General features: G+C 38.4%; 1 protein-coding gene across 4 annotated transcripts; it reads left to right on the plus strand.

Annotated features, from left to right (window-relative positions):
* The first annotated feature begins 4,923 nt into the window (after positions 1-4,923).
* Positions 4,924-59,632, plus strand: GOLGA4 (golgin A4). Of its 4 annotated transcripts, XM_057431606.1 has the most exons (26): positions 4,924-5,036; positions 10,826-10,921; positions 14,842-14,940; positions 20,256-20,321; positions 21,573-21,779; positions 23,759-23,806; positions 24,224-24,280; positions 27,196-27,294; positions 27,812-27,950; positions 29,047-29,234; positions 30,147-30,230; positions 31,081-31,228; positions 37,771-37,949; positions 38,836-38,967; positions 39,953-40,108; positions 41,023-45,317; positions 46,051-46,172; positions 47,203-47,333; positions 48,353-48,466; positions 49,694-49,714; positions 49,913-49,981; positions 50,719-50,794; positions 52,144-52,247; positions 56,017-56,103; positions 56,812-56,875; positions 58,886-59,632. In XM_057431606.1, exons 1-25 carry the CDS (start codon positions 4,950-4,952, stop codon positions 56,839-56,841), a joined length of 6,834 nt encoding a protein of 2,277 aa, XP_057287589.1. In that variant the 5' UTR covers positions 4,924-4,949; the 3' UTR covers positions 56,842-56,875; positions 58,886-59,632. The 4 variants fall into 4 exon arrangements, with proteins under 4 accessions (XP_057287589.1, XP_057287590.1, XP_057287591.1 ...); XM_057431607.1 differs by lacking the exon at positions 56,812-56,875; XM_057431608.1 differs by lacking the exon at positions 49,694-49,714.
* Positions 59,633-60,948: the final 1,316 nt, after the last annotated feature.

The following is a 60,948-nucleotide window of genomic DNA, read 5'->3' on the forward strand; positions in this document are numbered from 1 at the left end:
GAACTGAGATGCAAAGTAATTTGCCCAGTGTGGGTGACCAGTGCACTGAGAGATCTGGGAATAGAACACAGGTCTCCTTGAAACCAGACCACTCCTCTGGCAAGATGAAGCTTTGTCTTCAGGAACAAGTTACCGTCTCTTTTTAGATACAACTTCACTGCCCATATGAATTTGGGTTGGTTTAATTTTTTTTTTGTTTTGTTTGGTTTTGGTGGTTGGTTTGGGATTTTTTTAGGTGGTTCTTATATATATATATACATATATATATTGATTACAGAGATAAGAATGAAAGCACTCAGAGTCTCCTGCCAGCTAGTTTAAAATCAAACTCATAACTAGCATCACTGTTGATATAAAGGATCTGCTGTTTTATAGCATCATTGGCTCCCTTTCTGTGTCCAGACCTTTTAAGGTACAATTCAAGTGCAATGCAAGTTAGAAGAAAGGTTTTTATGCCCTAGACAGAGCAGAAAGGCAATGCAATTTAACACTTAAAAAGGCAGTGAAAAAATGAAGATTTTTTTTTTTTTTTTTTTTTTTTTAGGAAAGTAAGACTCTTGCAGGATTGAATCCTGTCACTAATTTTTTTAATCTCTCCATGTCCTATATTCCCATTCATACAAAGATGGCTCATGGTCTTGCAGCTGAATAAATCCATGTAATTTTCCTGCTCCTGCAGTCCTAACTAGTGAGCGGTTCTTAGTGGTCTTCAGTTCTTGAGCTTGCACTTTGTACTTCTGTCAAGAGAGGTGTATGACATTAAATGTGATCTCTGAACAACTTTCCCTGTAGAGCAGAGAGGTGCAGAGCAGCAATGCCTGTCAGCTTTTCTTTACTCCGAAGTGAGTCAATTCCTTTTGTCTTGTCAGTTTGAGCAACTGCAGCCTTTAAGCTACCTTTCAGCTTCCTCAGACAGTGCCCTTGCTCTCGTCATAGCCTTTTGAATACACAGCATTTTGAAAACACAAATCTGGCTTTTCCCTCAAATTACTCACTGTGTTTATTCAGATGGCTATTAATGAACCTTTTTGCTCAGTTATACCTTCACTGAGATTAGGCCAATATCTGGCCACCACAGATATTATGAGGTATATTCATATTTATGTATGAATATACAAATGAACAGCAAATAGGCTGTTTGCAAAGCAACAATTAAGTCAGTCACAAGTAAGGGATTTTAACTGATACCCAGCAAGTTACTTAGAGCAGCCCATACTTGTTTTTTTTTTTTTTTCCTCAGTTCCCTGACTTGAATGTTTTTAAAGGCCCATCTCACTGTTGGTATAGTTTTGAATTTATAATACTGGCAATGATTCTGTAGAGGCAGTTATAATCTTCTGGAACACTGTCATCTGGTGGTCGTTGTAAGTCACAACATTTAAATACAAAAGCAAAAATGGCAGTCACATTGGGCTAGACAAATGCTCTGATTATCCATTTTATTAATATTAAAGCTTTCAGGGTTCTGATCACAGCACTATAAAGGATTTACTTTACACAACTATTTCTCCTCATTTTGTAGGTACAATGAGGTGTCACAGTTTTCATTGTACTATCAGATAACGTGCTGTTGTTTCTAACCTTTGTGCCATAGTAAAGATCAAAATACTTCCTAACTGAAACTAATCACCTGTGCATATATGTATGGTACACTCCCTGACTGCTTTAACATCAACATTAGTATTCTGAATTTGCTGAGCAGGAGTAAAACTGAATTTACTAAGAAATGAAGCATTCCATAAACTGTAAAGAACAGTAGTGTGTACACGTAAGCTCTGGACAGTAACTCTTGTTACATGATTAGTGCTCCTTTCTGCTTAGGCTGATTTACTCTATTACCAGTTCATGTTCATTTAATTTTAAACTAACTCCCTCAATGTCAAATACTATCCAGTAGGAATAATAGGAATATTTTGTAGTAGACATTTAACAGGATGATGATGTAAGGAAGAATTCAAACATGGCAAACCTCCTTTCCAAACAAAATATGAACCAACATTAAAAGGTTATCAGAAACACTATATATTGTGTCACTTTCCTTTAAGTCTTTTCATATTTGTGATGGATGATGGGATTGAAAGAACTAACTGCTAGCAAATTCATACGTTCCTCACAGAGTAATTGGAGTTGTAGGTGTGGAAAAGAGCACTGAAAGCCATTTTCATCATTTATGTCCATGGCTTTTTTTGTGACTTCAGAAAGCTGCAGGAATTTAAAGACAGCATTTTAAAAATCACATTAGATTGGCTGGAGGCTATATGCATGAACAGTTCAAGCATCATTAGCAACTAAGATAGTTACTGATTGAGATACTATCAATTATTTAAGTAACAGAGTGCTTGTAAAATGAACTTGAAGCAGGACTAGGTGGGATTAATTCAGATCCTGAGCAGTCTGAAACAGCTCTGGCAACATAAAGCTATCCAGCTCCTGCCTGCCTCTGTCTCTCTTGCAGCAGCTCCTGTACTCAGGGGACTCAGCACAGCAAGTCAGCAGAAAATCATTTGCTCTTTTGTCAGGCTAGTTTTCTGCAGACTCAACATGCCAAAATGACTAAGGGAAGGTCTGACAAGCACTGGAGCTAGCACAAGGCAAGGAATGGGACTGCAGGGATGTGTGAGCCGCTGTTGCTGATGATTAGAGAAGTCTAGACTGCTATGAAAACAGTGTCTTTTACATTTATGCTCTATTCCCTTTCCCACGGAAATACTTCAATGACTGCTATAGATTTCATTTGTAACAGGCTTTTATTCTTAATTACCTACCATAACAAGGGCTGTTTGCAGATATACATTTATCTTTCACAGACAGTACCAAAATGTCATATTTCTCTTGTCTAGCCTACGATAACTGGTGTACTTAAGGAAGACAAAAAAGAATGAGCAAATGTTCACCTTCAGCTACTACTTTTAACTTCGCAAAGAAATGAACTACGATCAGACTGACCATCTAGAAATAAGGTACTATTCAGTTAAGTAGAGGACTTTGACACCATGTGTGTGTGTACAGGAATATAGTTCCAGACATTTCCGCCAAGACCTCTGTGGGGATTAGATTAAATGCTTTGTATATTACAAAATGTTTTCATCAAACTTGCCCAGGTGCTAAAACATTTAAAACCCTTTTAGGTTAATGATAGTATTTTATGGAGTTACCACATATATCTTTAGAATTCTTATACTACTGTTTAATGTGGGATACTACTTTGTATTGTCTTAGCACCACTAGACATATAGCACATAATATTGCTGTTTTGTACCACTTCAAAAACACAGACACTCATTGTCTCCGAGTTTCTTAAATGCCACCAATCTATATGATTAAATAATACAAATATTACTTCACTTTTTCCTAAAACCCAGGTTAGGCACCTCCCCTGGAAAAGAGGAAATGATTATGTACATTGGAATTTACACAACAAAAGACCTTGCTGCAGTAAAAAATGTCAACCTGCAGTCTGTTTACCACATTGAGTTAGTACTATTGCAATCCATGAACAAGAGTTCCAATTATTCAATTAATTAATCACCTTAACATGTAGTAACTAAGACTTTAGCGTAGAAAAAGTACCACGTACAGTCTCCTTAGTATGGCACTGTATAGAAGACCACATGGTGCAAGGTAGACTTAGATTAGACATTAGGCAGAAGTTCTTCCCTGTGAGGGTGCTGAGGTGCTGGCACAGGGTGCCCAGAGAAGCTGTGGCTGCCCCATCCCTGGCCGTGTTCAAGGCCAGGTTGGACAGGGCTTGGAGCAACCTGCTCTAGTGGAAGGTGTCCCTGCCCATGGCAGGGGTTGGAACTGGATGAGCTTTAAGGTCCCTTCCAACCCAAACCAGCCTAGGATTCTCTGATTTCTTGCACATAGCATAATGTATTTCTAACCCTAATACAACATCACTGTCAACACAGTAAATTTCAAAACAATCCCACTGTTGGAGAATGAATGGCAGCTCCTGCTGACAACTCTCTGCATCTCCATGGACAGCACTGAACATATGCACAGATCTCAGTCAACAAGGGCTCTAGAGCCATAGGCTTTAACCTAAAGCTGCCAAGAACATTTCCCTCTAGTTTCAAAGAGATAATAACAATGGTGGCAAATGCCACCTTTCCACAAATAGAGTGGATATATAAATTTATATATATAAAGTGCCTATCACCATACTGATAAACACTGTGAGGCAGTGGTACTGTATTTGTAAGCAATATACCTCATGTTTACAAATGGAGGAGTACTCATAAGGTTTTGGGGTGTACTGAATGAAATCAATGCGACTTTCTCCTAGTGGAAGGTGTCACTGCCATGGCAAGGGGGCTGGAACTAGGTGATCTTTAAAGGTCCTTTCCAACCCTAATAGTTCTGTTACTAGCGGACAGCTTTTCAGGCAGTTTCAAAAAGCATCTTTTACGCATCTTCTTAATCTGGAGTTTTCAGAAGCCCAAGAACCGATCACCTCAGTGGTAACAAGGAAGGGCTTACAAACCCTCACGGCGGCGGAGTGCACAGATCCTGCCACAGCTCCCTTCTCCCTCGCCGCTGACTGAGCAGCGGTGACAGGCCCGCGGGCGGACAGTCCCTCCCCTCAGCCGGAGCTGCTCCCGGCCTAGCGCGCCTCCCCGGGGCGGGAGGAGGAGGAATAGCGCCGGGCATCCCGCCGGGAAGTTTGTGCCTCGACGCACCCCGTACCGCCCGCGGAGCTCGGCTCCACGTTGGCCGCGCAGGCGCAGCACCGCGGAGCTCACCTGCTCCGCCGTTGGCGGGGGGGACGACCCAGGAAGGAGAGGGAGGGGCGGCGGCGGCTCCGGGGGCCGGGGCGAGCCGTGCTCAGTCCCACCGCCGCGCCCCTCACCCGCGCCGCGGGAGGCGCTGCCTGCCTGACCGCTGGCGGGGCGCACCGCGCTGCCCTCGCCGCCGGCCCCCTCCCTCCTTCTTTCCCTCCCGCCACCATGTTCAAGAAGCTGAAGCAGAAGATCAGCGAGGAGCAGGAGTCGCCGCGCGGGGCGAGAGGACGAGCCGCCCCGCTGCCGTCGCAGGTACCGCAGAGGGGCCGCGGTGCTGCGGGACTGACCGTAGGGTCGCTGCGGGGGGGGGCGGATGGGACGGAGCTCCGGGCGGCTCGTAGTGCCCGGCCGGGCAGGGCCGCGGTTCGCCCGGGAAGGCCTCGGCATCCCGGTGCTGGCGGCAGGAGGGTGGTGGAGCGTAGGCATTGGCTCCCGTGTGTGGCGGCCGGCCGAGGGCTGTGGGGCCGGCTCTGTCAGTGCCGGGCGGCTTCGCTGTAACTTGGAAGCGTAGCTGCGTCGTTAGGGGAGAGCCTCTCCAGGCACTGCTCAGGGTGTTCTTTTTAGGCGCTCTGCTAAGGCTAAAGGCTGGCTTCTGGAGGAATGTGAAAACCACTTCTTGCTTGAACGCAAACGGTGCGAAATAGACGTGGAGCTCTTCGTCGGCGTTTGAAGAGTTACAGAATGGTTCGGATTGGAAGGGACCTTAAAGATCATCCAGTCCCAAACCCCTGCCACGGGCAGGGACACCTTCCACTAGAGCAGGTTGCTCCAAGCCCTGTCCAACCTGGCCTTGAACACTGCCAGGGATGGGGCAGCCGCAGCTTCTCTGGGCAGCCTGTGCCAGGAGTTTCTTTCTAATGTCTAATCTCAACCTGCCCTCTGTCAGGTTAAAGCCATTCCCCCTTGTCCTGTCCCTGCAGGCCCTTGTAAAAGTCCTTCAGATTTCTTTCAGGGCCCCTTTAGGTATTGGAAAACTGTCACAAGGTCTCCTTAGAGATTTCCCTTTTTCAGGCTAAACAAGCCCAATTCTATCAGCCTGTATGATGCTTTCCTGTGCACTGGATAATGATCCGGTATTGCGATGACTAATTATCTTTTTATCTCATCTGTATGTTTGTTCTTTCAGTTCCTGTAAGTCCCTTCTGTTTCCATCATTTAAGGGGCTAATCTGTGTACCTTATTCTTACTCTTTTATTTTTAACTGTGGAAAACCTGACAATGTAGGATAAAGCCGAGAGCGAGGCTTTTTGGGTTTTTAGTCATAATTTAACTGGCCATTTTTCTCTTATGTATTTTCACAAAGTTATGATTAGTCTTGAATTCTAGAAACTACTGGTTTTAAATAATAATGCATATCAGATATGACATGGGACATGGGTGCAGAGTATCTATGAAAAAACTGTTGTGATGATTTCATCCATGTGTTGAAGTAGAATAAATGCTATCAGTTCAGATTTGTGTAGAAGGACTTTCACAAGTTAACTTTGTACTGTTAAACTCTGTGCTGAAAAAGGTGATACCTGCTTGTGCTTCTTTGGCTTTTTGCTGGGTTAAGTATCCTTCTCATCTTGGAGTCTAAAAGAATAAAACTGGTACAAGCTCTGTATCATGGGAGTGTTAAGCTAAGGCAGATAATTTGGTTAATTCTGCAAGTAGGCCATCAGTTGCCTTGGCTTGATCTGGATGTAATTTGAACCATGGGGAGATCTGACACTGCATAGTCTCAGTATTAGACCATGGTTTCGAAACTGCTGACATGGAGCTATGTAGTATTTATTTAAATGACTCGTTTGTCAAACGGGGACAGTATTTTTGGAAATGGATCTACTGTAAAGCTTTATGTAGCTTGTTGAGTTTTATTTTAAGCTTTTTCATAGTTATTAACCCTGAGTCTTTAGTTAGTGGAGTTAGGTACATTTTTGCCAGTGGCATATGTGATGAACTTTGAGTACAGTGTGAAGAGATTGAGCTGCAGAGCTTACTATTTTCAGTGAGCAGCAGCTAAATTCAATGAGCAGCATGCATGCGATATTGTGACCCACTTAGTTCAGGATATTCAGTGCATGTGTTAAGGGATTGGTACTTGCTGAAAATCAGCCTTGTGAATAAATTTAGGCCTGAGTGAACATGTGCACCCAAAAGTGTAATATACTGCAATCTTGATTTGATTGTGAAGATGAACATGGACAAGTTTTGTGAGACTTAATACAAGAGCTTACAGTAAACAATGCTTTCACCTAGTCTGCTGTACTGTGGACAGAGTGAATCATGTCACTCAAGGGTTGACATGAAGCAGAAAATGAGAACAGCTTTTCAATGTGTAAAATAGTTGTCTTGCAGCATTGCTTATTCTTCGGTTGCTCTCAAGGAACAGCAGTGGGAAATTGGAGTTAAATTTGAATTTTAAAAGGAAAATAGGCAGCTCTGCTCACCCCTCATGTCTCATTTGAAAACAGGTTCTGTAAATTAGGAAGGAGCAAGAAGGTTTTGAGGCGTGGAAAATGTGCTGGAGTCTTGAAAAGAGCGTGGAATTTACTTTTGTTACCTTGCTTTTAGTAATTTGGATCCTTAAAATGCATTACACTCATTGGGTACTCATCATATAGATTACCATCTACTTTCTGTCAAGACATTTACAACCCAAATTTTGCTAATAGATCACATTTCTTAGTTGCATGAGGCTTTTGTTTGTCTTCATTTTTGAACTTTTCTATACTCTGTTGTAGGGAGCCTTCACTCACCATGGCCTCTCTGCTCTATTCTTACCTTCTGCTTTGAGACTAGAACTTGTCATTTGTACTCTGGTTTCTTGTGCCTGAGATTAACTTTGCTTGACCTAAGACTGCTTAAATCCAGAGGTGGAGCTTCTCAAGTGTAACAGTTTTTCTGAGGAGGCCCTTGTAGCCTTCGCTCTTTCATCTGAATGCTTAGCTGACTGGTGTTGTCTGTGAGATTTAGAGTACCTGTGCTCTGCCCCTCACAGGCTGAAGAACACATCAGTATCTAACTTCTGGCAAGGAAAAATGCTGTTGCAATTCCACATGTCTCCTGGACTGATACTTGTTGAAGACGGTCACCTAGCAAATAGGGATGAAGAAAAGTCAGAGACATTCAGTGCGGTTTTGCATCAGTCTTTAATAATACTGACAGACCCCAAGGTCCCCTGAGTTGGAGGACCACGACTGTGGGAACAGTGACTTCCCATTTGTGGACACTGGAATTGTAAGGTACCAGCTGTATTGGCTGAATGTTCACAACTCCATGGGACCTGATGGGATTCATCAGAGTACTGAAGGAACTAGAAGATGTTACAGCAGGACCCCTCTCAGTCCTTTTGGGAGTCTGGGGAGGTCCCTACTGACTGCAAGCTATGCAGTGTTATTCCAGATTACAAGAAGGGTGTGAGGGAAGACCCAGGAAGCAACAGACCTGTTAGTGCAACCTCAGTTCCTGTAAAAATTACAGAGAAGGTCATACTGGTGCTGTTGAAAGGCATTCAGAGAACAATGCAAGCATCAGGTACAGTCAGCATGGGTTCACAAAGGGAAAGTCCTGTTTAATTAATTTTCTGTCCTTCTATGATAAGGTCACCTACCTACTGGGTGAAGGGGAGGTGGTGAATGTGGTTCTTCTGGGGTTTAGTAAGGGGTTTGATGCTCTCCCTCCCAGCATCCTTCTGGACAAAGTAGCATGTGGTATGATGGCAGGTCGTGTTGGACAGGGAGCCATGGTGGAGTAGATTCCATGCATAGCAAATGTCCTGGAAGTACAAACTGTATTTCACCCTTAACCAGTTCCTTAATACTACAGCTTCTAGGCTCCAGTTTTCTCTAGTTCTGCGACTCTCCCTCCCCCCGTTTTCCCACATTCTGTAATACCACGCTTGAACTTTTGGTCAGCCCTGAAGTGGTCAGGTAGGTGGACTGGGAGATTGTTGTAGGTCCCTTTCAACTGAACTATTATAATCTCTGTTCTAGAGAAGTGAAATCTGTAGAACCGTTAAGGGCAGAATGAAGAGACGAAGAAATGCGTTCGTCCTTCTCAACAGCACCAAAGTGGCGATGGTGAACTTATGGAAACTGTTTTTCTGCTGCTTGGTGAGGGCCAGAAGTGATCTTTAAATCACTGTGTCTTGGTTTAAGCCCAACCAGCAACTAAGTACTATGCAGCTGGTCGCTCACCTCCCTCCTTCTCCCCTCCCTGGGTGGGATGGGGAGGAGGATCAAAAGAATGTAAAACCCACAGGTTGAGATAACAGTTTAGTAACTAAAGGATAGTGTAATACTACCACTACTAGTAATGATAAGGGAAATAAGGGGAGAAGATGCAAAATTAAAAGGGGAAAGGGAAGAGGAAAAAAACAAACACAATTGATGCACAATACAATTGCTCACCACCCACCCAATACCCAGCCTGACCTGAGCAGTGATCAGTTTCTTCCAGGAGATTCCCCACAGTTTATACACTGGGCCTGATGTGCTATGGGATGGAATACCCCTTTGGCTAGTTTGGGTCAGATGTCCTGTCTCTGCTCCCTCTCAGCTTTTTGTGCCTCTCCTCACTGGCAGAGCATGAGAGACTGAAAAGTTCTTGATCAGGGTAAGCACTGCTGAGCAACAACTAAAACACTGGTGTGTTATCAGCGTGATTCTCAGACTAAATCCAAAAGATAGTACTGCAGCAGCTCCTAGGAAGAAAACTATCGCAGTTGAAACCAGGGCACGCTGGTACTGGGTTAGGGAGCAAGAACAAGAGAAGGAGAGTTGTTGGTATGAGTAGATCATTGTTGTTCCTCAATCCCTGTGAATATTTTTCGTCTTAAATTTTGCACCAGGACATAGAGCTTTCATGGTGAATGGTTTATTTGGTGCTAGGCGAGGTGTTTGACTTTTGAGTTGCATTTTCATGTGGGAGCACTGCGCCCACTTGGGTCAGACCTGTAACTGTGACTTATTTTGGAATAGTCTTGTGTTTTGTATGATGTTGATGTTAATTCATTAGTATCCAAACTCTACAAAATGTGCTTACTGATTTAGGCTATAAATTCAGTGTAATTTTCTGAAAAAAAAAAAGTCTTTTTTGGCAATATCTTTTCAGTGGTCTGCTGCTCTGGCAATCGTGTTTTATTACATCCAACTGTCATGTGAGACAAGCATATTTTGCAAGGCAGAATTTATGTATGCACCCTCAGTGACGGCACTGCAACAAAGTGTTAAAGGATTTGTGGTAGTTACTATTCTTTTTGGTGGTCGTTTTTGGTTTGTTGGGGTTCTTTTTAAGCACTTTGTTCATTCTGATGATACTGTAGTACATACCTAATGAGAGATGTTGCAAATTAGTTTCTTTGTACATGGAAGCTTGTTGATATTTTAATATTCAGTGCATTTATACTGAAATTTTATACTTGAATTTTGAAGTATGAGGCTGGCAAGCTACATCTGGGATGGGCTGGTGTGGCTTGCTACAGTCTCACTCAGTGTGAAGTTGTGAAATTTCAGGAAGAACAGGTTCATATAAATACCATAAAATGTGTCATTTTCTTCTGCTCTTTGTTTAGATTCATTTTTATAAGCAGGTTGTCATTTTTTTTCCTTCTTTTGTTGGTTGTTGTTGTTAATCTCTTAAAGGAATCAGATGGTATTCCATATGTAAGTGCTTGAATCCCTTTCAGTTTGTAAAACTTTTAAAACTCAAGCAGCTGTACTATGTTGCTGAAGTATTAGGAGGATTGAGTTTTGAATCTGGTCTAGGAGGAGCATGGTCAAATAATCAAAATAACCAATTTTGTTTCATGCTCTTGTAGCTGATTCATGACATTTTCTGCTCTAGAGCCTTTGTAGTAAGGTAGAACTCATCACAGACAGTATGTGGAACTGGTTGTTTTCTTTAAAAAGAAGATCTAGATGAGGCTTTACTAAGATGCTACAGTTAGTAGTTGTTGAAGTAAATTAGAGATGCTACAGTTAGTAATTGTTGAAGTAAATTATAATACGGAATAACTAGTTCTGGACTTTAATATTATTACTTGTTGATATATGTAGGTCCCTTCCAAATCCTCTCCACCACTTGGTAGAAGCAGCAGCACATCTTCGTTTACGGATCAGACTGATGAAGACTCTTTACCACCAGACAAAGAGGTCAGTTGAGAACTGTTTTTCTGTTTTTTTTTTAACTTAAAAAAAAAACAATCTAACTTGTGTCCTTGATCAGGCTTTTTTTATTTTTTCTTTGATTCTTCAGTATCACCATTTGCAGTGCATTTATAGATACAAATTGTCTAATTTTTAGGTTAAATGTAGGTACAAATAGTCTAGGTTAAATACTGAAGTGTTTCAGATAAGTAAACCAGACCTTTAAGCTGTAGTAGTTAACTCCCAGATTAGGAAACCTTTTAAATCCTCAGGTTTTAAAAGTCTTACCCATGAACTGAACCCATTGGGGTAGTGAGACAAAAGTTACATGCAGAGAGACTAACTTTGGTTGAAAAGTTGGGGGAATCCAGTTAAGTGCTCAAGTAACTTAAGGCAGGTGAGCTTAAAGGCTTAAACTGGGCCCTTGCGAGTGTTCCTAGTCGTACCAGTAATAATTACCAAAATTAAGCACCACCCACACCTCTCCCTGCAAAAACCCACAAACAACAACAAAAGTTACATTATCCACCATAAAACATCATTAAAATCACTATCGGGGTGATAGGTAACCCTGACTAGCACCCTAGCATTAACAGAGGAGATAATCTGCCATCAGTATTATTTCATGTGTTCAGATATTGGTGAGTGCTACTGATGTCAGTGCTTTCTGTAGAGCTACATGTTGTCTTGTAGTGCTTCATTAGAGATATGTTGCCCCCAGCAGACTGCTTTTTTCAGACTACTTTTCCAGACAAACAGCAGAAGCAAAGGATTCCCCGCAGGACCTGCTGAGTTATGTTGGAAGAACTGTATGCTCTAAATACAGTGGTTACACTGAACTGATCAGAGAGGCAGAATGAGAAATATGGAAACAGAGTACTAAAGTGACTTCAGGTTTACAGTTATCCTTGGGCCTGGGGAGCTGTTATGAGAATTTTATTTCTGAAACGTATCCTGTAATTAGGAATTCAGAAGGTAGAGAAGCTGCTGAGGGGATGGAAAATCTGGTTGTTTTGTTGTTTGTTTTTTTTTAATAAGAACTGGTTTTACAACAAACGGAAAACTTTTCTAAAATGACAAATTTAAATGATCAAGACATGAAATCTCTTTTCTCCAACTGTTTCTTATAAATACTGATAATGATTAAAAGCAAATTGTCTTGGAAATCTCTTTGTTGGATTAGATTTTCATAAAATTCAGTTCAGGGGCAGTGTTACTGTGCTTTAAGAAGATACAGGTACTGCATGCTATCTCTAAAAATATATACCCTGATTATATGGATGCATTACGTCATTGGGGGGGGGCATGTTTTTCTACAGTGTTCTCTTTTGACCAGGCAGATGTTTCATGTACAGAGGGCAGTGGCTTTACAATGGTCTGAAGTTGGACAGCATTTAATACATTGAAAATGTTTGTTTGAAGAGTATCATATGCTAAAATGCTCTTGTAGTACACAAATAATTGCTAACCCTTTTGATACTGAAAGCTAAGCAAAATTACAGTGTTCCATAGTTGTCTTGTATGTCCTCTGTCCTCCCTCTGGGATATTATCTCTTAGTATGTCTTTAACAGATCATGTTCTCATTTTTTTTAGTGCTGTAATATCAAAGTTGGAAGTATTGCATGTGAAAGCTTGAACTTAAACTCAATATTTTTAGAGCAAAATCAATTTCAGAGTGAATTGCCATTGTAAATGACAGAATTAGTCTACTCAAAGAACAGACTAAACAGTGCAGGTGAACATTCTTGCTTTGCATTCTGCAATGCTAAGGTTTTCTTAGTTTTCAAGATTCCAAAACATTCTCAGTGTTTAAAAATAACCATCAAACCTGTGTGCTCCATTCATGGAATACTAGGTAAGCTTCTTTTTCATGCCCACTTTTTTCTTAGCTTCTACTTTAGTGGAGCTGTGGATCTCCAGAGGCAGTGTTAGAGAAACTCATAATCTTACCATGTATAAGGAAGAAGCAGAAATCTGTCTAGTTCTGTGTTCTGTTCTTGCAAGTAGGTCATAAAATATGAGTACAGTGTTAGGCAAAAGCATATACTGGTAGTTGCATGGAACCTCTTCAGACAATTTGCATATCAGATGCTTTCTAAGTTAGTCTTGGTGTCGTTTGAAGCAGCCCTGGATGATTAAAACATGCTTACTTAGTGCTTCTGGTCTTTTCTAAGGAAGAATAGAAGTTTGGTTTTCAAACTGTTACTGCGTTGGCTCTCAAACAAAATTTGAGGTGAAATATATCAATCATATTCAGTATAGTTCCTAGAGTTCAAATAAGTGTCTGTTCTATATTATATATATTTACTTACAAGTTAGACCCATCTGCAGAAGATAACAAAACTAGTTTGGAGCCATCAGCTGAGAGCAAGCAGCTGATAGCTTGCTGTGGGTGACTTCGCAGTCATGAAGATCAAATATCACTCACATCCTCATGAGTGTTATGGAATTGACAGCAGAGCACAATATATATAGCTCTCCTTAGAGCTAAAGATAAACTAGCTAAGGTACTTTTCAGTCTCACTCTAGTACTATGTAATGACTCTGTTTTTAAATTAATTTAAATAATATTCCTTCAGTACCTTTGTTAATGTTGCATCTTTCCTGTATTCATATATTTAATTTAAAGTACTTCTAAACAGGCATTGCCATACAAAATTGGTAGTGGTTCAGGTATGTCTATATGTTTTTGCTCTCTGACATGCAAATTTAAAACTAAATTTTGGAGGCCGTATAACCTAGTTTGTATCTAAAGCCTGGATTTTATAACTCCTAATGGATTCACTGGTTAGTAAGATTTTACTGCAAAAAAGAGGATAAATGCTGTGACAGAAGATCAGTAATACCATAGCCTTAATTTGGTGCCTGAGATGAAGGTCAGTATGGGGTAGGGTGTTCCTTTACCCTGGAGTATGTTTGGAGCAGAATGTTTGAAGATCTTAGTAGGATTTCTGTAGCAAGCGTCAAGTGTGCTTTGATGGCACTCTGGGGATTAGAGAAGGTTACTTAAAGGATTATTTACATCTTCACACATTGTGGCTGTTTCCAGTATGCTCCAGTCCAGTTGGATTCCCTGCTTGTCTAGTTTTATTGATCCCGTCACTGGCATAACACTAATGTGCAAGTGATATGTTAGACAGTATAGCACCAGATATGTTTAATGTTTCTGAAGCCATTGAGGTAATTCCAAGTGGGTTTTAGGCCACATCCTGAAGTGCAAGAATCCATTGTGGAAATATTTAAGTCTGCTTTATTTTGGCAGACTAACAGATTGTTCCTTGCCTTTTTTCCAGGGGTATGTGAATAATTTTTAGTGACGTTTAATATCCTTTTCCCCACCCCCAAGTTCACTAGATTAGCTAGTTTTAAAGCCTTACTTAATAAGTGATTACAGAAATTAAAAAGTGCAGATAAAAACACATGTATGTCTTGGAAAGCATTAGGTAGTATAATTATAGGACTCATTAAACAGCTGTGCCTATAATCTAGCTGTAAAGATGCAGCAGGTAGTGATCTGCTGGTGTAACAAAAATACTGTGAGCAAGTACTTAAATATTTTAATCATTGGGTACCCAGCATCTGCGAATGGAGGATGAACTCACTAATGAGAAGATGCAGCCATACTGCTCTTGCACCATGACTGGGTAGATTCTGCTGTTGGTACCTATTTGAAGCATGAAACTTCTTGGCTACTGGGGAGGAAATATCTTGCAATTTCATTTTAATACAGTGTATTTTGGCTGTTCTAAAATGATCTAATGCATATTTTCTGGTTATGTTCTGCCTTTATCGATATCTCTTGTCTTGTAAATGGCTGTATTGTGATATTTTGAACAGTGTGGAAAAGCCAAGTGAAATCGTGCAACGTTCATGACCTTATTACTTGATTTATTTTTGTTTTCCTACTTTTTGCATTGAATGACAGCTGCTAGCCGGGATGATAGCAGAACCTGCTTTTCTCTCTGAGTATACTATCTTTGCTTTGGATCCCACCAAACAGCCTAAGCCACAGAGTGACAGTGTGGTGAGTCCTCCCACCCCTCTTAGTGATGCCTTTAGCAGGGGGAGGAGAATACTGTACTAGATGGCAAACCTAGTGTTGCTTGTGGCTTGTTCTCACAAAGGCATCTTAACTACTCTGTTGCTAACCCTGCACTAAATTTCACAGAGGTAGTACCTGATTAGCTCCTGGCTGGTGTGCTGTATGATGTGAATTTATTGTAATATCAAAAAATTAACACGTTTTCTGTTACACAGGTAACCAACACAATTTAATTGTTGCACAAGTTTGTACATTTGTTGCATAGAATTCATTAATGCCACAAAAAGTCTTCCTTTTTGTTTTTATCTATGTCTGTATGTATTTCAAGAAAATGGATATGAAAAATACTGAGATTGATTTGTCTTTTCTTTGATTTGTCTTTGAAAATTACCTGTCTTTTTTTGCTGTGTTCTGTGAAAGCCTCACAATGTCATTTACTACGAATGGTAGCAGGAAATAATTATCTCACATAGACTCTGAAATTCATTTACTCCTAGTTCATGATGTGGCATCTATTATTGTGAGGATAAATATTCTCTTTTTTTAATAATTAGATTTTAAGTATGTATTTCTTTGCCTAGTGATGTTGTTTTCCTAGAATGGTTTGGGTTTGACAGGACCTTACAGCTCATCCAGTTCCAACCCCCCTGCCACGAGCGGGGATGCCTTTCACTAGACCAGGTTGCTTTTCATAGTATACAAGTGAAGAAACTCCGTGAGAACAAGTGGAGAAATAGCCAGCATGGAGAGGAAAGCAGCCTTCTTTCTAACATACACACATACAGAGGTGTATTCTCCTTATTGTCACAGGACTGGGATGGCATCTTTCACATACTTCAGAGGCATGGCCTTCCCTTCCTGAGTCTGTAGTGATTCGGAACACAGTGTTTTTTACAGTCCCAGCTCATCCTTATGCTTCATGATTACTTTGCTTTTCCAGTTTATTAAGTGCTTTTTTTTGCTGCTGGTGCAGAGGCTGAAAATGACAAGTCACTGGAAGCTGTAACAGGAGAGAAATTTGATAAGCAGATGGACACAGAACAACACACCATGCTGTGTTGGACTTCTCAAGCTAAGCAAGATTGGCTTAAAACAGTGATTAAAAAGGTGATCTGTGGAAAGTCTTCATTTGTTGTAAAGGGTTGTGCTTGTTTAGAGCATGTCCTTAAGCACAAAGTCATTAGTAGCTCAGTTGTGGTGTTCTCAAGATTGAGCTTTTTGATGGGGAGCAAAGTGGACTTTCAGACTGTGCCAAAACCTGTAGTTCTGAAATAGTATCCAGATCTTTTTATTTTATCTTTCTTCAGTTCTGGATATTTTGGCCATGTTCCAGGTGTAGTGATCACTACTTAAAGTTCCACTGCTAATTTAGCTAAGCTTTTCTACACTTAGAGCAGTAAGCACTTTTGGGTTGTTTTTCACTACGTAATATAGCTAGTACATTTACATTCTGAAAAATATATTTCTGTGAATGCTCAAGTGTTGTCTATGTGCTATCTTTTAGTATATACTTTAGTGGCAGGAATTACTGACTTGTACATTTATGATACAAGGCTCCATACATAGCAAATAATTTAACTGTATGTGAGTGATCACACATCACTGCAAATGCTGTGTAGTCCAAAAGAATGAGCAGCATAGAGAAGTGGCTGTAATTGTGGAGGTTTTGGCATAGATGAATTTAGTATAACCTCTTCACTAACTAAGCTGCATGGGGTTTGTTGCATGAATAAACAGTTTGAATAGTCTTGGTCAGAAGGGTTTTTGAAAGGAAAGTGAGGAAAGAAAATAAGTACTAAGCTATTCATCCTTCCTTTGTAATTTACTCAGTTTTGGAATACCCAGGAAGGAAGGAGAACAGTTTTAAACATTTTGTTTTTAAATGCAGACTTTTAAGCTTTCACTCTTTAGACTTACGAATCTATTTATACCTTTGAGAAATAAATAAGTTGAATTAGCTTGCATTTCAGAAATAGGGAATTAAGGAAGCACAAGTTGAGCGAACCTACTTAAAAAGGGCTTTTAGAGAATATGCAGACTGAAAGATTGGGGAAAAAATGGGATTATAATACTTGATCTTCTTGATCTTAGCAAAGGACGTTCAGTTCTGAGGGCTGAAAAGTGGTTTTGGACTTTTGTACTTAAAATGTACATAAAATGTTGGCAATGTGAGGATCATAGAATCATAGAGTGCCAGGTTGGAAGGGACCTGAAGGGTCATCTGGTCCAACCTTTCTTGGCAAAAGTACAGTCTAGACAAGTTGTCCCAGCATCCTGTCCATTTGAATATTAGAAGTATCCAGTATTGGAGAATCCACTGCTTCCTTGGGGAGATTATTCCAGTGACTGAGTGTTCTCATTGTGAAGAGTTTTCTTCTTGCATCCAGTTGGAATCTTCCCGGGAGAACATGGTGATCAAGTCTCCCCTGAGCCTTCTTTTCTCGAGGCCAAGCAAAACCATCTCTCTCAGCGTTTCCTCACACAGCTTCTCACTCCCTGGATCATCTTTGTGGCCCTTCTCTGGACTGTCTCTGGACTGCAAAACCATCTCTCTCAGCCTTTCCTCACACAGCTTCTCACTCCCTGGATCATCTTTGTGGCCCTTCTTTGGACTGTCTCCAGCCTGTCCTCATCTTTTTGCATAGCAGGGACCAAAACTGAACACAGTATTCCAGGCGTGGCCTGACAAGCCCAAGCAAGAGTGGGATAATGACTTTATCTCTGCTGGCCATGCCCTTGTTGATGTAACCTGGCATCCTATTGGCTTTATCACAGCTGCATGCTGTTCACTTACATTGAGCTTGTTGTCCAGCAGGACCCCCAGGTCCCTTTCCACAGAGATGCTAAGTATATTCTGACATGCGCTGCAGTCTTCGGCTGTGTTTACCCAGGTGCAAGACCTTACACTTGTCTTTGTTGAGCTTTATAATGTTCTTATTAGCCCACTCTTCCAGCCTGTCCAGGTCTTCCTGCACGGTGGCTTTCCCTTCCAAAATGTCCACTTCCCCACTCAGTTTAGTGTCATTCTTGAAGTCCGGTGGCAAACTCCATCAGAGTTTACTTGATCCCATCTTCCAGATCAGATATTAGTGGTGGATGTTTTGTGGGTTTGTGGAAAACAGACTTCTGTTGGTTTACAGAAACCCTGATGTAACTCTGCTGAGTTTAAGACTTTCAAAGCACTAGCCTGTGCTCTGAGATTCTAGTTTTGCTGAAACAGCTCTTAAGGTTTATGAAAGGTTTTAAGCTCTTCAAAGCCTCTTGAATCCATGCTTACATGTAGCAACTTCCCTTTGTGCTTACCCTTCACAGTTTGGACACCAGAATATGATCCTTTGCCTTAAGGCCCTAAGTCGCAGCACAGTGATTTAGAATTGTAGCAGCTAGATACTTGTACTAGTCCAGTTTTTATATGAAAGATTACCAGTGTATCCCTTTTATGATTTATGACAATAGAAAGTCTAATCCCCAACATAGGCTCTATTTTTATTCACAGAGATTGAATGCAAAGAATAGGAAAATTTTAAAAGTGGTGATTTTAGTTTTAGTTTTTAAATGGTATTTTTTTTAGGGTTCTTCATAGATCCTGAAATGGCAGCTTTTTAAGGATCTTAACAGAAAAGATCAGCATCCATGGTTTTCATAAACACCTTATTAGGTTTAATAAACCCACTTAATCTTGTATTTTAAAATATATCTTAAGTATTATTAAATTATTCTTCTGAATTAGAGGTATAAACCTTCAATAGTTTCCTTTAGTACTTTCTGTGGGTATCAGGATATATGATTTTTGAAAGAAGTGTGTGTAGTTAGTTTGTAAATCTTGGTATTTTTCTTCCTCTGTTGTCAGTCCAGCACTAGCATGGTAGATGCTTTGTAAACTATAAAGCAGAAGATAAATTTTTATTTGGATTATCCTTATTTTTAACCTTCCAGTTAGGAAATGAGAAATGAACAGGTATTGGAACTGAGAATAAAATGTAGGAGGGCTTTAGTCTAAAACCTAGTAAGAGCTCTTAATCCACGAGGAATAAATCCACTCAGCAGGATGGTGCTCTGAAGCAGAATGCAGATTTTGTTCAAGCCAGCTGAAGCACGATTTCAAACCCAAGCAGAGTTCTTGTATGGCTGGTTATTACTCTTTGCCTGGGTGACTGCTTATTTCCCTGCCTGCCTTCACTGTCTGGATTTCTCTTTCTGCTGCGATTTCATGAAGTGTGCTCCATGTCACACCTTTCTGAAGCCCTTTTACACTGAATCATTCCTCTTCTACATTTATGCTTATGGATGCTTACCTGTGTGTCCACGGAGAGCAGAAGCTGTGGGTGTAATTGTGTAGCAGATACATACATGGACAATTACAATTCATATTTTGTGTATACACATTTGCATATAACTGTCAGGTTCCATATTGATTGAAAAATAAGTTACATTGTTTTTAGCTGAATTCCTCCTCGGCTTTGTTCGATATATCTCAGTGCTTTGCTTCTCTTGGAAGAAAATCATATCCAAGATGTTTTCTGGCATGTTTTGCTATTTCAGGTCAACCTGGTTTAAACACCAGAAGACCATGTGGATTTGTACAGGTTAGAAAACACCTGAACACAGGACATAGGAAAAGCAGGAGAGACAGATTAGGAACAGAAATCTCTGAACTCTGTTTTAAAAAAATCCAACCAAAGCTATTGTTTTCTATTGTGTTGGTTTTGTTGGTTTGAGTGGGATTTTTTTGTTTTTTCCTTCTTTGGGAGTGCAGAGGAATGTACATGTGAAGTGTTGCACAGGATATTTCTTTTCTTTAAGTCTGAATTTTCTGCCTGTGCTTATTTAAAGTCTTAAACAGCCTGTTACCAGCACCTTTTTCCCGGTAGTTTGTACCCTCCATCCTCCCCAGTGGACTTAAACATGTGATTCCACTGTTAATCATGTTGGCTATAAACAACACTAGTCATCAATTAGATTTTTTTCCTGCTATCATTTTGTCTTTTGGGTATTTCTTTGATTTGTGCTTAAATGTTACATAAATAATCATTATGAATAATTTAATTGGAGATGTCAGCCTTCGCAGATGTCTCGTACTAATCCATGCACACATAGCTGCTTTGTAGTTCTGTATATTGCAGCAATCTGTTTTGAATTTAACAAACTAGCTTGTTTGCATGAAGACATTTTAATAAATGTTCAAAAGAAAGTACTAAAAACACAGGCAAGGAAAAAGCACAGATGCTGTTTGTAGGAATTCGTGAATTACAGTCCTTGTAGTCTCTTCCTTTTAACAGTTGTTTTTCCTCCTGTAGAACTCCAGTAGAGATCCACTTCTTGGGTACAAAGAAAACAATGGAAGTGGATCAGCCTCTCCGCAGGTATGGGGAGGATATAGGGGGGTGGTTATCTTCTTCACTGCCGTGTTGTCTTTGTGGTATGTTGCTTTAAGTGCCCAGTATATATGTTCGTGCTGAAGCAGGGATGATAAATACTTGCCTGTCAGGGTACTAAGGGCAAGTATTGTAATATACAAAGGGATACTAAGGTTTTTTTTTTTTGTGTGTAATCCCGTTAGTTGGTATTAAGTGTTGTTGATGTGCGGAGCTTTTTTCTTGCAGGGAAGGGTTAGCGGTATCTGACAGTGTGTCTCTGCTCATGAATCCAGCCAGCACAGGATACAGAGTGTTAATCTCACTTTCCAAACTGGGGGGCATATTGCATCAGTAGAAAGTTAATTTCTAGCTGAAGGGAAAGAAAATAAATGGTAGGCTTAAGAAAGAATCATTACTAGTGATCAAGGTAGAAGTCATTCTTCAGTATCTCTTGTAAATATTCAGCTTGCTGGAGTGGGATTAGCAGTGGCTTCTACCACGTGTGTCCCAACACTTGGTTGTGGGAGCGACATTGTGCAGTAATGCTTTCAAATCACTTCTGTAGCGCTAGCAGTATACAGTACCATAGCACAGAACCTTTTGATTTAGAACAGCATTAAGTACTGCAGCTGCAAGAATCAATAATTGTATTTTGTGTAGAAACTGTAAAGCCATTTAAAATAAAATAAGAAAAGGAGGGTGTAAGAGTGCATGCTAGAGCTGTTACACAAGGACTTTTACAATAAATCTGTTCTTTTAATCATAGGAAGATATTTTTGTGTCTTTGAGATAAACACAGTCTTCTGTTTAACATGGCAATAAATGAGTCACAACTATTTTTTATAAATTTGGGACAACAATAAACGGAACTATTTGTTTGAGTTTACATTTCTTTTTAAAGGAGTTACACAGATGCATATTTAAATCAGATCTGTAAATTATTGGCTTTAGTTGCTCTCTGAAATTGCCCATATCTGGTAGTTGCATGATTGATTTTTCTACAGAAGTTGATGCTTCTTCCAAGGGAGCGGTAGTTATTTGGTGTCATGCATGTGTTCCTTTGCCCAGGTCAGGTCTCTGTTTCCTGGACTTTACTGTGTTTGTCTGCCTAAAAGCAGTGCAGAATTACTTGCTTTGATTTTTTTGCAGCTAAGTGACACTCAGTCTTTCACCCGGAGGCTTCAGCTCCGAGTTCCCTCCATGGAGTCTTTGTTTCAAAGCCCAATAAAAGAGTCCCTGTTCCGCTCTTCTTCTAAGGAGTCCCTGGTACGAACTTCTTCAAGAGACTTCTTGAATCGACTGGACTTGGACGCAGCTGGTCCCACCTTTGATCCACCTTCTGACATTGAAAGTGAGCCGGAGGAGCCTCTGGGAAAAATGGACAGCCTCAGCAAAGAGCAGCTGCTTCAGCGACTGCGCAGGATGGAACGCAGCTTGGGCAACTACAGGGGAAAGTACTCAGAGGTAGGCAATGACTGGCTTACCTGGGCAGAGAGGGGGAAAAATGAGACTAACATGTTGCAGTAGTGGATAATCTTTCTGTTTTCTTATGTGGAGCAAATGGATCAACTTACAACTAACATAAAAATCAAATTATTATTCTAAGTGTGGTTATTTTTGGTCTATATTGGTCAAAATGTTTTTCTGGTAATAAAAGATGGAAATCCTTTTCTGTTTGTAAATAATGTCACGTTGTCAGCAATAGAGATTGGTTAGTGGTTACTCACACAAAGTAGGCCTGTGAAGGTTTCTGCTGAAAGCTCATAGCAAGGGATAGAGTTCAGTGCAGAGGTGAGCATAGCTTGTACTTGCATGACAGCAAATGCACTTTTCTGCTGAAACTTGAAGTGAACAGTACATATTCCATGCACGTGTGATTGGCAAGCATTTTGTTTACAATGAATACATTCTGTTCACTATAATTTCCAGGTATTCCCTGGAAGGAATTAATTCAAGGACTATTTCTTTTGCCATTTTAGTGAAAACCAATGATATAAGTAGCTTTGCTACTGATTTTACAACTTGTTGGGAAAAGTTTTCCAAGTGGTGGTGCTGGATTTTTGTTTTGGTTTTAAATGTGTGTTGTAATTAAAACTGGACTTTTGCCCTGTTTTTTACAGTTCTTCAAATGTTTGCTGCCCTCAAATACAGTAATTCCTGTACAGACATTTGGCTATTAGTGTCAAAATCCCTGTAACCTAAACCATGTATACAGCAAGTACGGTATTCAGCATATGCCTGAAAAAAGCAGTTGTCTTCCATACTTGTCATTCCGTACTTGTTGTCGTTAATTTGTCATTCGTTTCCAGATAGTATAATAAGATATAGTTTTAAAAAGGTTACATAAAAAGCATTGCTAAAATGAAAACTCATCAATTTATAGGTTTGGTTTGGGGTGGGTTTTTGATTGTGTTTGTTTTTGTTTTTTTCCGTGCAATCTCTCCAGCAACTCTTAATTTTCTCCATCAAAAAGGCTTGGGGTTTTCATTCTATTTTTGTTAGTTTCTTCAGTCGGAAAGAATTGCTTTGCTGGAGCTTGGAAGAAAGTAGCTTAAATATATAATGATAAGACACAATTATATTTTTCCCTTTCTTGAAATAGGATACAAAGTTAGCGTCTCAAAAAATTGGTGAGGAAAATCATCCAGAGTAGTTATAGTTTTAAGTGCAAAATAAGTACAACTTTGAAATTAAAACTAATTTTGAATTCTTGAAAAAGCCTATTTAAGTAAGAATTCGAAGGTATCTTTTACCTTAAAAGAGTTCTGGTTTTGCTGTTTTGGATTAGTTTTCCTTTAATTTTTCAGCAGTTAGAAAATGGAATATTCCAGTTCCAAGTGCCAGTTTGCTACTTCAGCTTTGGACAGCTTAGGCAATTGTGGTCAAATTTTTAATTAAACTAAATTGTGCAGTTACTCATTAAGCTCTTTTATCGGCTTACAATGAGAAATGGTGCCCACTTCCAGTCTTTTTTTGTCTGCTGGGTCTATGCAAAGCACATGGGATGAGACTATTCAGTATTACATGGACCTTGTTTTGCTAGATTTGTAAGTGTATTTTTTTAATGCATACTCATTGTAAAATTAGCTTTACTTAAGCTCTCTGGGACATGTACCCTTACAAATGTACATCCCCGGGGGGTGGCTGGTTGGGATGTAACCTTGTGATTCAGTTGGGTTTCAACTGCCTGTATTGAAGCATGGTTGGTCTTGCAGGTCTTTTCAGTGAAGGGAAAACTGTACATGGATGGTGAGTAACCTCAGGGTTTTGTATGTAGGAGATATTTTATAAATGGAAAAAAAAAAACATTGAGAGCATCTAAATAGGTTTCTGTCAGAAGAGCTGTCTCAGGTCAAGAGTTTGAAAATGCAGATGGCTATAGCAGATTATTTTGATAGCTTAAGCAGATGCATTCATCATTATACCTGATTTCTGTATTTTAGCTAGTATCTGCTTATCAGGTTATCCAGCGGGAGAAGAAGAAGCTACAGGTAAGCATTACTTTTCATCCTCTTACCTGAATGCTTTTCTGACTCTTAAAATGTGTAGTGCAAATAGAGAATTAATTTTCAGTGCATTGTGTGTGTTTACACAATAGGTTGTGTATATATGTTTGTGTGTAACAAGACTTTCTTGTTGGGATTTCTAAGGAAGCAAAGTTAATATTGATTTGTGTAAACAACTGTGAAGCTATTGTACCCAGCCTTTCTTATTGCATCAGCTGCATTCAAGTGATAGATTGCCAGCCCACAGTTGGCAGTTTATGATAATACTTACACATCAAGCTTGACTTGAAAGAGAAATACAGGTTATTAATTCTTCTGCTGAAATACGATTCTGTGAATTTATACATACTTTATAGAAAGTTACATTTCATACACCTGATGTTTGTTCTTCCTTTTTTTAAGGGTGTCCTGAGTCAAACTCAGGACAAAGCACTTCGCAGAATTGGAGAACTGAGAGAGGTAATTTCCTTTACTGATTATTTACTTCATTACTACCCATACATAGGATCTTTCTCTGTCTAGCTTTTGGTGTTTATGTTCACTTTACAAAATATTTTCTTTCACACAGCAGGGGTTTTTTACTGCTTGCTTTCATCATTTGTTGTTTATATAGGGTTATTTCTCTGGCTTGTTTCCCATTCAGCAGCTTATTATTTGCTCTAAGACAGAGCAGTTCATTGTACCCACTAAACTGCTTTCTGTTCCTTGTGAAATAGGTAGAAATGTGTGTGGTTCTTGAAGTATTGTTGGGTCCAGCAATAGATGTACCTGTGCAATTTGCTGTTCTTTATAGTATTGAGAAGTACTAATGTTAGGTAATCCCAAGTAATAGGCACTTTTTAATAAAGATTTTAATGAGTATGGATGAAAAAATTAGGATAAAATTAAAAGATACTCATCTTGATCTCTGTTGACATTGGGTTTATGGATATGTAGTATAGTTATGATTATTGTCTCCTTAGGTTATAGTGAAAATAAAAGAAGTATTGATAATAAACACATTGGTCTTAATTAAAGATATGTACAGATTATTGGGCAGAGAAAATTAATAAGGCAATTTCACCAAAGCTGTATTGTCAAGCCCTGGTAAAGCAGATTATGAAGCTGAAGCCATTTTGCAGTGCAGCATCAGGTTCGGAGATGGGCATGGGAGAGCTTCTCTGTCCATGCTCTTGACTCGCTTGGGAGCTGGGTGCCAACTTGCTCAAAGCCACAGGCTTTTTTTGTGGCTGCACTTCTGGTTTTGGCATGTGCCCTGCTGAGCAGCAGTGCTGGTGTGGAGGTTGCAAGAACCATCAGACCATGGCGAGGTCTGCTTCTTTTGCAGTAGCTGAGAACAGTGGGGCAGAGTGCTGGGTGTGCCAGGCTCATCTGAGCCAGAGCCTGCACCCAGCCTGTATTCCTAAGCTGACCTAACAGCCTATGAGAGGGTAAAGCAAACAGCATTACTGGTGGGAGTGGCTTGTCAATGTGGTTTATTTTCCCAGTTCACCACAAGATCAAATGGAAGAAGCTCATTCTGTGTTAAGTCTATATCCACATGTTCCAGTATGTTTATTTTTCCAGCTTACTGGTGCCTATTGGTAAAGTTTGTAAGGCATATATATATACGCCAGACTTAAAGCTTTCAATTATGAAAGAGTTGGATGCATGCATAACGTCATAGTCTTTGTGATTCACGTATTTCCAATTTATATCTCTATATATTTATCTTTGGTGTAAAATTTAATGTCATTGTTGCAGATCTTGTAAATTTAAAGATTCCTTCAAATCTTACACTCAATTTTTTTTTTATTAACTGAAAAACTTCAAAATGCAGGTTATTTTGGTCTTTCAGAAGCCCACATGTTATATGGCATTAGGTAAGACATACTTAAAAGAGAAATTACAAGTAAAACGGTACATCTGCATTGCGGAAGCTAAAATGTTACGAAGTAGATCATTCATTGATGTAATTTGTAATAAGAAATTAAGTAAAAGAATCCTTTTCTTCATCATATGGCCCTTTTTCCCAATAAATATGTTGAGTTGGACAAATTTCTTTTAAGACGGTCATGTAAATACAAGCTATCTCCTTTGAAGCCAAGGTGACAGTGTGCAATAGTCTGTGGAAATCAATGTGTCTTTTGCTAGTTTTCTTCTGTTAAGAGTAATTACATAACAGCAGTCTTCAAGCAGTCTTCAGTGTTCTTAGACAAGGATCAAATGGGACTTTGGGATCCAAAGAGACTATTCCTATGTTGGTTTCAGTAAATCTTTGACACTTATTCTTGCACTGAGCTGCTTTGGTTTGCTTGGAAGGAGTTGCTTCTAAAGCCCAGAAGCACAAGGCAGAAGTGTGATCAGAGTTGTTGACAACCTGAGGCAGTGCAGGCTTAAAAAGTGGATATATGAAAGAGAGAGGCATAGTTTTCCCAGTGACACCTTCCAGCACGGTTCTGCCATGTTTATGGGTGGTGCTTGCTTTTATACACGTATCTTTGCAGAACAATGGTCATAGAAGCATTAGTTCCCTGGGGAAAAACACCAGGAAGATATGTATAGATGAAGTGAATACATAAAAATTAACATACAAGTTTGGGAAATTATTTGCACTGCATGCATGAAATGTGCATGGTTCTGATTCTCACAATAAGCAGTTGTGAATTAATTTAACTTTAAATACATGGATTTCTATTAGAACAGTAATTATTTAAAGAAATTTAAATATTTCAACTTTAAAAGCTTAGGAAGTAGATAAATCTCCCTTGGACAGTATTTTGTAAGATCATGTAGATCCTACTAATGGATTTAGGGAACAGCAACAAGCTTCTAAAGGTGTTCAGCTAAATGACTGCAATTAAGTATCAAATAAGGCACATAGTTCTTGGGTGTTCTCTTGCTTTCTCATTTGAGACATGTTTCAGGAATAAAAAAGCCAACTTTCTGCTGTTATAAATGGCATTTATTATATTAGACTGCTAGCATATTGAATGAGCATAAGAGAAATTTAAGTTTCTGCTTGTTTATGTTGACTTCATTTGGTACTTAAATGAAGAATCTGGTTCACCAAAGTACAGTCTTCCAACTTCCAGGAGAAATGTGTGCGTGGAAAACAGTTTTCAAGAGCAGTCTTGAAGTGATCCCTAGAGAAACTTACTTCTAGGAAGAAAAAACCCTTGATAATTTTGCATCAAATCTAGTTTAATGTTAGTATTAGAATGGTATTATGTTGTGTGGAATATTGTTTAGTAAAAGAAACACCCACTTCATGGTTGCATTCTGGGGTCACGACTGCGAAGAGATATTTTTAATGCTGTTTCATAATATTTTGAGAAGCCTTTTAAATTCACATTGAAGTTTTCATTTGAGATGCCTGTATTTACGATTCTCAGGAGCTCCAGATGGATCAACAAGCTAAGAAACATCTCCAAGAGGAATTTGATGCTTCCTTAGAAGAAAAGGACCAACTTATTAGTGTCCTGCAAACTCAGGTAAGGTACCTTACCCAACAGATATTCTTTAAAACTGCTCTTGCTACTTTTTTAATAATGTATTTCCTATAATGCATGTCCACAGTTTATTATAATTGCTCTGACATTGTAAAGCTTCTTGAGAATTTAGGATTATCTAGAAATTATGTTCATCTTTGTGGTAGGGGATACCTTTGTAAAATCTTATTCATGTTCACTATGATTGTTTGATTTACATTTGATGTCTTTGTTATGTCTTTGTTACCAAGAACATAATATTAGCACATACTTGAGCTAAAATTGCTTTGGCAAAACCTGTGTATTTTGCTTAATTGGTCTTTTTTTTTTTTTCCCACTTCTGATGGTACTATTTTTGTTAATTAGAAATACGATTCTGCTAAAAAAATTTCTAAAAAAAATCAAACAGATTTTTTTCCTTTCTTTGCTTACTGATATCACTTTAATTCTAGTTTTGGAGGTGAAAACATGATCTGCTTAGACGTCTTAATAAAAAGAACATTTATTTTTTTCTTTTTAGGTATCATTGTTGAAGCAGAGGTTACAGAATGGTCAGATAAGTACTGAATTGCCTGATCCAAATATTCAGTCTGAACCACAAGGGGAAAGTCCAACAAGAGAAATCAGTGTAGAAAATTTTGTGGATCCTGGAAGCAACGGTAGGTGTTGCAGCTTTTTTAGGAGATCTTGAATTTTGGGGAATAAGCCTGCTGTTTCTTAGGGTGGAGTAACAGTACTTAGGGTTGAATATATCATAGGAAGGATGCACTTTCTAGCAGAAAGTTGTTTTGATAGCAGTATGGCAGCTAGAGGACAGGATAACTCTTCTGAGATTCTAAGATGCTTCCAGTATTGTTTGATTACTGAGTAAGCAATATTCTAATGGTGACATATAATGAAAGGGTTATTTGTTGGTATTTTTCATAAAAGGTAGGGTTCAGACAGAGGTGAACATGCATCTCAAAATGGTCTTTTTTCAGCATCTGCTAGATTTTTGTGTGTATGAGGATCATATGAATGGTAAGATCAGAGATTTTCTTATCTAGCATCATGTCTTTTGTAGTGTTTAGGAAAAAAGTAAGTAACCAGTCCCTAAGAATCAAGATTTAAGATGTTTCCTATACTGGAGTCTGCTTCAGGACTATAATGTGTAAGACTTATGGCTGTGAATTAAACCTTTAAATTTGTTTGACCCTATTTTCATGCCAAGTACTCTTACAGCCTCCAGAACACACAGTAAAATATTATCCAGTGTGCTAGGTATACAGAGAGGAGTACAGCTCACTAAACATGACCATTAACCTGCAGAACGTAGTATTGTCAATCTGGATATTTTAGAGTTAACATCATACCCAGCCCTGGGAAAGCAGGAATCAGTGTGCTGGGCACTTGAGAGATGTGTGATTTGATTTGATTTATGTTTTTCCTGCCAGTGAATTTTCTGTTAGTAGCAGCAGACAGATTTATAAATCATGGTTTTTCAATTGTGTAGAAAACTTTGTTGAATAATAGTTTGGTTTCGAAGCTTGTATGATATCTGACCTTTGTAAATTAATATTGGGTGAAAGACTGTATTTACTATTCTGTGTATGTGTAGCATGTTTCTGGTAGTTACAGTAGTCACTAGGAAGTTTTGCAGACTTTGCGCAACTTTCTTCAGAGCCCTGTGGGTTGCCTGCAATGTGAATGACGAATGCAGATCTACATTTTGGAAACAGTACGTGCATGTGATAATGTTTATATGTTGTCTAATAGGGGGTAGTGGAGATTCTGTTAAAACACTGGAAACTCTTCATCAGAGGGTGAAGCGCCAAGAGAACTTGCTGCAGCGTTGTAAGGAGATGATTCGGTCTCATAAGGAGCGCTGCGCCCAGTTAACCAACGAGAAGGAGGCACTTCAGGAACAGTTAGAAGAGAGGCTTCAGGAACTGGAGAAAATGAAGGTATGGAAAATGCTCTGAACTGTATGGGTAGCTAGTAAAACAGAGCAAGAACTCCAGTATTTCCAGAATCTGTTAATAAAGAAGACCCTTAAATTGCTTGGAGAAAGGTAAGGAACCTTACTCTTTGAATATCCTTCAAAAAGGTATCAGAAATAAAGTAACTGTGGGAAAATGGGGTGAGGAAAAGACTGCCAGCACAAAAGACAAGAGGTAAAGTGAGAACAGTAGAGCAGAGCTAAACCTTTAAGACATAGTTGAAGAGGCGTAAGTTACGTAAATGAACAGAAAACACAGAAAGGCAGGACAATGGAGAGCACAATATAGTGAAGATAGCATAAGTGGAGTCATAAAGCTAAATTAGTATTTTGCTTATTTTTCCTTTTAAGACCACTAATGCCAAGTGTGGAGTAAAATTAAATTGCTGATAGTAATGGGATGTGAAAATGTGATAAGTATAGCTGTGCTCAACCTCAGTGCTAGAGATCAGATTCCCTTCTCAGTCTCTGAGCACCAGCCCTGTTTGAAATTGCTCTGAAGGACTCGAGTATTTTAAGGATCTTTTCCAGAACCATTAATGACCAATTATGTTGTATTGCTGAGACCCTACTGAGATGCAGGTAATAGAGCAGGTGCCTAAGGCGTGTTTCTTGCCAGTTTTACTGTAGCTGTTCTGACATCCATGAGAGAACTGTGGAGGCTGAAACAAAGCCTTCAGATATTTGATTTATTATGGAGACCATGAGGCAGCCTTAAAAGTAAGTTAAAGCTACCTACTTTCCGTGGGTTCTGTTCTGTGTTCTTCCTCCAATGCATAATGCAAGTTTAAGAGCCAAACCTAACCTGATTGCCAGAAGAAGGTGTTTTCTTACCTGTGGCAGTGCTTTAAATTTGTGCCTGGGGTTTGTGTTTTAGGACCTTCAGATGGCTGAGAAGACTAAACTGATTACTCAGCTGCGTGATGCAAAGAATTTGATTGAGCAGCTAGAACAAGACAAGGTAAAAAAGCTTCTTAAACTCTGTAGTTTTTGAAGAAGATTTTGTAAAACTCTTGTCTTCTTGTATTAGAAGCTTTTCTTAGTCATCTGATGTGGCTTGGTTTATGTTTTAGCCAGCAAATAATACAAGCTACCTGACAATTTTATTGTATAGATGCTATAGGGTATTTGTCTATTAGGGTATAAATATTATAAGATTATGTTATTCAGGATGGAGCAGTTACACTGAATACACTCCTTAATACCAGCTTCAACAAACAACAAAATGAGCCGAACTCCACCACCACTCCCAAACACTGACTAAGATGAGATACAATATAAATTAACTTAAAAGCTACCAATGAAGGAAAAGTAACTGTAGTTTCTCAGGGATATGAAGTGGTTTGGGTTTTTTTGTTCCTTAATTTTTTTTTTATCACAGTCTTGGTACTTGAAGTAACTTTTGGTGGTATAATAAGTAGCGAGACCGACGCTCGTTTTGTATGTGCATGTTATCTAAGGAGAAGCGTGCACTCTACAATGCTTTTAGTTTTGGTTGGTTAACATTATGCATATTTCCAATAAAAGTATCTGGACCAGAACTAGGAAGTTTTCTCATGGTCTTTAGTGGCTGGATGAGTTTTTTTCACCACTAGATAAAATTTGGCTACTCTTCAAAATCATCCTGTATTCTCACCTTTTTTCTTCGTTAGCGTTTTCTGTTTCCTGACATGGAAAAATGTCGTGATCTCTGGTCTTGTAGTAATAGACTAAAGTCTATTCCTGTCAAGGATTGTGTCCTGGCTTGAAATTGTTTCAGCTATATGTTTTATTTGTTTGCTAGCTTTTTATCACAAGGACCTTTTCCTTAGGGCATGGTAATTGCAGAGACAAAGCGACAAATGCATGAAACACTGGAATTGAAGGAGGAGGAGATAGCCCAACTGCGTGCTCGGATCAAACAAATGACTACAAAAGGCGAGGAATTAAAAGAACAGAAAGAAAAATCTGAAAAAGCTGGTAAGAAATTCTGGGGATTATTAGCTTTCACATTTAAACATGAAAAAGCTTCAGTGTGGTCTTTCTGCACTCTTTGGACAGTTGTTTGGAATGGATATTAAGAGATGATTTTCTTCCTCATGTTCCACATTGCACCTCTGCTAGCATCATTACTAACTTCACTTTTGGTCAGCAGAGTTTAGGGGTGTTTTTGGCTGGTTTGTCTCTTATTCACGTGGAGTTAGGAAGGAATCTCCTGAAGGGCAGCTGTACCTTCCTGTTTGTAGGAGAAAAGATTGAGAGAATTTTTGCTGGTATGACTTCAGGAGGGAAATTTGCAACTATCTACAAGTTATTGTAATGCTACCACTATTTTACATAGAAAACAGCAGTGAGTGTGTAAGAGCTTGGGAAGGCGTAGAAAGAAGAGGATGTGCTACAGCCATAATAACCATTTTCTTTCAATAATTGTAGCAGAAGCATTTCTGATTTCTCTTTAGTGAAACAGCAGTGATGGTTCCTTTCTCTTCAGGCTTAGAACCCAGTGGCTGTGTAACTATTACATGCTGTAGTTTGCTTTTGATGGAAATTAGGTAACATTAATTATGTGGGCTTGGAGTTCTCCTTTTGCTTGAAATGAAGTTGAAAGATCAATCCACTCCACCTTTGTTTTTTAAACAGTGAAATCATTTTGCACTGTTTCAAAATTAATAAAGAAAATTCGGTTTCCTCTCATAGGTGTATCAAGGCGTTCACTCTTTTGGCAGAAGCTCAGATGCAGTTAGTTGATATAAAACATTATGCATATTTTCTTTCTCTAAAAAGTGATGAGAAAGTCAAACAATACAGTTCACAGGATTTAGATCAAACCTTCCAGTTTTAAAGATTGGGTAGATCATTCTGCTGTAATACAGAAAAGCAGCTTGAACATCCATCTTGTGAAAGTAACAAACATTTTGATTAGGTGTCCTCCTCTTCTACCTTTTTCAGGGTACATGTATCTTTTAACTCTGGAAATTCATATTTCAACAGTAAGTCGGTCCTGAAAGAGTTGGATTTTTTTCAATTCTTGGAGACTAGGAAGCTTCTATTCATAATAGAAGAAAAAAAGCTGAAGAATATTTTAATAAATTTGTAGATACAAAGTTATAGTTGTTTGAAACACTGCATTTTTTTATGCAGTGGAAACCTCTTAATTGTGAACTAATATCTACATGCTCTGGTTAATACAGTAATTTCTTCAGGTTTGCATACCCAGAAGCTGAAAATAGGTAACAGATGGTGCTCTGGATACCTGGAAAACTTAACTGTGGTAGTGAGAAGTAATTTCACTTACAATTAATGTGTTGAGTACACTGCACTTTCCTAGAGAGAGATTTGTGTGTTAAATATGCTCTCTCATAAGTAAAAATTTAAAGTACTTCTGTTAATTTTTATGGTGCATAAGCATCCACTTTACTTTCAGGTGTATTTGTGTACTCTATTAAGCATGCATTTATAAATGTCAGAATCCTTGGAAAATTAGCTAATACTACCTCAAAGATAAGCAGAATTTTGAGGTGGCCTTTGTTAGATTTTCCTATTACTTCCTTGGCTTTACATGTGCCAAAAATGTTGTGATGTGTAATGGAAGTGTAGTTCAATACACTTGAAGTAAATTGTTCAGGCATTTGAGAAGACCACTGTCAATACTGGGAGAGCCTGGAATTTCCTCTAGGTCACAACCTTTGAGTTGTACCAGTTTTAAGAATTCAGTTTCATCTATTTGAGGTCAGTGTGTTTAAAGTTCTGTTTCTTGGGCAGTTAATGTGAGTTGCCTTTAAATTCTAGACTTCTCTTTTTCTGTCATGATTTAGTGAGGAATTGGCTTCATGGAATATTGTATTTGTAGAGATGTTATTTTCATTTAAGTTATGGAAAAATAGTCTGCTTCATTTATTTTCATAGTGCTATATTGTAGGCTAAAAAGTGGTATATTTTTTTCCATTTCATGTTTTTAACTTGCCTATAGTTACATGTGTGGCTTTTTTTCTTTGTAACTGAGTGACTTTAGTGAAATGTTGCAGTGTTTGATTCAATGTTACTGCATCTTTGTGCACTGAAATAGTGGAAAGATACTTACGCTTATTTTGTGTGTGTTGTGTAAACTGTAACTTGGTCTCCCCAGTTGAAATTCATTTTCTTTGTAGTTAGAGGTACATTATGTTGAAATCTCACAGAGCATCTTGTTTTTGTGCATCCACACATGCCAATAAGTGAATCATGGTGCCTTTCCCAAGCCTTGTATGAACAGGACTGGGGTAAGGGCTCTCTTTTTTTACATCACACATTGGGTGCTTGAACTGGGCTCTAAAAAGTAAATTGTTTGCTTCTCAGGCACTTTCATTCGAAGTAACTGCAACTGATTTTTAATGCTGTGCAGTGTACATAGATAATTTACGTTTGACTTTAACAAAGCTATTTATAGTATTTGTAAATTTACTGATAAACTGAAGTTGGTTTCTCCTAAGGCTATTTGGCATAAGTGCTTTCTAACTTCTCAGAATGCAGATTATTGACGTGTATTCTATAGAGGAAACAAAAAAGTCCTTAGAAAGCAAATTCATCTTGCTTTACTTTCCTGTTTGTAGGCAATGTTTCTTTTGCAAGCTAATTAACATATGCTGGGCACCTTTCTACAGAGAAACAAAAAGCATGGACTGTGCATTTAAAAGCCTGCCTAGATGCACAAATCAACTATAGGGAATGAATTTCAACCTTTCTTTCTCAAACTACTGACAAGATGCCTGCTCCCAGCTTTCAGTAGTGAAATGTACAAATCCCTCCTTTGCCATCCTGTTTAGTGCTTTCCTCACAATTTTTAGCAGTAGATGGCACCATAGTTGAAGATAACATGTTTTGCTGCTCCAGAGAGTAAGCAAGAAGTCTTTGCAATGACGACTGGTGTTACACTGAGTAGGAGAGGCAAGATGAAGGGAACTGAGACCGGCACTTCAGAGTAGTGCATGTAAAGCAGCACATGTTTTACAAAAATCAGTTCTGCAACCTTACTGGGGCAGTCTAATCCCCCTGTACTGGGCGCTGGTGAGGCCACACCTTGAGTCCTGCGTTCAGTTTTGGGTCCCTCACTACAAAAGAGACTTTGACGTGCTGGAGCAGGGCCAGAGAAGGGCAACAGAGCTGGTGCGGGGCCTGGAGCACAGGTGTGATGGGGAAGGGCTGAGGGACCGGGGGGGGGGGGGGGGGTTAGTCTGGAGTAGAGAAGGCTCAGGGGGACCTTCCTACTCTCTACAACTGCCTGACAGGAGGATGGAGCCAGGAGGGGGCTGGTCTCTGCTCCCAGGGAACAAGGGATGGAACAAGAGGAAACGGCCTCAAACTGCAACAGGAGAGATTCGAATGGAGATGAGCAACAGTTCCTTCCCCAAAGGGTGCTTAGGCATTGGAACAAGCTTCCCAGGGCAGTGGTGGAGTCACCGTCCCTGGAAGTGTTCACACACCGTGTAGATGAGGCCCTCAGTGACATGGGTTAGTGGTGGCCTTGGCAGTGCTGGGGAATGGTTGGACTTGGTGATCTTAAAGGTCTTCTCCAGTCTCACTGATTCTGTGGTTCTGTGATTCTTAAACTCTGCTCAGGCTCTTTTTTGTGTAATTTATATCCTACACAGGAAGGTTTCTAGTTTGGTCACATGAATGGGACTTTGCAAGACTCTCCTGAGACTCTCTGTTGGTGTGCTTGTTACTGGTTCTGATTTGCCGTTGTGGGACTTCACTGAACCAGTACCTTGGTTAAGTATTTTCCTTCAACAGTAGCTTTGCTGGTTGGGAAGAGCACAGGCAGTGCCTTTACTCTTTTCATTCAAAATAGATGCATTTGGGTAAAGCCATGGACTTTTATTCCAGGTTTTTATCCACAGTAGAATTAAAATCTCCCATAGATTAAAAATAATAAGAAGAATCATGATAATTTAGACCATGTTGTGCCTACATAATGATACTGACCTTCTGCTGCTTTGAAACTCAGTTGTGTCATGCTACACTAGAATGAACTACTTTGAAAAAAATGTTCTGTTTTGCTTAAGTGCTAGAAGTGCCTGAGATGCATATAATTTAACTTTTAGAGAGCTAAGTGTGTTTCTGTGAAGTGTTGCTTCTCTGTGCTTTCATACCCCCTTGGCGTTGTATCCATCAGCTTTTGTGTAGCTTTTGTACTGGCATCCTGCTTGCGATTATAGTGGTGCAGCTCTCGTACTGCATGTTGCTCAGCTATTACATATCAGTAGTCAATCCTAGTTTGAACCTAGATCTTCTCTTTGGTGGATTCCTGGGCTATGCCAAATGCATTCTGTTTCCTTTTGCAGAAGTAACGGGATTCTTGAATAAAAATTAAGTGTATGTTGCTCAGAACAAGAATTGGAAAACATGGAAAAGTGAAGTAACTTAATCTTTTACTCACAGGCTTTCTTTCCAAGCTGTACTTTGTCTGTAGGGTTGTTTGGGTTTTTAATCCATTTATGGTGCTGTAGTACTGAAGGACTTAGCCAGTTTTGCTGGCTGAGTGGGCTTTTATTAGGGCTGAGAGGAGCATCAGGGAAGTCAGTGCCATTCTCCAAATGCAGTTGCACAGGCTGTGTTCATAACAGAGTTGTCCCTGTTGGCAGGAGGGAAGGACTCAAGTCGTGTGAGTCCCAGGTGGCAAGTGCCTTGATGGGGACTGTGAAGAACTGTGCTTGGAAAGTAAGGAGCTATAAGCCTTGTGCATGCTTGCATTGTTTTAGACTGTTTTCCTGCTTGAAATAATCTCTAGTGCTCTTCATATTTTTGTAATGAGTTTTAGTATTTATGTACAACCAGGAGTGAAAAAGTGGATACTATGATGTGCTTTCGTATTGCCAGAGTCAATAACAACCCTGTTTTGTCCAAAACTATGATTGTTGCTGTGAGTAGTCAGAGAAAGGCTTCCTCGGAAAGCAGAAGAAAAGTCTGGATGAGGTCGGAATTTGGGTGGATGCAATTCTGTAAATTAAGTTACTTGAAAACATATTTGCAGCATTGCCTCAAAAATACAGATTGTGGTTAAAAGCTTCAGTTTTAAATGTTATCAGAAAATGTGGAATGGAAATTATTCTTCACTTCCCAGATTCATGCCTGAATGTTATTATAGATAGTTACTGCTAAGTGGTGGTGAATCAAGGAAACAATTTATGTATGTCTATGATTTTCTTCTGGGGGTAGAATTAAGTGGAAGAAAGCTTAGCATACTAAATTACACTTCAAAGATTGTTTTGTTCTGTCTGCTCCCAGAACAGTATTCAAGTAGTCCAGGGCATAATAGAAGAATATACTTGTAGGTTTTTGGTCCTCTGATAAATTACAGTCTTGATATTGGCACCACGATTGTGTATTTTACAGAGGTGTTTTGCCAAAGTTCTTTTATGCAAGAAAATTAACCCTATAGTAGACTGCTCCAAGTCTGAATTTTCCTTTGATATGCAGCAGGGTTTTTCCACTTCCCTATTCAGGAGAAGAGTTTTCCATAAGAGTGATCAAATTCTGGTCTTGTGTAATTCTGTACTGATTCTGGCAATATTTGAGTGAGAAACTCAGATACTGGTATTAAAGAATAATAATAATAATAATACAGTTCAGAGCACCAGAATTGATTGCTTCCCTTTCATGTCTAAATGATCATCTATGAAGAGTATAAGTATGTTAGAATACCCCTTAGCATGGGAAGAAGCTGTGGAATTATTGCTTCCAATTTGTATATTAAAATGTTTCAGCAGATTTGTGCACCTTATGCAGATGTAAATGAATTCCATCACTGCACCCTGAGAGTTCTTTTGAAACGTCTTCTAGCTATTCGAGTCTTCTGAGAGGAAATCTTAGTATTTTTATTTTTCAATTTTATCTGCAAAGTTTAGAAGCACTCATAATGCACAGGCATTTTTCCAGTGTCCCTGAATTGCTTTGATAGTAGTTTACATTATAAGTAAATAGTGAAATAATGACATTAGAAAAGCCATCTGTAGGGACTTCACCAAACCCGTAGTTTAGAGAAGATTATCTAGATTGTACAGTTTGAAATGAACAGCTCTGAGGTAAATAAAGTGCCTGGTATTATACTTCAGTGTTCTGCTCAGGAAGAACTCTTTCATGAGTCAATAAAAACTGACTTGCATAGCAGTCATTCTTGGTTTATGCTTATGTCTGCTGTTTTAGTGTAAGAGCAAATTGTGAATTGCCTTTTCTTCATGCAGCTTATTTCTTCTTCTTCCAAGTTATTCAGCACATACAGATGGAAGAGGAGCTATAGTTTATTTATGTGGTTTATGTATTTTACGTGATTTTAGGGAAGAAATAGAAGCTACAGAATGTATTGGAAGACATTGACAGCCATTTGTCAGTTCACTTTCTAGATAATAAACCCATGCAAATTCTTGATGGATTCTTAAGTTCATTCCTCTGTTACTTGTATAATTTACAGTTATGGAGTACTCTGTTCTTCTGTCAAGGGACAGGTATCTCTCAGCTATCATATGCTTTTTTCATTTTCTTTGCAGCTTTTGAAGAACTTGAGAGGGCTCTGAGTATTGCCCAAAAGACAGAGGAAGCCCGGAAAAAATTGCAGGCAGAAATGGATGAAAAAATCAAAGCTGTAGAAAAGGCAAGTGAGGAAGAGAGGGTAAATCTTCAACGGGAGTTAACCAGAGTGAAACAAGAGGTGGTTGAGATTATGAAGGTAAAATCTGAAACTCACCTTGAATTATTGGTTCTTAATCTAATAATTCAATTACAATTAAATTATCATAAAATATATTAGTATATACTTAGTTATATTATTATTAATATATATTTAATGTATATTTATATTTAATAAATTCTATAAAAATAATCTGTGGGATTAAAGATTTAATTTAAGCAAAATAGAAAACTCACCATTATTATCCTAACCCCATATGCTTAAATGTTTAAGAATGTGTTGCTAAACTGTTTGCTAGTTCAGAGTTGCTTATATTTGCTTCATCTGGAGTTTTCAGGTAGGAATCACAGGAGTAGTGTGCATGCCTTGCCAACCTGTAAATTTGAACACCTTTAAATTGCAGTTCTTGTCTTGACATTTGTGTTATTAGTTTCTCTGAGAGAACGCACTGATGCTTTAGGGGAATGCATCACATTATCCTTAAAGCGTGTTATGTAGGTTGTAGATAGCTGTCACCACTTACTGTTCTGGCTCATGAAATAACAAGAATAGAGGAAAAGCTGTGGATTGAAGTTCTTTTTCCAATTTATTATCATATTTGAGCTGAAATCAAAACCACTAAGTTCATCTTGGTAGGAGAGTCTTTAGAAAATGTGTTTCTTACAGAACTGTGAAGGACTTGAGAAGGAAGAGGGATGATTTCAAGCTTGAAAATAAGAACTGTTGGGGCTTAATATTAAGCACTTTAGATGATTGTTACTTATTTAAAGGGAGCAAAGAGGTGGTTCTGGTTTCCTCTCTCTATTGCACTGCTTTTTTTAATTAAGTAATAATACAAAGTGGTTCAAATCAAGAATAAATACAAAGAAATTTGTGTATTTTCAAAATAAATTTTGAAAAAATTATTTCCAACTTTGATTCACAGAAGTCTTCAGAGGACCGTGTTGCTGAACTAGAAAACTTCCATAAAAAAGAGCTGGCTACCAAAGAACAGGAGCTAAATGAGAGATTACAGGCCCAAGAAAAGGCATTCCAGGAGAGGATGAAGGCAGCTCTTGTAAGTATTCCTAAAATGTGTAGAGAGACATCTCTGCAAGTGTGAGGTGGGACTAGAAGTCTTAATCTGACCTTGTTCAGCAGTAAGAGTCCTTCTGCACTCAAAGATACAAGTGTTCTCCAGAGGTCAAAGAGCTCAGAGATGTCCAATGAAAGGGAAGCAGCTGCAGTGATCCAGACTGAATAATGATAATGAATCACTGTCACTTCTCACTAACAGCTGTATCTTGTGGGAAAGACTTCTTATTTTGAAAACTCTTTTTGTTACTTTGGTTTTTTGCATTTCTTCCTCTGGATCACTGGCAATTAGCCACAGCAGCTAGAGTAAGAGGTACAAAGAATGAGGCTGTTCTTTGAAAACTGTCAGTATCACTGTGTCAGGTTGTGTTGTGTTACGTGAACAGAATTGACTATTTACAGTGTTTGACCTTGGAAAAGAATTTTCTTCTAGGTCAGGCTGGGAGAAATTGTTTGCATTCTTTGCTCTTTTTCATAAGCTGTAATCCACTTTGGAGCATCATGTAATTTTACCTGAGAAATAGTGGATTCTCTTTTGTGCTCCTCCACAGTGGTGTGTGACTGAGGGACTTTGACAGTCCCTTTCTGACTATATTTTTCTTCGTGTTTCTCAGGTTATTTTTTTAATTATGAGAAATAGAAGCTTAAAAATATATTAACAGTGGAATCAAGTGAGGACAGGCCTTTTTTCTCTGAGGTGTTAATCTCAGTCGTGTCAAACCAAAGTGAAAGGATGGATTGCATTACATTTTTCACACAAAAAAAAATGGTTCCAAAGAAGAGGAAATGGAAATGATTTATAACAGTTTTGTTCTCACAGATGAAGTAGAAACTCTGTGTGTGCAGAGAAATTACAGGTTATTAGTGTATGACCATTAACTATTAGTGTAAAACTATTAACTGGTTTGTAAATATCACGTTATACTGGTTTTGAGGGTTTATTGGTTTAATCATAATTTTTGATACAGGAAAAAAATCAAAGTGAGTGTTTGAAAACCCTTCAAGAACAAGAGCAGCAAGAATCCTTAGCCTTGGAAGAATTAGAGCTGCAGAAGAAAGCAATACAGTCAGAGTGTGACAAGAAGGTTCAGATAATGCATCAAGAAGTAGAGACTTGTAGAACTGTGAGTAAACATTCCAAAAGGGTAAATGTTCACAAAAATGCCCTTCAATATATATTTAACTGTGACAGGTTTACAAATACTGTGGATTTATTGTGATTGGGTTGGTTTAATTTCACTGGGCTTCTGGTAGTGACAGAAATTTAACGTATTGCCATGGTATGCTGCAGGCCCTAATCTTTTACAAGATCAGATGACAAAGTATAGAAATATATTCAGTTTGTATCCTGCCTTGGGATATGAGTTTGTATCCGTACATAATCTTTATGTATGTTATACAAGACAGTTGAACTTCATAACTTCTGTATATTGCTACCATGCAAACACTTATAAGTGTACTTGAGTAAGTAAAAAATTTGGTTATATTTTTGAAGGGTGCTTTGCTTTCTGTAATGGGTGAGATTGTATTATCTGCTAATGCAAGTTTGCACTGTGTTCCAGCACTTCCAAATATTAGTTTGGAAGTTTTGCCTGTGTAAATATTTTAACTTTACAGCAGCATTTCCATAAGAGGTAGAATTAAGATACGTACCATGTGCAAAGCTCCATAATACTTGTGTAGTCTCCCAGTGTCTTTCATCCAATGTATTGGTATTTTAATATGAAAAGATGAACACATCTGTCATAAATATAATGTGAATTATTTATTGGAAGGAGTTAAATTCTTTCCAATTTTCTATTTTATGTATTTTCACTGCAGTGAAATAGAAAAACCTTTTACTGAATAACTAACTCACCATAATGAAGCAAAGTTGAGAACAAAATTGAATGAAAGCCTTATATTAAAAGTTGACATTCACCAAAAATAATGAAATAAGTGACTTGTAGTTATGTGAACCTAGTGAGTTATTATTAAAAATGTAATCAACGTGTTACCTTTTGAATATTCATATTATTTTAAAACTGTTCTCTAACAGAGGATTCTTGAACTGGAAAGCTCACTTGCAAAGTATTCTCAAGATGACAGAAAGCAATCAGAGGAATTAAGTACTCTGATGGAGTCTGAAAAAGAGCAGCACAGTAAGGAAATTAATGAAATGGTTGAAAAACACAAGAAAGAAATGGAGAACATGAAACAGCAGCAGGAAAAAATTTGGACTGAAAAGCTTCAAATCTTAAAGCAACAACAAGTAGCTGAAATAGAAAAAATGAGAGAGAAGCAAGAACAAGAGATAGATACAATTTTGAAAGAGAAAGAAACTGTTTTCTGTGCACACATAGAAGAGATGAATGAGAAAACATTGGAAAAACTTGATGTGAAACAAACAGAACTAGAAGCACTGTCTTCTGAGCTGTCAGAAGCACTAAAAATACGTCATGATTTAGAACAAGAGCTCTCAGAATTGAATAGTAAAGTGTGTGAAGCAAAGCAAGAATTGGAAGGGAAGTTGGAAGAAGAGAGGAAACGGCACAATGAAGAGGTGGAAGTGATGTTAAAAGAGCATGAAATGTCTATTCAAGGTGTTGAGAAGGTACTCAAAGAGGAACTCAACAAACTCAAGCAATCATTGGAGGAGAAAGACAGACATCTGGAGGAACTAAAAGCACATGAACAGAAACTAAAGGAATCTGCAGAAAGATCTGAAGCTGAACTTGTTCGAGTGTCTGCAAGGCTAAAGGAGCTTTCAGAGTCTCATCAGAGGACTTCTAATGAGCAAGCAAAGACTTATGAAGAGGAATTAGCAAAGCTGCAGCAGAAGCTGGCAGATCTTGAAGGTGAAAAATTGCAACTTAGTGAGCAGCTAGGAAAAAATCAATCTCAGTCGAATGAAGTCAAGAATGAGTTAGAGGCATACATCTCTCAGGTACATGACCTGAAGCAGAATTTGCAAGAGCAAAGCAATGAAAACACACAAAAGTTAACCTCTCTAACACAGCAGTATGAATGTCAACTGAAGGATCTACAAAGAGAGGCTGATGAGATGAAAAGAAGTCTAACTGAGAAGGAAAATGAAATTGAACACATGAAGAAGTTACAGGACAAGCAAGTGGAAGAGCTTAAACAGAAACTGTTAGGCATGGAGAATAGAATTGGTGCTTTAAAAGGAGAATATGAAAGTAAACTGAAACGTCAGGAGAATAAAATGGAGAAAATTAAACAGAAATCCAAAGATATGCAGGAAACTTTCAAAAATAAACTTGCTGAACAAGAGGCTAAACTAAAAAAGGAGCTTGAAAACAAGCTGTTGGAGTTCAGTCAGAAAGAGAGTGAGTTCAATGCTAAAATGTTGGAAATGGCACATGCCAGCTCAGCTGGAATCAATGATGCTGTGTCAAAACTGGAATCTAATCAGAAAGAGCAACTGGAGACTCTCACTGAGGCTCATAGGAGGGAGCTGGAAGAAATTGCCCAGAGTTGGGAAAAAAAACTCAATCAGCAGGTTGAAGAGCTCCAGGAAAAACATGATATGGAACTGCAAGAGAAAGAGCAGGAAGTTGGAGACCTAAAACAGAAGCTTGCAACCTTCAGTGCTGAGGAGGAGAGCTCCAGAACAGAAATAACCCAGCTGAAGGAAGAACAGGTGAAAAGGGAAGAGTCCCTGAAGGAATTGCAAGAACAACTAAGGCAGTCAGTGTCTAAGGTGAGTGCTTTGTCAGATAAGGAAAGTGACCTGAAAACACAGTTGAAAAAATTGGAGAGTGATCTTAATCAGTCCTTGAAAGAGCGGTCAGGACTTGAGGAACAGCTCAATAAACAGAAAGCAGTTGAAGAACAGGATAAAGCCAGAATTACCGAGCTGGCTGATACCCTGAAAACCCTTGAAGAGAAACTCCAAACAATGCAGTCTTCTCTGTATAAAGATCATGAAAATTATGAGAAAAAGATAGAGGCAATTCAGCTAAAAGAAACTGAGCTTAAGAGGCAGACAGGAGAACTTGCAGCCCAGTTAGATGCTTATTGGAAGAATGCTGAAGCTTTATTACAAACAAAAAGCAGTGAATTAATTGATAAATGTAGTGAAAAAATTGGCCTGGTAAAATGCAAACTTGCAGATTGTGAGCGCCGAGTGGCAAAAGTTAAAGAAGCAGTGTTAATTAAAATGAATAAGATTTCTCAACTAGAAGCTCAACTTAGAGAAGTATCAGAGCATCATTCTGCTGCAAATACTTCATTGCAGAAGTCAATGCAACAGCTGCAAGAGAAGGACAGTTTAATTATGTCCCTGAGAACTGACATTGAGGGACTTTTGACAGAAAAGGAACAATTGCAGAAAGAGGGAGGGCATCAGCAGCAAGCAGCATCAGAAAAAGAAACTTGCATAACACAGCTGAAGAAAGAGTTGTCTGAAAATATCAATGCTGTCACCTCAATGAGGGAGGAACTCCAGGAAAAAGAATCTGAGATCTCTGCTCTCAACAAAACAATTAATGACCTTAATGTTAGACTGGAAAGCACTGTAAGTTTAACAGAGAAGGAAGCAGCCATGTCTCTGTTAAGCAAGCAACATCAAGAGGATCAGTTGCGGTTGTTAAACCAGGTACAGGAGTTATCATCCAGAGTTGAGATGCTTGGTCAAGAAAAAGCATTGGCTCTTGACCAGGTAGATCAGTGCACAGCCAAGCTGTCAGAGTGGAAAACGAAAGCACAAACCAAGTTTACACAAAATCATGACACTATTAAAGATTTGCAGAGCAAACTTGAATTAAGCAATATTGAAGCCAATAAAAAAGATGAAGAGCTCAATAAATTGAAGGACCAGCTAGCTAAACAAAGCAAGAATATCGATAGTTTAAGAAGTGAATTGGAACAAAAGCAAAACAGAAGGGGAAAGCAAGAAAGTGAATTAACTGCAGAGATAAAACACCAAGCAGCAAGAATTGCTGAGCTAGAAGAACACATTGCTCAGAAGACTTCAGAAAATGATTCCTTGAGGGAGGAACTTGAAAAGTATAATGAACAAAAAGACACGGAGCAACAAGAGATAGCTTGGCAACTCCAGCAGGCAGAGAAGGTGGCTTTTGAAAAGGACAATAGATTTAAGGAGGCTGAAGAAAAGGTGCTTCATCTTGAGAAGCAAATAGGTTTGCTGAAAGCTGAATTTGAATCAAAGGAGAGGGAGTTTGATCAAATGAAGTCAGCAATACTTAAAAGCAAAGAGGAAGAACTGAAAGAATTAGAAGAGAAACTGAATGCAGAGAACAGCACTAAGCTGGCAGATCTGAAAAAGAAGGCAGAGCAAAAAATTGGTTCTATTAAAAGGCAATTGATATCTCAGATGGAAGAAAAAGAACAGCAATTCAAGCAGGATAAAGAAAATCAGTTAAGAGAATTGGAGCAAAAAGTGCAGGAGAGAGATGCCAAAATTGAGTCCTTAGAATTAACAATTAAGTCAACGAGAGATCCCACAGCGTTAGAGAAAGAAATGCTGCAAAAAGTAGAGAGTGTAAAAGCTGCTGTAGAACAAGATAAAAACAACATGCTTGAGAGTGTCAAGCAGACATATGAAGAGAAAATTCACATATTACACAAGGACTTAACTGAAAAAGATGGATTGTTGGAGAAGTATGAAAAGGAACAACAAAAGAGTATTGACTCTTACCTAGAACTGCAAAACAAACAGGAAGAACTCCTTAAAAGACTAGAATGCATTGAGAAGAGCCATCAGGAGGAGCAGAGTAGGACGGAAAGCCTCAAGAAAGAACTCGAGGAGCAGACCAAGAAATACTCATTGTTAGCAGATGAGTATGCTCATTGTGGTGGCGATTTAGCAAGCAGTAGAGAAGAGTTAAAAGCTAAAGAACAGAAATGTCTTGATATGGAGAAAGTAGTTGGAGATTTCCAGAAAAAAATGCAGGAAAAGGAGGCGGTCAGTCAGTCTTTGGAACAGAAGATCAAAGAGCTGGAAAATAACCTATTGAGGGAAAACGAAGTGCGTAAGATTGAGGTGGAAGATGTGAGTTTGAGATATGAAGAAAAGCTAAAAAGTTTACAGCAGCAGTTGGATGAAAGAAATGATAGTCTGAAAGCTTTTGAGGAAAATGATGCAGAGAAAGCAAAGTCAGGTTTGGAGCTGCAGAAGGTACTAGATGATATGCAGAACCAGCAGAAGGACTTGCAGACTAAACTGGAAGAGACTGAAAGGGAGAAACAGAAACTACACAAGGAAGTGAATAATCTTCAAAAAGACTTACGTGCTCTGCGGAAAGAACATCAGCAGGAGCTTGAAATAGTGAAGAAAGAGTCCTTAGAAGAAATGGAGCAGAAAATCAGGTAAATTCTTTGTTCCTGGTCTTGTTATCATTTCTCTGCTTTAACCACTAAAACCTGAAGAATACTTTTTTAAAACTCAATTTATAACACTGAAATAACAACCGGTATTTTTCTGTCATTTCTCTAAATAGACTTGGAGAAACACCAAGAAAAGAGCTACTTGAAATTAGCACTTCATGAACACACAAAACACTGAGTCATCAGTTTAAAAAGCCGTTTGTCTTTTGGCAAAGCAATACTGCTTTTGATTTTTTTTGGTGATGGTCAGTTCTATTTTCCTCAAACAAGAAAGAAAGTTTATTAAAACTCAGTACTGAGAGCTTCATGTTCAAATGATGTCAAGAATTGTTCATAGGTACTGCACAAAAATTTGCTAAACTGCTCAGCACTAATGGTTTCTCAAGGAAGGAATTCCCTAAAAATGCTGCTTTTACATGGCACAGTCTTTACTTTCAGTTCATCTTCCTCAGCAAAAACTCCGTATCTTTTGGAAGGGTTCAGTTCTGGGTTGTTTTTTAAGTGAAACACCTGTGTCTCTGGGTGAATTCAATTGGAGGGGAACAAAAGGCCTCAGTGAGTCCCACAGAGAGATCATTAAAAATCATCCGTTTCTAAAATTGCTTTGGAGAAATTCCCAGATCTCCTACCTTGCTTAAACTGTAGTTTATATACGAGTCTCACACTCTCCTTGAACATTTTATTTCCTCACTGTATTTCTTTGACGTTTTTACAGATGTGAACAAGAAGACATAGAGTTAAAGCACAACTCCACCATAAAGCAGTTAATGAGAGAGTTCAACACTCAGCTGGCTCAGAAAGAGAGAGAATTGGAAACAGCAGTAAAAGAGACTATCAGTAAGTGCAATACTAATACTGTAATCAGTAAAATAGCCAGAAAACCAAATCTTCAGGTGCTTTGGGGAAAGGGCTTTATCTGGGACTCTGATAAAGACAACACATGGTTTATGGCTGCCTAAAGAACTCGGAGAAGGAACTTCTCTTGCTTAGGAAATAACATATAAATGTTAATTGTAGCACATTTAGGAAAATGAATATGTAGCTGTTCTTCCTTACCCTGCAGGATGAATCCTTGATCTAGCACTACCTCTGTTTGCATCTGTCATGGCAAAAGGGTTACCCATGAAAGCCATAGGTACCTATCTTTTTGTCATATGTACAAAGGAAAAAAAGGAGAGTAAGGCTTTAGAGTTGAAAGCACGTTGGTAAATTTTCATTGTAATATTACTTTGGTTTCAGAAGTACAAACCTTCAGCACTCCGTTGTGGAACATATGACACCAAAAGGTGCCTTTTAGAGAAGCTTGGATCCACCTGAGAATCAGAATTGCATTTTCTTAGCTGTGTCTTGCAGACTTCATTCACTGTAAACACTGATGTTATATATGAGGTCTGATTGCTATACCATGTTGCTAGAACCAGAGTGCAGCATATTTCAGGTCCTCTTCTCTGTCATCTTTTGCCATCACACTGAGAGGTTGCGGTGAGCAGGAAGTATCTTTTGACACCACAGTTACTTGAAGTACACCTATAAGTGAGGAATTTCTGAAGATTTGCAGATGGTTCAATCACTTCTCTAGACAGAGCAGGAAATAGAATTAGTTGATAAATATTGGTTGTCCTGTTAACTTTTAGAGAGAAGTTCCAGCATCAGAGAGAAAGAACTGCTCTGGGTACCAAACTACAGACAACAAATTTCATACTAGGATCAAGTGGCATAATTATGGCTGAATGTGGAAAAACAAATTTGCTTGGCAGGTTTTCCTTATAGGTTGTCTTGTCAGTTTTCTTTATTTAATACTGTTGTGACATGATTTAACAAATTAATATACTTTTTTTTTGTATTGCCTGACTTTTGTATTCTATAGGCAAAGCCCAGGATGTAGAAAATGAATTGATAGAAAATCATCACATAGAGACAACACAGTTGCATAAAAAAATTGCTGAAAAAGATGATGATCTAAAAAGGACAGTGAAAAAATATGAAGAAATCCTTGAGGTATCTATCTGAAAAATGATATGACTGCATCTACTTCAGAATAACACTTCCCTTTTTTTCATTGCACAACTAGACAGAAAAACTGTAATCCTTTCTAGTAAGGAACTTAACTCTTGAATTACATGTGATACATGTGGTGACCTAGCTTGCAATTCAGATGTTTGCTTCTGTGTTTTATGAACATGAAAGTTTATGAACATAAGTCCCAGTTCTGATAATTCAGTAAAAATTATGTGGTTAGGTCCTTATGTCCTTGAGCTGGAAACTAGAGTTTGAGTTTGGTTCAGCTGTGGAGACATGCACTTTGAATTAGAATGCTGTTTTATAAGCATCCTAACATGTTTTCTCACAGAAAAGGCTAGACGGGAGACTGTCCTAAAATATACTAGGTTTTGCCAAGTGCCACATAGGTGGATTGACTTGCTAAGATTTATGTCATCATATTTTTCTCCTATAAATATACTCTTTACACTGTCATAAAACATATAGGAAAAGTTAATTTCTTTCCTACTGTTCTTGCCACTGCTTCTTTCCTCCTCCACACTTGTGAATAGGAAGTTGTTTCCGAAACCGTGCTTGAAACTGCTTTAGGAACATCTTTGTGAGTCCTTGTCATGTTCAGAGTATAGGAAGTAACTCTGCATCATCATGTATTCCTTTCATGAAGGTCATACAAGCAAGCACAGTCTCTCTTGTAATACACTTGCTGGCTGATACTCAAATGCTGGTTCAGTGCCAGGTAGAAATAGCTCTTTTTTTGTAATATTCAAAAAAACTAAGTGTAATCTTAACTATTTAATCTTAATTGTCAAAGGTAAAATCCTGTTAAGATCCTATGTTTGTTTCTTTATCTTTCCTGTAGTCCTGTAGTGTAATTAGACTATATCCAGAATTTCAAGCATATTCTTTCTGGGTATAGCATAGCCCCTTTTTTGAGTGCTTTCTGTCCCCTGCAGTTAAGGATTGGAGTGGTTAGATGATTCATTGTGTAAATGATTTTCTTTTCCTGTATTTTGAAGGCTCGTGAAGAAGAGATGACAGCAAAAGTCCATGAGTTGCAGGCGCAGCTAGAAGACTTGCAGAAGGAACACAAAGAAAGGATGGCAGAAGAGGAACATTGGAGCAATGAAAAAGTGAGCTGGCACTATTCATTTTTATATCTTTAGATGTGAAATGTTTATAAAATTCTGTAGTTTGCTCTTAATTGGACTTAATTTATCTATCTAGCCTTCACTTTTCCACATATTTATATTGGTTTAATGTTAACTTCAAAAGTGAATCTCTTAGGAACTTGCAGTGTTGTTATGGCATGTTAAAAAGCCCAGTTATGTCGAGATTATTAAGGTGGGGTTTTGTTGCCCTCTACATGTGTGTTTTATGATGATTTTACTGGAAGATCCTTAGAACGAAAGGAAACCACATTGGGTCATTTTTAGAGTAATTTTTTAAAATTCAAATTCCACAAGACTCTGAAATAGTGCCTTTAATATATCAATTATGGACAGAGGGGCCTTCATTGAAAGAAGGCCAAGTGCATGCCTTTGTCTTTCTGAAACCACATGTTACTTTGAGGAATTCTTTGATGGAAATGATGCTAGTTATTGTTATACTGAGAGGAGGGAAAGTATCTGAGGTGTTGAGTCATTGATAAGAATTCATATTAATCTTACTTCAAAATTTTTCATTTTGACAACATGCAGCAATGGGAATATTAGTATGCTTATTGGACACTAGAGACTTACAGTGCAAAATTACAGCTTTGGGTTATACCCATGACTACTGAAGCATTATTTTCGTTAGAGTTGCAACATTGAAAGATTAAAATTTCAGCATAGAATTGTTTCTGTGCTTCATAAACATTGCTGTCTTTGCAAGATACGGAGTTCATGAAGCTCTTAAGCTGAAGCTGTTTTCAGATAAATGTTCACATTTCCAAATGCAATGTGGAGAGCTAAGGAAAAAGATACAATATTGTGAATAGCGTTGATAGTAGCTAGGGTTTTGTGGCATGTGCTTCACGCTCATTCAGTTATCATTCATCTCCAGTATGTTTTTTGTAAAGATTTGGAAATACGAAGTTCTTGAAGTTATATTTATGATAATTGTCTTACGCAATCAAATGAGAGAATTTAAATATGAGCTTTATATACTGTCAATATTGATAGGTTAGACTTGATTTATGGGACTAGTTATCTTTATATGTGTGATTTGGTCACTTCAATTTTTTTCATTCTTAAGTGACACATTGTATCAGAACCTGGTGATTGATATTTCTTTCTTTTTATTTCACTCATGTCCAGTGCTTGATGCACTCAGTATTTTTCATACATCTTAATCTAAATTTTTTTGTTGTTTTCTAGGTCACAATAACAGAGCTTCAGGTATGTCTTAAATTGTATTGACTTTGCTCCCTAGATAATTCTGTGTCACAGCAGTTTGAAAGCAGAAATACTGCTTATAAATGTGTGTGTGTGTGTGTGTGTGTGTGTGTGTTAAAAGGAGAAAAACGTTTATTGAAAAAATACCCAAGATGTATCTTCATCAGTTTCTCGGTGATTTCCATGTATCTGTTCTTTCAGGCCCAGCTTGCACAGAAAACCACCCTAGTCAATGATTCAAAACTGAAGGAGCAGGAGTTCAAAGAGCAGGTAAGGGTGCTGTTTGAACAAGTGAAAAATATTCTTCTTTGATGCTTTGTGTTTGCAGCAATAAAAGGTTTGTTCAGGTGATCATGTAGCACATCTCCATGCAGGTACTATGGAAGCAATATGCATGTAAAATGGTTTTGACTCGTACTTGCTCTCAGGAGATCTGTGCACTTTTCAAAGTACTTTGTCCCCTGAGAATGAAAACATTACATGCTTGTGATAATACAAGTTTGCAGAACATATGCACAGTAAAGAATGGAGCACTGCACTTTATGAAATTAGTGACACAGTTTAGCGGTGGACTTGACAGTGCTGGGTAACGGTTAGACTTGATGATTTTAAAGGTCTTTTCCAACCTAGTGGGTTCCATGATTGTAAGGAATTACGGATCTTCTCTTTTTCTAAACTAAATCTTTTTGATAAGTACCTTTTTTGTCATGTTTTCTTTGTGTATGTTTATATGTGTGGATATATGTATATATGTTTTATGTGTATGTATATAAATACATATATATGCATAACATTTTCTATATTCTTATGTATATATATACATGTACACACATTTACTTAAATAGTTTAGGAGTTTTTAATAACAGTTTTTTAATGTTTTCCTTCCTTAAAAAGCAAATGTATTTTGCTTTCATAAAAGAGATGATGTTTAGCTGCGAATTATTTCAGTTATGCTTATTCTAGTTTCTTGTGAACACCTTTTATCATTTTAACCATTCTCTGTTTAGATTAATGTACTAGAAGACAGGTTGAGAAATTATGAGAAGAATATGTATGTCACATCAGTTGGAACACCATACAGAGGTAAGTAGAGAGTTCTCATCACAAGTAAGTTGTTTGTTTGAAAGATATGCTTTGCTATGACAATTTGTGAAAATGCCAGTCTCCTTAAAATACTCCTATGATATTTTTATGACAGCCTTATTTTGTCTTGTCTGTTATAATACAGCTGGTGTGTGATTTCAGATGAGCAAATCACACATCATTTTGTTTGGTATTTGGTTTTATGACATACAGTTAAAAGAGCTCTGTATCAGAGTTCTTAAGCTTTCTGTATCCCCAGGGTGAGTGGTATAGGCCGTGGTGCTCAAAAGTGGCTGAGGAGGAATTACCACTTTGTCTTGGCTAATTAAATACACATGTCCCTTGACAGGACTTGGTGGGGTTGGAGGTCCCATAGGGGGCCAGTCCCAACCATTGAGGCCTATACGCACCCCCAGAAGTATACTTGCACTGCTAATATGCTCTCCTTTAGACATTGATGGTTGGCCTCTATGGGACAAGAGCATTGGGCCAGATTGACTTTCTCTCTGATGAGGTACGGTTGTTCTTAGACTGTTCTGATTTAGCATGTTTTTCCATGGGAGACAGCTCAGGCATTTCTAAAAATAAGTACAAGGAGCAAAAAAATATCCATGGGTAGTGGATCACCTTCAAAAGATTTGCAACCCTTTAGCTGGTTGGTCAAGCACCTCTCCAGGAATCCTCTTCTAGGGTCAGACCATCTTTCTGATAAATGTTTCCTCATGTCAGGTGCAAACCTCCCCTGACAGATTTAGCTTTGACCCCTTCCCACACATCTTGGCACCAGGGCAAAGAGTTCAGCACCAACTTCTCCACTTCTGCTCCTCAGGAAGCTGTAGGGAGCAATGAGGTTGTCCCTCAGTCTCCTCCTCCCCAGACAAATCCAGTGTCCTCAGCCACTCCTCATAGGACAGCCCCGTCACCAGTTTTGGTGCCTGCCTTGGGAAGCATTCAAGGACCTTCACATCCTTTTTAAATTGTGGGGACTAGAACTGCATGCAGTACTGGAGGTGAGGCTGCACTAGTGCTAAATACAGTGGAATGATCACCTCTTTTGACTGGCTGGTCATGCTGTCTGTGATGCACCCCAGGATGTGGTTTGCGCTCTGACTGCCAGAGCACACACTGCTGACTCCTGCTGAGCCTCCTGCTGAGCCAACCAGCACTCCCAGACCCCTTTCTGCAGGGCTGCTTTCCAGCCACTCCTCGCAGTTCGGAATTGCAACCAGTGTTACTCCATCCCAGCTGCAGAATCTGGCATTTGTTCTTGTTCAGTTTCATGCCACTGGTGAAACTTAGATTCATATGAGTGACTCGTTATAAATATTCTCTTATTTTTGTTTATACAGATGGAAGCCTTCACCATACTGACGTTTCCCTCTTTGGGGAGCCTACTGAGTTTGAATACTTGAGGAAAGTGCTCTTCGAATATATGATGGGTCGAGAGACAAAGGTATGCAAAGTTGTATATAGTGACATGTGATTTAGGTTAGAATACAGTTTAACATCCTTGTATAGGTTTGAAGCACCATGTGTTTGTGGTTCATTACATGCTGTTTATTAGCGATGCGGGATTTGATAGGAGGGTTGTCACATCTCTCACCAGTGTACTTATGAAGACAAAACCCTTTATGTATGGTTTTATTAGCAAAAGGGCTGTTGTCAGTCAAGTTTAATGTATTGTGAAAGCTGGTATGCACAGTGTTAGCAAAAGTGCTCTTTTGGTGTCATCTGGACACAAACATAGTAAGTAACAGTTGGATTAAGTAAGCTTGTTAGTAGCTCTGAAGATGGTGAAATACATCTTTAATTGTTGCTTAAAGATGCTTTATAGGGTATCCAAATCTCTATACCTTCTCTAGATAGTATTAATTTACTCTTAACAGTACTGAAAAACTGCACAGTAGGCTTCTTGTGATATGCTGCAATCTTGTGAAATTGTTGGAATTTTACTAGCTTGTAACAATACTGATGCTTAGAGATTGACCAGGTTCAAAAGAGGTATTTCATAACACAAACATTTTTCTTGGATGATAAATGCTATACGGATGAGTGGTTTTCTGTTTGTTTTGTTGGGGGTTGTTGTTGGGTTGTTTGTTTTCTTTTCTCTACTCCCTGGAGTTCTTCCGTTCTTTGTTGCCCTGCTTTCAACTGAGACTGCTATTAAGCAGAAAGGTTTTATGTAGGTTTTCTATGTTAATTAGCTCTGTTCTCTTTGTGCTCTGCACAGAGTAAAACTTGGTCTGTGCAGGACATCTTCTCCTTACGGGAGGGATTCCTTTCTCTTTTTATCTGATTTTTCACTTTGATATGAATTCCTTTTTTATTAAAAATACAAATCCCTGATCCAAATGCCCCAGAATCACATTGCCTTCTGCTCACAAGCCTGTGGCTCATTGGATGGCTCTCTAATAACAAACAACTGAAATCATGAAAGAAAAAAATGTATATTACTGGATTTTATGATTCTGAATTGTGAGGGACTTAGACAAGCACAAATACTAAAAATGGCAGCAATGTTTCGGCTTCAAACAAACCTTGAGACAGCTGCTGATGCCTGTTGCAGATAGCTGGTGCATGTAGCACATTTGCATTCCAGAAAACCTGATTTGAAACCTCTTTTGCACTCATTAAGGCTCTTTCTTGCTGATCTTCAAAACATTATTATACATGTCTCAAAACTTTGGATGACAAATCATGAGGTTTTTCCTTCTTTTTAATGGTGATGTTCTAAAATTCGCAGTTGATTTCTTCAATAACAGCAACAATTAGTGCTAAAGTAAATTGACTTTGTCTCTCTCTTACCTTTCTTTCAATTGTTTTGATTAAAAGCTGTATGAACAAGTATCTGTAATACATTCATGCATGTATGTATGCATTTATGTGTATGTATTTCCTGGAGATTATATTGTATTTAAATCAGAAGCTGCCATTACAACATTGCCTGCATGCTGGCTCCCAAATAAAAGATGAAAATCAGAAAAGATAGACATCTGGTTCCTACAATAACTTGAGAAGGCATTGTTTGAATGTTGATATTGAAGAGTATTTAAAGAAACAACCCACAGAAATAGTTTTCAAAGCACTACATTTTTTTTCCTTTGGGTATTTAGATGTAGAAAGGTAAGGGAGAATGATGAGAGTTTTTAAATCTGAATGTCTGCTGACATGTGTACAGTTGTCCAGTCCAGCTGTAGTGCACACTATGCCTTAAGTCTTGCAGAAGTCCTACATTCTACTTGTTTGGAGTCTGTTCTGAAGCCAGAAAATCAAACTGAGTTTTGTTTGCCTGTAACAGATGTGTATGTTCATATCAACTACAAGAGTGGAAGAATGTAATGGAATGCATCTTTATATGCAGATCTTTTTCTGGTACCACGACATGCTCTAGCACATTGCAGAAGAACAAGGGGTATAAAACAAAGGGTAAAACTTTGATAATGAAGGTTCTGCCTTTGACCAGCAGTTCTTGAATCATTGAAGGGACTGATCGGTATCACTGTAAAATACTATTTTCAGAGATGACATTTATCAGCCTCATAGAAAGAAATCTGAATGTAAACTCATCTCTTACAGCAGAACTAGCTGTTGTGGATGGGGAAGCTGATGGTCTTTCTATAGGTCATTACAGGCACTCAGGAACTTGTGTGTGTGTGCTCGTATGCTAAGAGTTATTAGGGGGTTTAACAGTAGAATAGGGTGTTAGAGTGATAAGGTGAGCCTATATTTAACATACTATCCTAAGTTCTGCAATCCTTCTAACTTTGTTTTCTAATTATGCAACTGTGAGTAATGTTGAATAATTCTGCTTCAAAATGTCCCTTGTGGCATCAGAAATCTGGAGAATTTCACGTCATTGCTAGTGATAAAATACAAAATGGATGTTTTCAGAAAAGAAGGTTTTAGCCCACATTTAAGTTGGCACATAAATATCTCTGCTTTCATGGAGTATTTGAAATGTTTGTAGATTTTTCTTTAAAATTTGCATGCCATTGGTCCTGTAGAATATTGTTGAGAGGGCTTTCTTGTTAGCACTGTTACAATGAGTTTGAATAGATTGCAAGCTCGGTGCTTGCTTAGCTTTTAGTCCTAAATAACTGATGAGGATTTTGGCAAAAGAAATCAGAAAAGTGTGATGTTAGTTTGTAGTGTTGAGCACATTCCTTTGTGTATCTGGGAACTTCAGTAGAAGCACTTACTTCTTAATTACAGGAACTATTAATGTGTTAATATTGAGCCTTTTTAGCTGAAAGTGCTCAACTGGGCCCTGTTTGTTTTGCTTTCCTTTGATTTACATCAGTAGTTAAGTTATATACTAAAACAGTTGCTGCAAATTAGAGCTTTACCTGTCACTTCTAGCTGCAGTAATTCTTGTCCTGCAGCTGCTTTGTTGCTTCAGCCTCCTTTTTCATTCCACAAGTGAGACTGGTAATAAACAGTAGACATTGAAAGTAACAATCTTATCTCATCCACATTCCTCAAGAGCAGCAGTTACTGTTTCTGTATCAGTCACCTTCTGCTTGAGCTGCACTCCAGCTCTTATTGACCTTTATTGTAAGAAGTCACCTGGACTTTGTTTTGTGCCTTTTGGAGTTTCCCACTCATCTGTTTATAAAATGGAAATAATTGTTGTCTCCTTTGCACCAGAGCTTTGTTGTTCTCGCATCTTCTGACTGAGGATGTCTAAATGGTTTGCTATTTAAGTAAGGGGCTACTGTATACTCACTGTATACTCAAAAAATATTCACTCAACTGGAGTTCAATCCACATGTGACATTTGAATCTGCTTTCTCAGGGTTTCATTTCTTTACAAAATATTTGGGTGATGTGATTGTAGCTCAATCCATAAGGACTCTCCGGGGTGCCCCTCACCTGAAATGTGCTTTTCAGAAAGGCCACAGTAAGAACAAATGTGGTAGGAGCAGTATTTGTATCAGTACACTGTCTTATTAATGCACTATATTATTTAAGCATAGATACCAGAGTTTACCTCTTACAGTGGCTGGAGTTTGTGACAAGTGAAAGACTTTTCACTGTTTTCACATAGTTAACATGTCATGCATACACAAATGCAGAATATGTTATACCTTACTCATTTCACCATGTTTTCCACTGACATTACTCAAAACAGTATTCCGTATTCTTAAATGAAATGAATGCAAAATATCACAAAGCATTGTAATGCATGTGAAATTGCTTATAGATGACCTATTTGTTTTTAGACAATGGCCAAGGTTATAACAACAGTGCTGAAGTTCCCAGCAGATCAGACTCAGAAGATCCTAGAACGAGAAGATGCTCGGCCATTGGTAAGTTATAGACGGAAACCAAGTTTATGCAAGAGATTAAGTGGCAAGAATAAGGAATTAGAAACTTTCTTTTAAGTCTCCTTTTTTCCCTGTGTCCTCATTCAAGAGAACTCCTTTTCTCTCCCCTTCCCTCTTCCTCAGTGGATGTCAAATTACAGCTGTAGGTTTGAGTTTATAGTAAATGTGAGGAAAAAGCGTATTTTTCTTAACTAGTATTTCTCATAATTGGTTAAACTATGTTTCTGATAGCTGTGGGTACAACAGAACAAATACACTTAATATTGGTATTTGTAAATATCCAGTATTTATATCTCATGAGCAGAAGTGTTCTGAACTACAACTTACATGTGCTTACATAAAGCTTGGTTGTTTCTGTATCTTTGCTTACAGATGTTTTGTGTATAAACTATTTTAATATCTAATTGCTAGTTAAATGTATTACTGGAAAACAGTAAGTGTGTGTAGTACTAAGTATCTGTGAGTAATTATTTTCCCTGTTAGTGGGCATGTAATTAACAGGTTTCTGAAAACTAACAAACTCCTAGGTCAATAAACATACGTTAGCTCAATGTGTCTCCTTACCCGATTACTGCGCGGTTACTGTGATCTAACTGCAGCAATCTCATCCTAAGCAGCAGATGTCCACAGACTTCTTATCTACACTATTAACAAAGTAGTCAATAAGCTGTTTTCTTCCTGGCTTTGTAGTTTGCCTCACCTCGCAGTGGTATCTTCTGAAAATCCCATCAGTCTGTGCTTAGTTAGCATGTGGGTGAGTGAAGCCTAATTAATACATACTTGTTTTAGTTAAAGATGAAACCTGTAGCATGATATGACTCATTCTTCTGCTTTTGTTTCATGCCTGCTTTTGTTTAAAAAAATCAAACTCTCTGTTCTGTATGCGTATGATAAACTTTGTTCCACTCTTAATCATGTTTTGCTTTACGAAACCAAGTTTGAAAATGGTAAATATTGATTCAAAACTAATCTGAGTTATAAGCATAACTTCAAATGCTGATTGAGCTACAGAAATCTCGGTTGTAGAAGAAAAATCAGATATTAATTAATATGTAATACTGAATTTTATTGCACTTGGCTTTGTTTTGTCTTTATTCACTTTCTGAACTCCTTTTTTGGATAGGCAAGTCAGATTTATGGGAAACATACACTGTACTGCTTGAAATGAATTATTATATCTTACAGACATGACAATGTCTGTATCACTTATTTTAAAGAGTGATGAAATACGCTCTCTGGAGGAATTCCTGTGTGATTTCATTTAAACATCAGTACCTTTCTGAATCGGAGCTTTGGCTTAGTATCAAGAGAAGCTAGAGCAGAGAGATTAGGGAGAACAATTTGGGGAGCTTTATGCTCTCAGTTTATTGTGCATTTCTTCAGGTTTTATTAAGCTACATTCATTATGAATCTGCAACACTGATTGTAATGTTACAGGAAAACAACAGCTGATTTAGGCCTAAAATGCAGGTTGTATCAAACTAGCCAAGCCAAAAAATCACAGAGCATTAGCAGTTGAGAGAGGAGTGGAGAGGAAATGGAAGTACACAGGTAAAACTTTCTGCACTGCAGAAATAATAATTTAATAATAATTTAATAATAAACTTTTCAGATGGATTCCATACAGTCAGCCCAACTTTCTTTTCCCTCCTTTGCAACAGGAAAGCTTTGCACAGTTGCCAGGAATTGATTCAGTGCATGTAAAGCTATCGCTGTCTGTCAGCTGAAACACAGAGCTTGGACTGCAGTGGAGCAAAGTGGATTAACTCTGCCTGTTTCCATGCCAGTTACCACAATGCAGTTGACAGGCTATATCCCTCCATTGCAGTCATGCAAATAGAGCCTTCAGTACAAAATAGTATCTTTTTCAAAGGGAAAAATCTGTCCATCTTAGCAGGCAGTCATGGTTTCCACTTCAGTTTGCATTCTTTTAAACCTTCCAATCTGATAGCAAATGCACTTTATTGCACTTTAATTGCTATACAGTTCTGACTGCCTCCTCCTGGCCTTGATAACTTCTTGACAAAATCAAGTGTTTTTTCTAGCCCTCTATTGAACGTAATTGAATTGTTGGTAATGATAGGACAAAGCTATTTACAGCACTGTTGCAGAAAGCATGTTTGAAACTTTAATTCTCATCGTGCTGTTCATAATACTGGTATATAAAAAGTTGAGGCATTCTCAGCCATATTTGAAGTATATCACAGACCTCAATGTCAGCAGTTATCTGTTAATACTGATGTGTATTGAAACTGCAGACCTCATCATTGTATTGTAGTTTATTATTTTATCTCAAGTATTTTTGTCTTATGTCAGTAGATGGCCAGCAAATAGGATGATATTCTTGCATGTATAAAACTTAGAGGTTAAGGTGATACTGACTTCATTATGAAAGCAATCATTCTTTTCCTAATAGAGGGGCCTTTTTGCTAGCCCCTGAATTTTATTTCATCATTTTGATGATAGCCCTTATGCAGACAGGACAGCTTGGTTTGGAGTAAGTTGCAGCGATGTGGTAGACTGTTTCCAGTGAGATTCTTGAGTGTTTTGCTGCAGGTTGTTTTGGTTTCATCACAGTCTCTCAACTGTTTTGCAGCTACTGGAATGGAATTACTTGAAATCAGTTAATCTGGCAGTTTGACTAACCTGAAGTACTTCCATCTCCTATTCCTATCAATAAACAATGTCATTATTATTTTAGTATTAAGTGCTTCTAAGTTGCTCTCAATAATGTAACACTTGTTTTAACTTTCCGTTCTTCTAGTCATGGCGACGACCATATTGAAGAAGTTGTGATGAGACTCTCTCATGACACTGCTGCTTAGAAATATGTTCATATCTCTGTTATCATCCCTTGAGAAGGGACAAGAAGAAAAGCTGTTATTCAAGGTCACAAGTGGAATAGCAAGAACCAAAACTCAGCACCACCTTTGGACCATGAATATGGTTAAAACTGCCTTGAAGAGAAAGGCTAATCAGGGGTTATCTGGTGATGACTCTTTTTTTCTCTTCTATTAAACACTGTCTTCTATTTTGTGTTAAAAGTTATTTTTTTAAAGGAGAGAAAAGACTTTATCCTAGGAAGGAGCTGCCCACTACTGTATCTCTATACAGGCTTTACTGGGTGTTTTTTAAGAGTTGAAATAAATGGTTTGTTTCTTCTATTTATTTTTTTAATTTTTGAATGAACTGTGCAATACATTTTGGATAGGTAGTGGTTGAGGTGATTTTCCTGATGAACTAGGCACACTTGATGACTACTCTCTCCCAATTTGATCTTATGATTGTTAGCTAAGGATCACTTCTATATGCTTTTGCCTACAATAAATCCAACTTGCAGTACCTCATTTGTTTACTCCTAGCTTTTGTACTTATATTTTCTGGAGAAAAAAAGTATGTTCCTGTAAATTGTAAATAGTTAATACATAACTGTATCATATGCTGATCTGTGACTGTTGACAGCACTAATCTGACAAGAGCTGAGATGGAATAAAATTTATTTACTGTATAATTTTGGAACCTCTTTAGTATGATTTTCTTTTGAAAGGATGCACCAGTTCTTATTCCTGCTTCAGCCATCCTTAGCTGAAAGGATGAATTCCAGGCTGAAGTGAGAAGAGCTATTCGAGTACCTTGAGGCATGAGCGGTCAGTGGAGACCTTCAGGTTTTCAGGGTTCACAACCTGCGAAACAGACGTGCTGAGCTGAAGAGCTGGCATAGGAATATAAACAATAGGGAATTTTACTTTGTAGAAGTTTAAGATTATGTATTTTTGTTCTTTTAAATAATGCTTCTCTGGTCATTTTGGCATGTAGGTTGTGATCTTCTGAAGCAATATGCAAGTGTGGATAAATTTAACTTGTTCTCCAGCTACTTTGATACTTTCCGTATCAATAACTGTCATCTGTACTGTGTATGCTAGCTTGTCAACATGATTCAAGGTTCTCTGTGAATACAACTTAACAAGTGTTTATAGGAAAAGCAGTCCTCTAAATAGCTAATCTGAACATAAGCAGGCCTTCTAAATACACAACCCATTTGAAAGACACTTCTAAAGACTGCTAGGAAGCAATGGTCACTTGCTGGTTCTGTCAGGCCTGGAACATGTATCCTGCTACGGGGATGGTCTGTCTGTTCCCCTGGGTGTTCTCCTGTTAGCCAAGGATAACAGTGGATTCTCCTCACAGCAGAAACAGGTTTGGCTGGTGTGCTGTGGTCCAAACTGACAGATGCAATTTGTTGTTATGTTCCAGCTGTCAACGGCGCTACCCAAAATGTTGTATTTCAATTATAGACTCATAGAATAGTTAGGGTTGGAAAGGACCTTAAGATCATCTAGTTCCATACATAGTTTCTCATACATTATCTAGATAATCTCAGCTTCATGTGGCAGTTGGGTTGCCATTACCTTGGCATTGTTGGCATTTCAAGGCTGTATCCCCACTACTTGCCTCTGATGATGAAGTTCAGCCTTTTCTTGCATAATTCCCCCATGTTATCAGTCAGGTTCAGCCATTCAAGGCCAGGTTGGACGAAGCATTGGGTGGCACGGTTTTGTGTGAGGTGTCCCTGCCCATGGCAGGGGGGTTGAACTAGATGATCCTTTCCAACCCTAACTATTTTATGATTCTGTGATTTCTCTTTCTATATCCAGTGGTTTTCCATGTTCCATTTAGTTGGCTTATCCTCAGGCCAGAGCACAGTAAAAGCCTAATATTTGTACATGACTCCAGAAAATAAGTACAAGCCAATGACACGTAGGAGGTTTGATACAGTTGGGGCTTGGTTTGGTTTGGGTTTCTGTTGGTTTGGTTTTGGGAGCCTTC

The sequence above is a fragment of the Pezoporus wallicus genome, unplaced genomic scaffold (assembly GCF_028554395.1).
Source record: "Pezoporus wallicus isolate ANWC-B61680 ecotype Strahan unplaced genomic scaffold, APGP_CSIRO_Pwel_v1 scaffold_11491, whole genome shotgun sequence".
Lineage (NCBI taxonomy): Eukaryota > Metazoa > Chordata > Aves > Psittaciformes > Psittacidae > Pezoporus > Pezoporus wallicus.

Excerpts from the sequence above, each read along its gene's own strand:
- GOLGA4 (XM_057431606.1), top strand. The coding sequence starts at position 4,950 with ATGTTCAAGAAGCTGAAGCAGAAGATCAGCGAGGAGCAGGAGTCGCCG. Across the intron at positions 31,229-37,770 it reads AGAAAAATCTGAAAAAGCTG|CTTTTGAAGAACTTGAGAGG; the intron begins GTAAGAAATTCT and ends TTTTCTTTGCAG. Across the intron at positions 52,248-56,016 it reads TGATGGGTCGAGAGACAAAG|ACAATGGCCAAGGTTATAAC; the intron begins GTATGCAAAGTT and ends ATTTGTTTTTAG.